The sequence below is a fragment of the Saccopteryx leptura genome, chromosome 2 (assembly GCF_036850995.1).
Source record: "Saccopteryx leptura isolate mSacLep1 chromosome 2, mSacLep1_pri_phased_curated, whole genome shotgun sequence".
NCBI lineage: Eukaryota > Metazoa > Chordata > Mammalia > Chiroptera > Emballonuridae > Saccopteryx > Saccopteryx leptura.
In genome coordinates this window covers 133,210,325-133,279,988 of record NC_089504.1, presented here as the reverse complement: position 1 = coordinate 133,279,988, position 69,664 = coordinate 133,210,325, and the positions used below count along the sequence as shown (strand labels likewise).

General features: G+C 40.9%; 3 protein-coding genes across 3 annotated transcripts; 2 read left to right on the top strand and 1 right to left on the bottom strand.

Moving 5' to 3' along the window:
• The first annotated feature begins 29,096 nt into the window (after positions 1 to 29,096).
• Positions 29,097 to 32,410, top strand: LOC136394947 (olfactory receptor family 5 subfamily BS member 1 pseudogene). Its single transcript, XM_066368833.1, has 2 exons — positions 29,097 to 29,869; positions 32,248 to 32,410. Exons 1-2 carry the CDS (start codon positions 29,097 to 29,099, stop codon positions 32,408 to 32,410), a joined length of 936 nt encoding a protein of 311 aa, XP_066224930.1.
• Positions 32,411 to 36,741: 4,331 nt separating this feature from the next.
• Positions 36,742 to 38,454, bottom strand: LALBA (lactalbumin alpha). The gene is made up of 4 exons (XM_066366515.1): positions 38,325 to 38,454; positions 37,831 to 37,989; positions 37,314 to 37,389; positions 36,742 to 36,799 (listed from the first exon to the last, which is right to left on the bottom strand). Exons 1-4 carry the CDS (start codon positions 38,452 to 38,454, stop codon positions 36,742 to 36,744), a joined length of 423 nt encoding a protein of 140 aa, XP_066222612.1.
• A 19,678-nt stretch (positions 38,455 to 58,132) lies between these two features.
• On the top strand, positions 58,133 to 61,252 carry LOC136393893 (lysozyme C, milk isozyme-like). The gene is made up of 4 exons (XM_066366514.1): positions 58,133 to 58,370; positions 59,744 to 59,905; positions 60,701 to 60,779; positions 61,130 to 61,252. The coding sequence occupies exons 1-4, from the start codon at positions 58,133 to 58,135 to the stop codon at positions 61,194 to 61,196; spliced, it is 546 nt and encodes a 181-aa protein (XP_066222611.1). The 3' UTR covers positions 61,197 to 61,252.
• Positions 61,253 to 69,664: the final 8,412 nt, after the last annotated feature.

The window sequence follows — 69,664 nt, the reverse complement described above, 5'->3', positions numbered from 1 at the left end:
TTGTTGTTCTAATGGAATTTTGATAGGAATTGCATTGAATCTGCAGACTGCTCTGGGTAGTGTGGACATTTTAACAATCTTAATTTCTCCAGTCCATGAGCATGGAATATCTTTCCATTTATTTGTATTTTCTTTAGTTTCTTTTATCAATGTCTTAGTTTTCAATGTGCAGATCCTTCACCTCCTTGGTTAAATTTATTCTTAAGTATTTTATTCTTTTTGATTCTATAGTAAATAAAATTATTTTTTAAATATTTTTTATTTTTTCAATTACAGTTGGCACCCAATATTATATTAGTTTCGGGTATACAGCATAGTGGCTAGACGTCAATATAACCCATGAAGTGATCCTTCAATAAATCTTGCACCCACCTAACACTGTATATAGTTATTGCAATATTATTGACTTTATTCCTTAAATTGTACTTTATATTCCTGTGACTATATTGTAATGGCCAATTTAAGCCCTTTTCCTTCTTAATCCCTTCACCTTTTTTATTCAGCTCCCCAGCTTCTCTCATTTTAAAAAATATTTTTGAGTCCTTTGACATATTAGTTGTTCAAGACTGTGCCATTTATATTCCTGTATTTTCTAATTTTTTAAATTTCTCTTTTATTGATTTCTAGTTTAATACCTTTATAGTAAGAAAAGATATTCTATTGATCTCCTTAAATTTGTTAAGACTTGTTTTGTGGCTCAACATATGATCTCTCTTGAATAATATTCTATGTGTGTTTGAGAAGAACGTGTATCTTGCTGCTGTAATTTGAAATGTTTTGTATGTCTGTTAGATCCATCTTGGCTGTGGTATTAGTCAAATCTACTATTTCCTTATTGATAGCCTGCCTTCACGATCTACCCATTGTTGAAGGTGGGGTAGTGTAGTCCACTACTACTATTGCTGTCCATTTCTCCCTTCAATTCAGCTTATATTATACGCTATGTATATTTAAGTGCTCCAATTTCGAGTGCATATATATTTAGAATTTAAACCATCAGTTTGTTCCTTGGTTCTGTTTTGTTTGTTCATTTATTTTGTTTTTAAATTTCATATATGTGAAATCATATGATATTTGTCTTTGTCTGACTTATTTCACTTAGCATAATACCCTTTAGTTTCATTCATGTTGTCAAAAATGGTAAGATTTCATTCTTTTTAATGGTTGAATAATATCCATTGTACCTATGTATCACATCTCTTTCTCCATTTATCTTTTTAAATTTTTTTTTGTATTTTTTCCAAAGTTAGAAGTGGGGAGGCAGTCAGACAAACTCCTGCATGCGCTTGACCGGGATCCACCTGGCATGGCCACCAGGGGGCGATGCTCTGCCCATCTGGGGCGTTGCTCCGCTGTGCCAGAACCATTCTAGTGCTCCTCCGTGGTGAAGGCCATGGAGTCATCTTCAGCACCTGAGCCAACTTTGCTCCAATGAAGCCTTGGCTGCAGGAGGGGAAGAGAGAGACAGAGAGGAAGGAGAGGGGAAAGTGTGGAGAAGCAGATGGGCGCTTCTCCTGTGTACCCTGGCCGGGAATCAAACCCAGGACTTCCACACGCCAGGCCAACACTCTACTGCTGAGCCAACTGGCCAGGGCTTTAAATTTTTTATTTATTGATTTTTAGAGAGAGAGGAAGGGAGAGAGACAGAGACAGAGAAAAACATTTGTTGTTCCACTTACTCGTGCTGTCATTGGTTGATTTTTGTATGTGCCCTGACTGGGCATCAAACTCGCAACCTTGGCTTGTCTGTGCTGTATCAGAAGAGCAAGAAACAGATGTTTTGCCACACAATCAATTAGTCAAATTAGGGAGTCTTTAATTAACCAGCTGTGCAACCACATGGAGACCTAAGTCATTCAAATCAATGCGGTCCTGACTACAGTCTGAGACTACCTTTTAAAGGCAAAATTACATACTGATTGAGGAATGAGGAGAAGAGGAAGCACAGCAGTAGGACAAAGCAGGGAAACAAGCTTTCTTACAATGTTTACCTATAGGGTTAATTCAGGGAGAAACATTCTGAGAACACCTGTAGCCTTACAAAGCTAGCCCAAGGCCACAGTCTGGGAGACCAGCCTCAAGGCCAGGAATAGGGAGTCTTTTTAGAAAAGTAAGTCCTGCCAAGAGTCTCTTTGTTTCAGAGAAAGTAAGTTCTGCTAAGAGTTATTCATGCTAACGGCCTTTCTTTTCTATATTTCAGTCAGTATGATGCTCTAACTAACTGAGCTACCCAGCCAGGGCCTATTTATTTGTCTTTTGACTGGAGCATTTAATTCATTTACATTTAAATTAATTATTAAGTATGTAGTTATAGCCTGACTTGTGGTGGCGCAGTAGATAAAGCGTCAGCGTGGAACACTGAGGTTGACAGTTCAAAACCCTGGGCTTGCCCATTCAAGGCACATACAAGAAGCAGCCACTATGACTTGATGATTCCCACTTCCTCCCTCTTTCTCTCTCTGTCATTCTTTAAAAAAAGGTATGTAGTTATTGCCACTTTATTGTTTTCTAATTATTTTTTGTAATTTTTCTATGTCCCTTTCTTATTCTTTTGCTCTTTTCTTGTAGTGTTGTGTATAGACCCCTTTCTCTTTGTTTCTTGTATGTTCTGTGGAGTTCACAGGTGGGCTCTTGGTGGAGTCTGCAAACCAGCTAATAGGATCTGCAGCTGGAGTTTGAGATCCATGTGGAGGTTGCTTTGAGTGCCTACCCCTTTTCTTTGCTCCCAGCTCCCTCCCACCACTATTCAGCTGTACTGATCACCTCAGTGATCTGGGTAAGCTGAGGCAAAAGTGGGCTTCTTGGGCAATGTCTCAATTGGTTGGAGAAACAGGGTGCCTCATTCCACTTTGACTTTCCCTCATGGAAAAATCACAGGCTGAGAGGCTCTCTCTTGGCACTGAGCTACACTGCCTCTGAAGAGGGGTAACATGGGTAAAGTAAGACTAGTTTTTTTTTTTTACTCTCTTCAGTGCATCTATTCATGGACTTTTTTTCTGCTTAAATGAGGTGCTTTGATCTCTTCACCAGATTCCAGATTTTCTACAGAGGTATTCCCATCCATGAATAGCTGTGAGAATCGATGTTTCCATGTGGAATATGAGGGCTAAAATCTCCTGTTCTGCTATCTTGCTAATGTCACCCACCCAGTGCCTCATCAGAATTATATCATTTTTCTTTCCAGAAAATCCCCTGAAGAAACAATGAAATCAGAGGTCGGTAAGACATCCAACTTGTTGCTTTGGGGCACCTGGTTCCTAGGGAAAGTGAAGGGGAAGAGGCTATGGGTTGAAGGCAGAACAGCTGCCTAATAAGAACTATATCTTGAAAGACTTGAGCATTGTGTTTTGAGGTGCTTTGAACCAGCTGGTGAGTCATTAGCTACCAGGACTAGTAATAATGCCTTCAGTGTTCCTACTACACTAGATGACTCTAGGGGAAGGCAGACTATATGGTTATTGATAAGGTGGGTAAATATATGAGTCTTTATATTTTATTCATTCATTTTTTAAAAAGAAAAGGGAAAGAGAGAGAAGGAGAGTGAGAGAAGTGTGGAGGAGCAGGAAACATCAACTCCCATATGTGCCTTGACCAAGCAAGCCCAAAGATTCAAACCAGTGACCTCAGAGTTCCAGGTTGATGCGTTATCTACTGCACCACCACAGGTCAGGCAATATATGAGCCTTTTTATACCTGTTATCCACCAGATAGATCAAGAGATTATAGGAGATACGGGCTGAAAATGACCCAATAGGTCTTGAAGATTTGGGTCTAACTGACAAATGTGATGACTTCAAGGGTCCACTTCAATTCCAAAAATACCTTGTCTTCTTCTTTTTTTTTCCTTTTTTTTTTTTTTTTTTTTGACAGAGTCAGAGAGAGAGAGAGAGAGATAGGGACAGACAGACAGGAAGGGAGAGAGATGAGAAGCATCAGTTCTTCATTGCTGCACCTTAGATGCACATTGATTGCTTTCTCATTTATGCCTTGACCGTGGGGCTACAGCAGAACAAGCGACCGCTTGCTCAAGCCAGTGACCTTGGGCTTCAGGCCAGAGACTTTGGACCCAAACCAGTAACCATTGGGTCATGTCTATGATCCCACACTCAAGCCAGTGACACTGCGCTCAAGCTGGTGAGCCTACACTCAAGCCAGATGAGCCTGCGCTCAAGCCAGCGACCTCGGGGTTTCAAACCTGGGTCCTATGCATCTCAGTCTGATGCTCTATCCACTGCGCCACCACCTGGTCAGGCAAAATACCTTGTCTTCTATCTGTTTTACATGTCAATTCTGATTCTGGAGAGTTAGGGTAATGTTCCCAAGATTTGTCTCTTATTTTAATAGGAAATACAGGTAATGCTCACTGAAACCCTCCGAGACCAGGTAAGTACTGTTGTCACCAGCTTGACAGCATGGAGAGAGGTGGGAGGAGGGAGAGAGGGCTTAAGAAAAATTTCCTGCTCTGAAATTCACTGATTGATGGTGAAGAATCACCATACTTTCTCCCATCTTGTTCTATTACTCATCCAGCTCCAAATCCTCAGAGACTCTTGGTGTGTGTGAATCTCAGCACCCCTTCTTAATATCACCAGTCCATTAGATAAACCTTCTCAAATATGTTTTCTCTGCCAACCTTTTATTAAGAACTGTATAATGAACATTTTAAATTCAACCCACAAGCAAATACCTTAGGGCAAGGACTGAGAAAGGCATCTACTTGAACTCTCAGATGAGAAGGAAGCAAAGTTACCATTTTGTTATGAAAAGTAAAGATCCTAATTCCATTTCTCATCAGAAAGAAAGTTACTTTACTTCTAGAGCCATTCAAATTGTCTGACAAATATTTGACTGTGGCTTTTGATTTCTGCATCATATAATATAATTTTCTGAAAGATTTAGCCCCTCCACAATGAGTTAGCTTCAAAATAAACCTCTTGAAAAATAAATGAATTAACCTGAAGGGTAGAGGTATTTAGTTTTATCCATTGGATGTCAAATTAAGTTCATAAAAGTGATTTAAGTTTTGTACAATTGCTAGTGAGCTGTTTTTTCTGAGAGTAACATGCCAAGTGGTCCCATTGCTTTTTGAAGTTCTTGCCTGGAACATGATTAGGATCTTGTCATTAACACAGAGAATTGTTTTCTTTCATTGGCTATGGCTGGAAGGTTTATATCAAGACATTAAAAGACTAAAAGTTGAGTTATCGTTCAGATATAAGTAATTTCAGTATAGTTTCAATAACAGGGCACCATTCTGCTTTGCATTCTTTATCATGGGAAATTATTTTGTTATCAAGACATTGCTACCTGTTCTGAATTTCTTCACAGCATTTTAATGAATATTCTGGATGAGCAGAAATACCAACAAAAAAAAATTTTTTTTTAATATTTTATTTATTGATTTTTTAGAGAGAGAGGAGTGAGAGAGAGAGACAGAGAGAGAGAGAAGGGGGAGGAGCAGGAAGCATCAACTCCCATATGTGCCTTGACCAGGCAAGCCCAAGGTTTCGAACCGGTGACCTCAGTGTTCCAGGTCGACGCTTTATCCCACTGCACCACCATAGGTCAGGCCGAACAAAAAATTTTAAATGCTTCAAAATATCCTACATATTCCCAAATTTACTGACCATGGTTTAAATGAGAATGATGATTACCATAAAAAATATGTCTGGAGCTTTCTTGTTCTTTAATTTATTAAATTGAGAGACTCAGACCTGCTATTTGTTAGAGTCTTAAGTGTTAAGTAAAAAATAAAAGAATAATAACAGTCTGTACTTTGGATGTGAAGAATTGTCCTTCCTGTGGTTAAGAAAAAAATAGGCCCTGGCCAGTTGGCTCAGTGGTGGAGCATCGGCCTGGTGTGCAGGAGTCCCGGGTTTGATTCCCAGCCAGGGCACACAGGAGAAGCACCCATCTGCTTCACCCCCTCTCCTTCCTCTCTGTCTCTCTCTTCCCCTCCCACAGCCGGGCTCCATTGGAGCAAAGTTGGCCCGGGCGCTGAGGATGGCTCTGTGGCCTCTGCCTCAGACGCTAGAATGGCTCTGGTTGCAGCAGAGCTGTGCCTCAGATGGGCAGGGCATTGCCCCCTGGTGGGCATGCTGGGTGGATCCCGGTTGGGCGCATGTGGGAGTCTGTCTGACTGCCTCCCCGTTTCCGGCTTGGGAGGGATGCAGAAAAGAGGGGGGGAAAAATATATATATATATATATATATAAAATATTTTATGTTTAGTTAAAAGAAATTAGATTGAATCATTTAAATAGGTCTAAAAATCCAATCAAAAATTGTCTTCCAAGAGGGGCAAATATAAGGTGACAGAAAATGATTTGACTTTGGGTGATGGGTATACACATAATCAACAGTTCAAATGCTATAGAGATGTTTACCTGAAACCTATGTACTCTTAATGATCAATGTCACTGTGATAAAGTTAATTTTCTAAATACAATTTTTAAAAAAATCTTTAAATGTCTTCCTTTGTAGAAATAGTCAAATCAGATGTTTGACAATTAATAAAATTATTGAAAAAAAATAAAATAAAATTATTGAATCCTATCAAGAGTATCTAGAATATAAAAAACTGTGAATTGAAAATAAAAAATACTCATTATATCAATAATGGGATTTTGTTGCCTTCAATCTTCTGACCAAAGCAATGCCCTGGGCAATAAATCTCAAAATCTGCATGCTTTTTGAAACTGTTTTAAAATATACTTAAATTTAATGAATTTGAGAGTAGCTACTTTTAATTTTATACAAAACTGATATCTTTTTCATTTTGACAAAATGTCCTTGGTTTTCTAGCTATATGAAAATGAGAAAGTAGCCAATTTTTAAACATGAAAATGCCATATTTCACTTTATATTTGGATGGTATATTGGTGCAGAAGCTAGTTATGCCCATAAGATAGCCAGAGGAGACTGTTGTGAACTTTCATAACACAGACATTTACTTTGAGTTTCTGAGGCCTTCCCTAAAATATTAGGTACTTCAACTTCCCGATCTTGACAATCTAGTTGCATGTACATTTAAACTCTTGGATAGAAACAAGAATTAAAGTACAACTGATCACTTCTGAGCCTATGATATCAATTTCCCATATAGAGCCAAGCAAGAAAAGACTTTATTAAATAAATTACTATATTTCTTTTATTAAGAACGAAATTCTCCATAGCTTCTCCTGCAAGCCCGCGTTCAACAATATTATATGAAATGAGTAATCAACTTTTTTTTATTTTCTGTGATTTTCAACAAATCTTCCTCTAAGTTTTACAGAAGAAAATAATATTAATTAAAATGCTGTATTAGAATAACTATTTAATGTTTTTACAATTATTATATTAGCTAAAGAATGGGTTGCTGATGTAAGGATCAGAAAACCATTCTTTTGAGAACCAGCACCTAATTGGATACATATGACATAATAAAAGGTGAATATGATAGAACAAAGAGTGAGCAAAGGGCTGCTGAGAGGCAATAAATAAATAAATAAAGTCTACCCCATTGATTATTCTTCCCTATGCACCCTTATACCCTTGTTAAAACTCCTGAATATCAACAAAAAACTATTTCCACTAAACAAGATACAGCTATCTGTCTTAAAGTCCTCATCTTTTCCCCAATGAGACAATTGAGGAAATGATAGTCATATTCTTCTAAGGCGGAGCAAGAGCAGAGGTACATATTTAATTTCACAAGAAACTGCCAGAGCTTTTCCCAGAGTGATTACACAATTCTACATTCTTTCCAACAGTGTATGAGAGTTTCAGCTGCTCTATACCTTTACCAACATTTGATGTCCTCCTGTATATTATAATTTAAATACAAATATATGTTTAATAGCTATGCTTAGCTTTGGAACTAGGACCAATTAAGCAGAAATGAAATATAATAGTGGATTTCATTTACATTCTTTTCACAACTCAACCCTCTTTAAGTAACTTCCTGGATTTCACCCATTTCCCATATAGAGAAATGGTGGCCCAGAAATACATGTATTGTAGAATAAAAATCAATGGAATTTGTTGCTAGAGGTAGGAAGCCATAGTCTCTTGGCATTCACACTCTATAGCCTAATGGTTGAGAGAGTCTATATATAAAATCCTTTTGTAATAAACTCTATAATATTAATTTTTTGTCTTTTTGTCTTCTGTCAGGTGCTAACAGCTTTTAGGGATATGCAAAAGAAGGTAAGATTTTTCAATTCTTCAAATTCTGTGGCCACATCACTTATCTTTGCTCCGGTTTTTTTCATACCCTATTGTCCTGTTAACTCTAATCAAAGTTTTAGTTAATTTTTTATTTAATTTTTAATTTTCTTTATTTTTAGTGAGAGAAGGGGAGGCAAAGAGACAGATGCTTGCATATGCCCTGACTGGGATCCATCCGGCAAGCCCAGTAAGGGGCGATGCTCCGCCCATCTGGGCACTTGCTCTGTTGCAACAGGACCCATTTTTTAGCACCTGAGGTGGAGGCCATGGAATCATCCTCAGTGCCTGGGGCCAACTCGCTCTAATCAAACCATGGCTGCAGGAGGGGAAGAGAGAGAGAGAGAAGTGAGGGGGAGGATAAAGCAGATGGGCACCTCTCCTGTGTGCCCTGACAAGGAATTGAACCCAGGACTTCCACATGCTGGGCCAATGTTCAGCCAACTGGCCAGGTCCAGGTTTTAGTTTTTTATCTAGTTATTTCTCTCTTTAAGGACTAGCACTAACTTCTCAGTCCAGGAAACTGAGTCAAGAAGATGCCTAACAATTTTCTTGTGGAAATATGATCGCATAGAGAGAAAATTGTATCTACAAGAAATTCTCTCAGCAACAATACTCCGTGCAATTATATGAAATGCTGATAAGTGACTGAGTTGGGAGAAGTCCCCAAGTGGCATGATGAATTGCCTTATTAGAAGAGTATGTCTACTAACTGTAAGAAAGTGCCAATTAGAGGCCAGGGCTAAACTTCACTGCCAAACAGAAACAATCGTCCTTCTCTGCTTTTCCTCCATGCAGATTTCAGTCTTTCTTCTATACCAGTGGTAGTCAACCTGGTCCCTACTGCCCACTAGTGGGTGTTCCAGCTTTCATGGTGGGCAGTAGTGGAGCAACCAAAGTATAAATAAAAAGATAGATTTAACTATAGTAAGTTGTTTTATAAAGATTTATTCTGCCAAACTTAGTGAAAATTCAACATAAAGTACTTGGTAAGTAATTATTATTATATGCTTAAACTTGCTGTAACTCTGCTTTATAAATTTTATAAAGTAAAGTTACTTCCCCACTTTATAAATCACCATTACTGTGGAATCGGTGCACGGTTAGAAAATTTTACTACTTAGCAGAGATACAAAAGTGGGTGGTAGGTATAAAAAGGTTGACTACCCCTGTTCTATACAAATCCTGATCAAATATTTTAAAATATACTCAAATATGCATTAGATTATTGGTCTGCTCCAGAAACTGGGTTATTATATTAGCTTGCACATGATGTTGCTATGTCTTGGTCCCATCAAGCCTGCTGCCCCACCTTGGTTGGGTTGGTTGGTTGATTTGGTTTGGTTCTTTTGCTGTCTGTTACAATGGTGAGCACAGGCACTATCTATACAGTGCACCTGTATTTTACACAAGCAATCATACACATAACTTAGGACAGGTTTTAACATTATAAAACCAGAGCAAATGGGAAACATCTGCAAAGGTTTCTTTTGTTTCTCTTAATAAAGATATACTTTCACTTAAATTAAAATGTAGATCTAATATGAACCTCCTCTGGTCTTAAAAACAGCTCTCTTTTCTTAGTTGGGGAGAAGTGATGGGTAAAGAGATTGAGAAGCCGTTGAAAATTAACGTCTTTTATTTCACTATCTGGATCACTCATGGCCTTACAACTGCACCTCTACCTACAGTTCAAGAAGCCATGGTATTGTATCCAGCTGCTGTGTCTGGGACTTCCTCTAAGGAAAGCTATGGCAGTCTCTTCCTCCATATGGCTTCAGGTAGAGAGCAGAAGCTTCATATTTTCACCCAAGTTTTGCTTTGGGGTCAGGGTGCCTCCACCTAACCCAGAACTTGAGTCCCCTGAGGCGTGAGTCTCCTCTAGGAGGACTTGAACTAGTGAGAGGAGGAGGCTTGTGCCTAACAGAACTTGTGTGTGTTGATTTCTATCCTCTCAGCCTGGGTAGGAATGAAAAGTCCCAACCTCTCTTCTGATGCTTCATCATGGAGTCTACCAGACACAATCCCTGCCTTCATAGGTCCCCCAGGCTGGTACAGACAAAAAAGATACCCTAACCCAGACTTATAAGGGTAATTTTTGTACTTAAATACTAAGAGAAGAGGCCTGACCTGTGGTGGCGCAGTGGATAAAGCGTCGACCTGGAAATGCTGAGGTCGCCGGTTCGAAACCCTGGGCTTGCCTGGTCAAGGCACATATGGGAGTTGATGCTTCCAGCTCCTCCCCCCTTCTCTCTCTCTGTCTCTCTCTCTCCCCCTCTCTCTCCTCTCTAAAAATGAATAAATAAAATTTAAAAAAATACTAAGAGAAGAAAGTAAAGCAAACAATAGCAGGGAGAGGTAAAATTAAAATATACTTTCTTCCTGATTATGCAAACTTTAAGACCCAGCCCTAGAGCACTGTGGTAGAGAAAGACCATCTAGCTGGACTCCTGTGCACTCAGGGGGCCCAAAGTGTATCCACAGCAGCTATTTACTTTGGGATGGGTAAGAAGAATTTTTAAGGTTCTTCACAGATACTTAAAGGTTCATCTCAGAGAACTCTGGAGACTCAATGGTGAGGGTAAAAGGACCAGAAAAGGGATAGCAAAAAGGTGAGGAAAAATAAAAGGACCAGTCATTGTATGAGTAATGACGATTGTAATTAATAAATTGTGTGTCTCCCACCCCTAAAGAGGCCTAAGGCTTGTCCCATTTATTTATCCATCGTTCAACGAACATTTATTAAGCATACAGTGTATGTCGAGTGGTTTGGTGTGAGAGACACAAAACAACACAAATTCTGCTTTCTGGAAACTTAGAGTTTAATTCCATTCCCAGGAAGCCTGTATCTCCCCCACAGACATTCCTTTGTTTGACCAAGTCCATAGCCAGTATACTGAAGGTCGAGAGGAAATTGGCCCCCGAGTCTCTGACTCCCTCGGAATTCTCATCTTTTTTCAGCTGCAGTACTATGCTCGGATTCAAGGTAAAAGAGCAGTATTCCAAGGTTTGGATAAACCAAGAGTGGTGGGAGGGAACAAGGAGGAGTTCATTCCAAAGTCTAACATTGTCTAACATTGGATAATCCATCTGGCTGAGACCTAGAGTCCAGGTCCACTGTTCCTTTCCCCCTTCAGCCAACTTTCCCTGAACTTCCATAAGCACTGCCGGTCTCTCTTCTGCCCAGCCCAGTATCTGGACAGGGACAGCAAGATCCCTTTCTCCCCTGGGATGGCTGGTGAGGGCCCGAGGACACTCTCAGCCCTTAGTCAGATATGGCCTTTTCAGTAGAGGAAAGAGAGCAGACATGGAGGAGAGCAGCTCCCCAGCTCTGATGTAAGGGCCTAGCAGGCCGGCACAGGGACTGAATAGCAGGGAGGCCAGAACAGCATGATTATTCAAGATGGTCAAGTTATAGTTCTCAAATGCCCAAATTCAAGCTCCAGCGTTTCAGGAATATACTCAAAATACCCAGGAGCCTAGAATTATAGCACCTTCCATATTTGTAGCACCTTCCTTCACCCATCCAAGAAGGAACTTATAAATCAGGGCTTTTCAAATGTTAGCACGTATACAAATCACCTGAGTGCCTTGTTGAAAATCAGATACTGATTCAGTAGGTCTAGATCCTAGACTCCTGAGACTCTGACATTCTATATTTCTAACAGGCTCCTAATGTGATGCCAGAGGTACTGGATCGGACTTTAAGTATCAAGGATATAAATGATTGAGCCCAGTGAAATATCCTCTAAATGTCAGAGTAGAATAAGGTGATAAGTGAACAAGGACATGCTCCAGTGGCAATGCCCTGAGACTGAGGCGTTTGACAAACTCCTAATGCCCAGCATTGGTTAAACACAGGTGTGATGGCCATGATTCACTAAGCTTTGCAAGTGACCAGATGTCTGGGGTCATAAGTTCTGGCCTGTCCCACTCTGACTGGCTATACTCCAAACCAGGGGTGTGAGCAGGGCTCAGGGCCCTAGGGAGATATTTCCAAACACCTGTAACAGAATGACTCCTTCCTCTGCCCACCTCAGGGATGAGTAGCTGCTTAATTACCCCCATCTCATCTTCATCCAGGACTAGGTAAGTGCCCTTCTTTTGAGAGTCCCAAGGGAGATGGCATTCACCTGGATATGGGTATAGTGGCCAGGAATGTGTCTGGGCCTGAGCCATGAGACTTCAGAAGCCTGTAATTCCAATATGTGTCTCTTCTAAAGGAGAAGGTGTTGGCCTACCATCACTCTTATCTAATGGTGAGCTACAGAGCCAAGGGCTTCCTCCTCCATCCTCATCCCGATCAGAAATCTCTGGAATCTCAAGATCAGTCTTGGACCTCACCATAGTAGATCCTGGGGGAGTCTCTTCATTCAATTGAGAGAATAAGGGAACACAGAATGACGGGCAAGAAAGGAAAGCCATGAAAATGGAGTTAAAAATCAAAGACTTAAAAGTAAAAGTACTCAGAAGAAGAAAATTAATAAAAGTTTGAGAGTCCAATGCTTCAACATTGGGAGATGTCCATTTCTTTATCATAAGAAAAAGACTAAAAGAAAAAGGATCAGACTACAACACCCAAGACTGAATTTAGACATTAGAAATGACTTTCCAGTTAGTGACCACTGAGAAACAGAGGTCTGGGTAGTCATGAAAGACAATAGCACCATGATCTGCAGAGAACTTCTGAAACAGTTTTTTAAAAATCAATTTAATGTGTTTCAGATATGGCCCTGCCTGAACCAGGAAATGGAGAAGGCAAACTCCCTGGATCCCTGGAACCAAATTTGATCGTATCTTAGAGAGTTGGCCCTAGTGAAAGAAAATCCATTCCTCTTAAAGAAATAGATCTTTATATAATACTTTACTTTTGGGTTCTTTTTTGGGAGGGGGGTGGTTTGATTGATTTTTATACTTTAAATTGGTCAATGATAAACCATGAAAAGAATTACTGACAGGTGATGTCATATTTACATAAATTTTATATGTAATTATTGTAAATCTTAACATATGAGGAGCACCTTTGATTGGTCAAAAGTAAAATCATATTGGATTTATGCTTTTTTTTTTTTTTTTTTACAGAGACAGAGAGAGAGTCAGAGAGAGAGATAGACAGGGACAGACAGACAAGAACGGAGAGATGAGAAGCAATCAATCATCAGTTTCTCATTGCGCATTGCGACACCTTAGTTCAGGGGTCCCCAAACTATGGCCCACGGCCGCATGCGGCCCCCGCTGCACTTCCGGAAGGGGCACCTCTTTCATTGGTGGTCAGTGAGAGAAGCATAGTTCTCATTGAAATACTGGTCAGTTTGTTGATTTAGATTTACTTGTTCTTTACTTTAAATATTGTATTTGTTCCCGTTTTGTTTTTTTACTTTAAAATAAGATATGTGCAGTGTGCACAGGGATTTGTTCATAGTTTTTCTTATAGTCCGGCCCTCCAATGGTCTGAAGGACAGTGAACTGGCCCCCTGTGTAAAAAGTTTGGGGACCCCTGCCTTAGTTGTTCATTGATTGCTTTCTCATATGTGCCTTGACCACAAGCCTTCAGCAGACCAAGTAACCCCTTGCTGGAGCCAGCAACCTTGGGCCCAAGCTGGTGAGCTTTTTGCTCAAACCAGATGAGCCCACGCTCAAGCTGGCAACCTCGAGGTCTCGAACCTGGGTCCTCGGCATCCCAGTCCAACACTCTATCCACTGCGCCACCACCTGGTCAGTCTGGATTTATGCTTTTATTTAACTTTAATATTCTTCCAAGGCAAGCATGAGGAATTTTTCTGACTTTCCTAATGAAAACGTAGGCTCTGATAAGTTATGACACTATGTCTCCCAGTACCCAGCAAGGGCTCTTTCCTTTGGGCCACACAATCATCAGGGAACTGCAGATCCCAGAGCCAGTGATGCCCTTTCCTGGTAGAGAATAATGACAAGATCCCTAAAGACAGTTGTGGCAAAGGAGATGAGCCTCAGGGATGGGATCTCTCTCCTTCATACATACACAACCTCCTCTTATTTGGTACAGAAGCAACAGGCCTTCAAACTCCTGGATGACCCAGAATTTGGGAAGTTCACTGTCAAGCACTGGAGAGAAGCCATCAGGGGTTCAGGCCCACAACCTGAGAAGCCAGAACTCTGATTAATCACCTTGTTGCCCTGGCCCCTAACCATACAATCAAGAAAGAAGGCCTCCTTGGTTTCCAGGTGTTTTACCCAGATGACCTGTCCCCTGAACTCCACCCTGCCCATCCTGCTGCAGTCAGGAACCCAGGCTCCATAGGTCTTCACTCCATCATGGCAAAGCAACACCCCACCAAGCAGGTAAGGTCCAATACAAGGAGTGAGAAGGTGGAAGGCTGAGGGCAGGGCCAAGCCAGGATCTTTAGGTCTTTATGATCAAGACAAAGGCCAAACAAGAGTGTGTCAGGTGTGGATAGGTCTGTATAGGGAGGAGCATTCAGGAATCAAAGAAAGACAATTATGAAATAGAAAGGTGATAAAGTAGACATTTTTAAAACACACTAAGAAATGTGAAGTCCATTGTTCCCTTATGGAAAGTGCTCTAAAAACTTACATCGCCTTTGGAGCTAATTCAGAATCAAGAGTCAAATACAGTAGGTTCATAAGAAACTTCATTGTCAGAATTTTCATTAATAGAATATTTGAATGTGCTGCCCTCAGAGGCACTGCTTAAGTGATAGGACATTTCTTCACTCTTTTCAACTCCCCTACTCCCTCATTTCATCTGACACCCAATCCCACATGGAGAAGACTGTCCCATATGCTCACCTGTGGCAAAAACCACACTTGTCTGGACCTAACTAGAGCTTCTTTTTAAGACAGAGTCTGAGTTATGGGTGATGGAGAGAATTGTGCTCCTGTGTCTACATATAGTGAGTGTATAATTTCTTAAATAGTCCTTTTTTCAAATATTTTATCTTATTTTCCCCATATATCAGCAAAATACACAAAATGTTTCAATATTTTTGCAACAAGTTTACATCTTTCAGAAAGAAAAGTTTATACTCACAAAACCTCATCATCATTCAAAACTGTTTTGGTTCAGAAATTAAAGGCATAAACTTTCCTCTCTCTTAGGTACAACATAAATAGCAAGTATAAGATACCAAAGAGTAAACACTATATAGAAAAAAATAGAAGAGGGTTTACAATGAGTAGATCTCCTTTTGTTGGGATTGGATGTCTTGGGGAAGGGTCATGAAGGTAGAAGCATCACCCTAAAGATTGCTTATATTTTCAGTGTCACCTGCCTAGTAAACTAAATTTCTTTTATTCCCATCCATGTGACTGTAACATCTATGGAGCAGCTTTGGTGCCTGAAAAAAAGTCATTATCACAGGGACATCATCACTGACCCAGAAGAGAGAGTGATACTCATGGGCAGAAATGCCAGGGTCCATGGCCACAACTGGGAATTTGGAAATCAAGTGAGTCTTAAGCACATCATGAATGCCAAGCAAAGAAACCAGCAAACAGCCAACTGACAAAATAAATGTGATGTGAAAGATATTTACCCTATTGGCTCTTACTGGGTAGTGGAATGAATGTAGGGATAGAATGTCCAAGTATAGTATTGCATTTGGTTCAGTGAACAGCACTGTAAATGATAAGATCTGGATTATGCAGGGATCCAGAATGAGTCACCCCAAGATGCTCCTCTGTGGTATGAAGACTGTTCTGAGCTAAAGCAAACTTTAGCCGCAGGCTCAATTTCTACCCAATTCCCCTTAACTACCTAAAAGAATGTGAATTACAGACCTTGCCTATAAGAGATTATCAGAGATAACTTTTTCTGGCCTATTTATAGGGTAGGCAAACTTCGATTTACTAAAGTTCTGCTCTTCCTATCATCCTGCAATGACCTTTTGAAGCCTCCAAGCCACTTTTACCTCATTTCTAGCTCAGGATGTCTTACATACCCATATTCTCTATCTATGAACCTCTTCTACATGGCGGGGGGGGGGGGGCAGGGGAGTCCCTACCTCTCTCATGTATGTGGTTTTCCCATTTATATGTACATGTTGAATTTGGTTATTTGCTCTTGCTAAGCTGTTTCATGTCTATTGGTTATTAGACCAGCCAGAAGAACCTTGAGAATAGAAGGAAGTTTGTTCCTCTCCCACAATTTGAAGGTCACAAACCCATATTGACTTCACCTACATTATTCTGCTTTGTGGGCCTCAGTTTCTTCCCCTGTAAAAAAAGAAGCATAACTGGAAAATGCTGAAGGCATTTTCTGGAAGGTTCCTTTTATTTCTAACATCTTGTGATCTAGATGGTCTTGCAGTTTGTGATTCTAATGTAGCTATGCCCCAGACTGTGAAAAACCCAGCAAGTCCAAAAATATTTCCTACAGGAGAGGACTATTTAAGATTATTTGTCAAAGATAGTGACTTGTGCACATATAAATGTACATATTACATGACAGAATAGGTTGTTTTTAACTCCGTCCTAAATAAAGAAACATAACATTAAAAATTATGCAACACAGAATAGAGAAAAAAATGTGTCTCAACACCAGTAAAATAATAAACAGAATGCATAATAGCAACAAATTTTTTTAAAATTCATCACCTCATTAGATGTTGACTTGGCATTTATTAAAAACACAAATTTTTGCTTTTCAAATTAAGACTTTTCAAGAGATGAAACCTCAGAGTAAAAGAACTAGGATGTGCCTGTCCTGTGGTGGTGCAGTGGATAAAGTGTTGACCTGGAATGCTGAGGTTGCTGGTTCAAATCCCTGGGCTTGCCTGGTCAAGGCATACACAGGAAGCACTTACTATAAGTAGATGCTTCCTGCTTCTTCCCCCTATTTCTCACTCTCCCTCTCTTTCTCTCTCTCTCTCCCCCTGCTCTCTCCAAACATCATTAAATAAAAATTGTTTTAAAAGTACTAGAATGTGATTGTAAGTTAGTAAATAGTAACAACCCATATAACTGCAATTTATCTGGAGGAGGATTCTAAGAACAAAATCACAGTGGAGAGCTTGGAACACAGAACGTGGAAGAACCAAGAACTTGTTTATCCAGCACTACCCTGAGAGAAGGAACACTGACTCCTAGAAAAGCAAACCAGCCTGGAGAGATAGAAGAGTATAAAGAATGCCTGCTTTGGATTGCCTGGATCTGAATTTAACCTCTGAAATTTGTCAGCCCTGTAGCCTTTGGAGAGTTGCTTAAACTCCGGTTCCTCTGTATTTTCTCATCTACTTAGTGGAGAAGTACCTCTCCTAGGAGGTTGCCTCATGGGGTTTCTGAGAGCACTTATGAATCAATGTAAGTAAATCATTTAAAGAAAAGAAAAACAAAAGACTTTATAAAAATAATAAAGACTTTTTCCCCCACATGATAGAGACCCCATAATTTTGGGGTTTATTGAAAACAGAAACTACATATAATGCCTTCTGTTTTAATGCTAATTCAATAATATTAAAAGCGCTTTTAGTGGTTTTTCCAATTCCAAACACAGTTAAATAGAATATAAAATTCCAATAAGACAATTTATAGAAGTTGACAAATGTATAGCAAAATTCATCCAGAAAAACAAGCAAAATTTTACTCCCTTCCACCCAAAAAAGTGTTCTTGGACTTACCTTCAAATTTTTACTTCTCAGTCAAGAGAATGAGAAGATGAGTCACAAACTGGGAGAAAATATTTGCAAATGACACCCAAGATAAATAAAAAATATACAAAGAACTCTTAAAACTCAACCATCAAAAAATGAACAACCTACTTTAAAAATGGGCAAAATAACAGATTCCTCGCTAAAGAAGATATACAGATGGCAAATAAGCATATGAAGACACAGATCTGTGTCATTAAGGAACTGTAAACTATATTAACAATGCAATACCACTACATACTATTAAAATGGCCTACCCAAAACAATGACACCACCAATGCTGATGAGACTGTGGAGCTCTCCTTCATTGATGCTCCCATTCATTACTAGTGAGAATGCAAATTGGTATGGCCACTTTGGAAGACAATCTGGTGGTTTCTTACAAAACTGAACACACTCTTATCATATAATCCAGCAACCATGGTTCTTGGTATTTCCCCAACACACTTAAAAATGTACCCACACAAAAATGTGCACCTGGGGCCTTGGCCAGTTGGTTCAGTGGATAGAGTGTCAGCCCAGCATATTGATGTTCCGGGTTTGATTCCCTGTCAGGGCACACCTGAGAAGTGACCAACTGGTTCTCTTTCCCCTCTCTCCCCTTTCTCTTCTTCTTCCCCTCCTGCAGCCAGTGGCTCAGTTGGTCTGAATGCTCAGTCTCAGGAACTAAAAATAGCTTAGTTGATTTGAGTATTGGCCCAAGATGGGGGGGGGGAGATTGACAGGTGGATCCTGATCAGGGCCCATGTAAGAGTCTGTCTTACTATCTCCCCTCTTCTAACTTAAAAAAGAAATGTGAACATGGATGCTTATAGCAGTTTTATTCATAATTCCCCAAACTTGAAAGCAAACAAGATGTCCTTTCATAAGTTAATGTAAAAAGAAACTGTGCTACATCCAGACAATGAAATATTATTCAGCAGTAATGTGCTATTGTAAGGTCAGTGGATAATGGGGGATGGTCACGTGGGGAACCCAGACCCGTGAACTTTGGCTAGGACCGCCCACAACCAAGCGGCCCAAAAGAAACTTCCCAGAAACCCTTTAGAAAAAAGCGACCATCTGCCAGCCAGTGAGATTTCACCACGTCATATTAGCTCAACTTCCCTAGAGGGACCCTTTAAATATCTTCCACTCGGTTTAATCCTTGCGACTTCCCTGGCCTCCATCTTTCCTTGGGGCCAGGGAACCTTGCCGGGTGGGATGCACTGTACTCAATAAAGCCTTTTGTTATTCCACACTTGGTGGCTCTGGCCCCTTTCTTCCTTCTTGGCGGGGAAAAATACCTTACAGCTATCAATTCATGGAAATGCATATTACTAAGTAAAAAAAGTGAGTTTGAAAAGCTGTCTACTATTTGATTCCAAGAATATGACATTCTGGAAAAGGCAAAACTATTAAGACAGTGAGAAGATCATTGTGAGGTCTCTCCACTGTGGTGTGAGATGTTGACGGTAAAGGAAGCTATGCTTGTGTGGGGGCGGGGGCATATGTTCAACTTTCTTATATATAATTATTTCATATGCTTTCTTTTTATTTTTTATTTTTTTAAAGACTTTATTTATTTCAGAGAGGAGAGAAGGAGTAGAGAGAGAGAGAGAGAGAGAAGAGGGGAGGAGCAGGAAGCATCAACTCCCATATGTGCCTTCACTGGGTAATCCCAGGGTTTTGAACTGGCGACCTCAGCATTCCAGGTCAACGTTTTATCCACTGCACCACCACAGGTCAGGCATATGCTCAATTTTGTTTTGAACCTAAAACTGGCCTAAAAATATTTTTAAAAAGGAAAAAGCACAATGGACCACATTGTTGTGAAGCCAAAAAACAAAAAACAAAACAAATGTACGCTCATGTTACCCAGGATGAGAAAAATGCTAAGCATTATTGGCTAGTGCTGGCTCACTCACATGTTTCAAAAGGCAATATAACATCAAAACTGTTAAATTTTCAGGTGATACACGTTTTTAAGATCAGGAGGCTATGGGGGAATTTTTAAAATACCTATTAAGTGTTACACAGGAAAAAAGTTATGTGGAAAAGCAGGTTTTTAACACTGATGACACTGACTTGTTTCACAAGGACATTGGCAAATGAACCTATATAATGCAAATTGTTGTTAATGTTCAGGGTTTCATGAAGAGGAGCCACAAAGGAATGAGGCAGCAACAACAATACTGCAAGTGGAGGACCCCAATCTCCCCAGGGTTGAGGTGCCTTGGAGAGGTCAGCTATCCAACTTATTAAGCAGAAATATGACATCTTGCATAAGAAACTAACAAGCAGAATACAGTGTAAAATTTTATTATTTAGTTTTGAAAAACTGATTAGATTTTTCTTGCCCTTTCTGGGACATAACACCACATCATCTGCTGTCTGATTCCTAACCTGCAGAAAGCTCCAGTTGGACCAAGCACCCACATCCTTGGGAATTCCCTGGACGTGACTGCTTTCAGTCACAAGTGCTTGACCTCGATCTTCACTCCCTCAGGATGGAAACAAAAAGTCACTCGGTGCTTTGACTTTCCTCCAACACAAATGGCCTCCAAAGTCCCTGGTTTTAAATTATTCAAAGACTATAATTATTTTATATATATATATACAGGAGTGGACAAAGGTAGATATTATGTTTGTGTGTGTATACATATGTATATGAGAGAGAGAGGGGGGTCTTTAAAAAGAAACACATGGAAAACAAGGTTATATATTGATCAATTGATAAAAATGTTGTGACCAGAAGTTCACAGGAACCTGATCCTATATTTCCACTAGGAGCAAATTCACTAATTCATTACATTATAGAGCATAAGTACCATGGATAATTAGAACTGACTGTATTTATAATTGTCCCAAACTGGAAGCAACCATGATATTCTTCAGTAGCTGGATGGATAAACAAACTGTGGTACATTCATACAATGGGATGTTATTCAGTGATTTTAAAACAATGTGCTAGCAAGCCATGAAAAAACATCTGAAATGCATACTGATAAATAAAAGAAGCCAACATAAAAAGGCTACAACCTATACTAGTCCACTTAGATGATAGTAAAGTATTAGTAGTTGCCAGTTAAGGGGGAAAAGAGGAAGGGATGGATGAATAGATGAAACACGGGATTTTTAGAGCTGTGAAATTATTTTGTATGATATTATATTTGTGGATACATGACAGTATGCCTCCATCAAGGCTCATTGAAATGTACAGCAAAAAAGAGTGAACTTTAATATGTGCAAATTAAAATATATAATTTTGGAGATTGGGGAAATCCCAGGTTGGAATGCAGAATGTGATAAAGCAACCTAACTGTATGAAACAACCTCACTGCAGTAGTTAAGGGGAAAAGTGATTATCTAGATAATGTTGGAAATTAGTGGAATTTGTAAGACTAAAGACAAAAGCAATTGTATATACACACTGTACTGTAGTTGATAAATTTGTTTCTTACAGGGGAATGGATTAACAATTCAGATACTGCTATTCATGAATACTTAACTCAATAAATGGCAAATGATAGGAGCCATGATTCTCATTATTGAAATGGGAGTTTACCGATAATTAAGGGGAGAAGGCTAAAATGATCCATATAATAACATGTTAGAGTTGGAAACATCAATATATATAAACTCATGTTTAACTTAAAATAGCTACAGATGGTTACATATAGATATATTTATAGATATGTGTGTATATACACAGTTAGTATGCACACAAATATTTTCTTGTTATCAATTGAGAAGGCCTGAAGCAACAACATCAGTAGCAATAGTCATATCAAGCACCCAGAGTTTGGTTTCTATTACCATTTTCTAGTAATAGGAACTAGGGATCCTTGAAGAAATGGCTGAGTCTAGGACTAGGGCAGAGAATATAAAAGATGAGCTTGAAGCACATTATATTAACAGAAAGTAAGAAAGTGCTAACACACACACACACACACACACACACACAATGATGGGTAAGTGTCAAAGGGGCACAGGAGCCAATTAAGAAGTCTCAATGACCAAAGCTGGAATAATTTGAGCAACAAATAAAATAGTATTGGATTATAATGCAAAATGAAAAATATTCATGAAACCAAAGTGATATAAAGAATTGAACAGACCTATATAACGAAAACTACAAAGCATTGTTAAGAGAAATCAAAAAAGACACAATGAGATGGAAAAATATTCTTTGTTCTTGGATAGGAAGATTAAATATAATCAAAATGGCCATATTACCCAAAGCAATTTATAAATTTAATGCAATTCCCATCAAAATTCCTATGACATTTTTTAAAGAAATGGAACAAAAAATCATCAGATTTATATGGAACTATAAAGAACCCCGAATAGCCAAAGCAATCCTAAGAAAAAAGAATGAAGCTGGGGGCATTATAATACCTGACTTCAAACTATATTATAGGGCCACTACAATCAAAACAGCATGGTATTGGCAGAAAAATACACACTCAGACCAATGGAACAGAATAGAAAGCCCAGTAATAAAACCACATATATATGGTCAAATAATTTTTGATAAAGGGGCCAACAACGCACAATGGAGAAAAGAAAGCCTCTTCAACAAATGGTGTTGGGAAAACTGGAAAGCCACATGCAAAAGAATGAAACTCGACTACAGCTTGTCCCCGTGTACTAAAATTAATTCAAAATGGATCAAAGACCTAATTATAAGACCTGAAACAATAAAGTACATAGAAGAAGACATAGGTACTAAAATCATGGACCTGGATTTTAAAGAATATTTTATGAATCTGACTTCAAAGGCAAGAGAAGTGAAGGCAAAGATAAATGAATGGGACTACATCAGACTAAGAAGTTTTTGCTCAGCAAGAGAAACTGACAACAAAATAAACAGACAGCCAACTAAATGGGAAATGTTATTTTCAAACAACAGCTCAGATAAGGGCCTAATATCCAAAATTTACAAAGAACTCATAAAACTCAACAACAAACAAACAAACAATCCAATAAAAAAATGGGAAGAGGACATGAACAGACACTTCTCCCAGGAAGAAATAGAAATGGCCAACAGATATATGAAAAGATGCTCATCTTCATTAGTTATTAGAGAAATGCAAATCAAAACTACAATGAGATACCACCTCACACCTGTTAGATTAGCTATTATCAACAAGACAGATAATAGCAAGTTTTGGAGAGGCTGTGGAGAAAAAGGAACCCTCATTCACTGTTGATGGAAATGTAAAGTAGTACAACCATTATGGAAGAAAGTATGGTGGTTCCTCGAAAAACTGAAAATAGAACTACCTTATGACCCAGCAATCCCTCTACTGGGTATATACCCCAAAAACTCAGAAACATTGATACGTAAAGACACATGTAGCCCCATGTTCATTGCAGCATTGTTCACAGTGGCCAAGACATGGAAACAACCAAAAAGCCCTTCAATAGAAGACTAGATAAAGAAGATGTGGCACATATACACTATGGAATACTACTCAGCCATAAGAAATGATGACATCAGATCATTTACAACAAAATGGTGGGATCTTGATAATATTATATGGAGTGAAATAAGTAAATCAGAAAAAAAAAGAACTACATGATTCCATACATTGATGGGACGTAAAAACGAGACTAAGAGACATTGACAAGAGTGTGGTGGTTACCAGGGGTGGGGGAGGGAGTACGCGGGAGGGAAGGAGGGAGAGGGGAAGGAGGGGGAGGGGCACAAAGAAAACTAGATAGAGAGTGATGGAGGACAATCTGACTCTGGGCAATGGGTATGCAACATAATTGAATGACAAGATAACCTGGACATGTTTTCTTTGAATATATGTACCCTGATTTATTAATGTCACCCCATTAACATTAATAAAAATTTAAAACAAAAAAGAATTGAACAGATAGATAAATGGGAGAGAAGAAACTAATCTCCCATGCAGAAGAATTTCAAATAGTTTATGTAGCTTATCCACCCTCAAAGTGGTAGAGAATAACTAACTCCTCAATCCATAATTGTGAGCTGCACTTAATAACTTCTTTCCAAAGAATACAGTATTAAAATAAAAGCCAAGGTGGAGGAAAAAGAGTAACTTTACAGTGGATAAATCTAACAAACACTACCTGAGATATGTGACTAAGGTAACCTTCAACAGTGATCATTTATGTTGACAGTATTTACTGTTGATATACGATGAAAATGGATACTTTACCTCTGTCATAAAAACATATAACCCTAGTCTAATCATGAGGAAAACTTCAAACAAGCTCAAACTTAAGAACATTCTTCCAAATATCTGACCAATAAATACTACTCATAACTGTCAAGGTCATTACAAACAGGGAAAGTCTGAGAAACTATCTCAGCCAAGTGGGTTTTTTGACAACATGACAAACTCAATACAATGTGGTATTATTCTACATAGACTCCTGGAACAATAACAGAAAAACATTAGGCAAGAGCTAAAAAGAATCTGAATTTAAAATTATGAGTATTAGTTAATAATATATTAGTATTGGAGCCAACTGGGAAAAGAAGCATCTGCAAAACTATAGCCCACAATTCAGATATAACAGAAGTGAGGTCCATGTTCTGGGAAGTTCTTCCAAAATAAGGACAGGTATCTGCGGGAGATATAACCACAATGGTGCTGTCTAAACCCAAACTTTTACCCTTAAAATCTATGACTCTGGAAAAGCTCAAAAAAATGCAGCAAGCAGCACAGGAAATAGTTCACCAACAAGAAATGGCAGAAAATGAAAAACTGTAAATAACTCACCAAATAACTAAGCACTTCTACAGGACACCCTACCTTACTATTTATAACAGCTAGAAAATAATCCACCTGTCTGCTGAAAGTGGTATGTGTTAATGAAACTGATACTCATACTAGTAATATAAAAACATCCAAGATTAATAAAACTTGTGAATTTAAACACTCTGGTTTGTACTGAACACAGCCATTAAAAAATGAATCCAAAAAATATTAATATTGGTTCATTAATTCTAACAAATATATTAATGTAAGATATTTCTAGGTAAAACTAGATGCATACTATCTTTTCAGTTTTTCTATAATTAGTAGTTATTTCTAAAATAAGTATTTGAAAATAAAGTTTATTAAATCCTAAAAGAATAATAATGATAAACATTGATAGCCTGACCAGGTAATGGTGCAGTGGATAAAGTCAGACTGGGATGCAGAAGACCCAGGTTTGAAACCCCGAGGTCGCCAACTTGAGCGCTGGCTCACCAGCTTGAGCATGGTATCACAGGCTTGAGCAAGGAATCATAGATATGACTCCGTGGTCGCTGGCTTAAAGCCCAAGGTTGCTGGCTTGAGCAAGGGGTCATTTGCTCTGCTGTAGCCTTCCAGTCAAGGTACATAAGAGAACACAATCAATAAACAACTAAGGAGCTGCAATGAAGAAGTGATGTTTTTTATCTCTCTCTCTCTTCCTGTCTGTCTGTTCCTATCTGTCCTTCTCTCTGTCTCTGTCAAAAAAACAAAAAACAATGCTTTTTCCTCTTGGGAAAAATGACAATCTTAGACACAAACTGTAAGTCAGGGGTTCCCATGACCCCTTCCTTGGATTCTACTAATTTGCAAGAACAACTCACAGAACTCAGGAAACTCATTTACTCACTAGGTTACTAATTCATTACAAAGAAAATGAAAGGATTGAATCAACAGCCAGATGAAAAGATGCATGGGGAAAGGTATGTGGGAGCGGCTCAGAGCTTCCCCGACCTCTCCTCTCCAGGTCATCACGCTCTTCTCCTCCGATCGCCATGTGTTCCCCAACCCAAAAGCTCTCTGAACCCCATCCTTTTGGGTTTCATGGTGGCTTCACTACACAGGCAAGGTTGATTAAATCATTGGTCATTGGTGCTTGATTTAACCTCCCACCCCTTTCCCTTCTCTGGAGTTTCAAGAATGGTGTTGAAAGTCCCAACCCTCTAATATGTGGTTGGTTCTGGCTACCAGCCTCCATACCTAGATGCTTTCCAAAAGTCACTCATTAAAATAACAAGTAACACTTTATTTGTTTTGGAATTTCCCGTGCTATCATCATAGGAAATTCCAAAAGCATTAGGAGCTCCTTCAATGAAGAGCAAATATATATTTCTTAAAAATCATAATATCGCACATCTATTGATAATTTCTGCCTGAATTCATCAATACTACTATTACTTAAAAACGATATGAACAAGTTTCTTTTCATGGTCCTTGATTTCTGCTGAACTGTGGAGCCAGCTTTAGTCAGTAGAGCTGTGTGGTGCCTTGTATCTGTCTGCCTCCTGAAGTCCTGTTTGCCATCTCCAGAAGGCTCAGCATCTGGAGAAGCTGAAGGTATGTTCAGAAGAGTATGTTCCCAGGAAAAGTGAGAAAGATTTGGAGCCCTGGCTGATGAATCAAACACACTGATTTGTCTCTTGATCCATCCTGTTCTGGTCCAGAGAAATAAGACTGTTGTTAATGAGATTGGTGCCATCCTGTGTACTTTCTGTACCTTGAACTCTCTTGTGTCAGAGATCTTGAGCTTGGTCTCATTTCTGTTCTAAAGGGTCCAGGTTCTTTCTATCTCTGGACATGGGATCTAGATCTTTGATTTTGAAACCAAACTTGAAATTTTGACTCTGGAATTCCAATTTCCTTAGCAAGTTGCTCTCTGGAATCAATCCCAAGATAAGGGTTGTTCACAAATGCAGTGATGAGGGTATGTAATTGGGAGGAAGTGTAGCTGATATGACAGTGTCTACTCTATTTTGAATCTTCTCTACAGGGTAATCTTTGTCTTGGCTTGCTTCTAAGTCTTCCTCAGGTTTTGATCTTTTCTGGACCGAGTGCCTAGTTCTTCCACTCAAAAACCAAATCTGAATTATCATCTGTAAATTTTGTGCAGCTTCGTCTATGAGTCATTGTGTTTGTAGAGTTGTCTTGAGCCATGTTGGAAAAGTCTCAGCCTTCAACCAGGAGCCATAATAAAAAGTATTTACCACAGCTAAAATTTTGTTTTGAAGTTCTTTTAGCTATTTGGATTTTATTTGAATTGCAACAAATAAAATAATTAATTTTGGATAACATGATACATTTTTATTCTTTTATCATTAATATAGCTCTAATCACTTTTTATTTTTTAAAATATCTTCAGTATGTTTTTTCATTTTTGCCTTTTATCATTATTGTCTTTTTATAATCACAAATATAAGTTTAAAACATAAGAAAATGGGAAGGAAGAGAAGGGCAGAGGGATTCAGGGAGAGAGGAAGAGAGAAAGGCAGGCAAGCAGGGAGGGAGGGAATTCCAACCTTTCAAACTAGAAAACCTTAGAACTCTGTATTTTTATCTTTAGAAATTATTGGCCACCCTGGGCCCTTCTTACATGATGCAGCTCACTGAAACAAGAGTGATACAGAGTAGAAATAGTTGGCCCTAGAGAACTCATTCAGATTCCAAGCAGGCCTCCTGCTTAAGGGCTTCTCCAGGGACCTCCCTCACTCTCCCAGGTCCACCTGGGATCAAGTCCCTGTGGCCGTTGTTATTTGGACAGCAGAGTCAAAAAGGCTTTCCTTTGAACAGAAAGACTGCAGGGGTATTTCCCTGCTCAGAAGTTCTACCTATGCATCTTCTAAAAGAAGAACAACGTCAGTGAAGTCACAGAGCTCTAACCATATCTGGGGCTTTTGCTCCAGTGTTGAAACAGATTCCGTTCAGGCATGCTCCACTGAGAACATCTCTTGTTGGCCTAGAGAGCCCAGGTGAAGACAAATCTCCTTCTCATTCAAACCCATCTTCTCCTAAAAACATCCTCTCTGGGAACCTGTGAGTATACAAGCCATGATTAGAAATCGAATCCTCATTTATCATCTTCCTGGGTTACCTATCAAGAGGAAACAAGTAACCAGTTTGCCTTCCTCTGGTCTAGACCAAACCCTATAACTGTCTATTTTACCAGATGTTTGTGTTTGGGGTGTCTTTGCTCTCTCTCTCTCTCTCTCTCTCTCTCTCTCTCTCTTTCTTTTACCATCACTGTGATATGGAGAAGATGGTTCAAGATTGACTTGGTTTTATTTAAATATCTTGGTACCAATTCAGAGAATAACTCAATCTTCATAGACTCTTATGTTAAATCCTGAGATTATAGTGCAAACAGTGGACATTACTGATTCACAGAAACTCTGGAATGGGAAGGCCTCGGGGTAACTCATATGTACAGCCCTTACTTCCATTTTGAGGACTTCCTCCTGCCTGGCTTCCATGAAACCAAAAAGCACCCTGTGTGCCACTTCTGCTTGGGTTGACACAGGAGGGGAGGAGTTTCCACTTAGTATCAGAAATACCCACGGAATATCATTCCTCAATCTTTAGGACTTCTCAAATGAAATTATCTTCAGAAACTGTATAGTTTTCTCAGACTATTTCTTTTTTAATGAAATTATTTTGTTTTCGTTTTTGTTTTTGTTTTTTCAGAGAGAGAGAGAGAGATAGACGGGGACAGACAAGAATGGAGAGAGATGAGAAGCATCAATCATTAGTTTTTTATTGTGCATTGCGACATCTAAGTTGTTCATTGATTGCTTTCTCATATGTGCCTTGACTATGAGTCTTCAGCAGACCAAGTAACCCCTTGCTCAAGCCAGCGACCTTGGGTCCAAGCTGGTGAGCTTTGCTCAAACCAGATGAGCCCGCGCTCAAGCTGGAGACCTCGGGGTCTCAAACCTGGGTCCTCAACATCCCAGTCCGATGCTCTATCCACTGCGCCACCACCTGGTCAGGCTTATTGTTGTTTTTTAACTCACAAATTTACAGTGGCAGAGAAAGGTCTTATACTATCATCAAATGTCACAATACCCTTATCATTCATTCATTCATCATGGTCTGTCAGCCAGATGGTCAACCAAAGCATTTATTACTCATTCTGCCAGTCAGCCCACCTGTGGTTTGAACTCAGTTCCTTTTGGAACTGGAGAACAGCACTTCTCAGTGCTCTGGCATCTGTTCCCAACTCCCTTCCTTTCCTTTTCCAATCTGGATAATCTCTGTTCTCTTCTCTTTCCCTCCTAGGTCTGATTCTCTACACTCTTCCTTCCCACCTCTCCACCTTGGCCAATAGGTTACTGACATGTCAGGGCTGCCTTTGCTGCATGACCTGTTGTGGGTCAGCCGTGAAGCTTTACACACAATGCCTCATCCCTGGGCATGTTCTGAGACTGATAAACCATTTGAGCATTCTTTTTCATTCCTGTGCCTCTAAAGGAAAACCTGACTGCTCCATGGAAATTGGCAACGTAACCACAGTCACTGAGTTTGTTCTCCTAGGACTATCCAACAACCCTCAGATCAGGGTAGCACTCTTTGTACTGTTCCTAATTATTTACCTCCTGATCCTCACGGAGAACCTGCTGATGATGCTGGTGATCAGAGCTGATTCCCATCTCCACACCCCCATGTACTTCTTCCTGAGTCACCTCTCCTTCCTGGATGCTTTCTATTCCTCAATCATTGTGCCTAAACTGCTAGAGAACCTTCTTTCCAAGTGGAAGACTATATCCTTTCCTGAATGTTTCACCCAGATTTCCTTGGTCTTATTTTCTGGAGCCACTGAAGCTTGCCTCCTTTCAGTCATGGCCTATGACCGGTTCCAGGCTGTGTGTCACCCTCTGTTGTACATGGTGGCTATGAACAGGAAGGTATGTACTGGCCTGGTAGAAGCATCTTGGGCCATAGGAATTGGGACTGGCCTAGTTAATACCCTTTTCCTGGCTCAACAGCACTTCTGTGGACCCAATCTTATCCGCAGTTTTGTCTGTGAGCTTCCTCCAGTGCTCCTGCTGGCCTGTTCTGATACCCACGTTAGCGTTGCCTCCATCTTGACAACCGTGGTGGTCCTGGGCTTCAGCACCCTTGTCTTGTTGCTGGGTTCCTACACCCGTATCATCATGACAGCCCTGGGGATCAACTCTGCTATGGGTCGGAGCAAGATCTTCTCCACCTGCTCTTCTCATGTCCTTGTGGTCACCATCTTTTATGGCTCAGGAATGTTCAGGTATGTCATATTATACCTCCTGAATGTAAATGTAGGATATTCCTCACCCTGAAGTGGCCTTGGTCTGCAGGACAGAATGTTGCAAAGCAGGAGGACTGTAATTGTGATGGGATTTGGAAAGCCAGGTTCTGCTTCTGGCTCTGCTGGGGACTCACTGTGAATTACAAAATAGCCATTTTATTTTTGAGGCCTCAAAGGTCTACTCTGAAAAAATGGGCTTATACAAGAACTAAAAATGTTCCTACTTTCATTAACTTGTGACTTAGTAGTTCTCAAAAGGAAATCAGGGAGCCTTTTAGTAGATTTTTATTCAGTGCAAGACAAAAAATAAAACATATCATCCTTGAAACAGATCCCATCTTTCTTGCTTGCTGGAATGTCATGCCCCCAAAGCTTACTTATGTTATAGTTATTCATTAGGCACCTACAAGACCCCAGACTTTACATAATTGATTTTGGTATGTATCATCCTACAAGAGAAATATTATTCCCCTTTTCAGGTAAGGAACTTGAGGTTCAGGAGTAACCAGGTAATTTCTCAAGAATCCCAGTCAAGCTAGTAATAGAGTCATAATTTAAAACAAGTCTTACTGACTTAAAACTTCATATTATTTCTTCCCATGCCTCTCTCAGACATAAACAGCTCCAACTGAAGAGTCCTTGCTCCCAGAAGACACAATCATTATGGCTTGTGCTCTCTATTAGTAAAATGCAGATGGATTTGCACAAATTGCTCCTCACTTTCTCACCTGCATGTGACTTGGAGAGAAGCCAGGGGTGGGAATGGATGATAAAGAATGGTCTAGGAGAGCCTGACCAGGACCAGGTGGTAGCACAGTGGATAGAGCATTGGACTGGGACACTAAGGACCCAGGTTCAAAACTCTGAGGCTACCAGCTTGAGCGCAGTCTCATCCAGCTCAAGCACGGGCTCACTAGCTTGAGCGCAGGGTTGCTGGCTTGAGCATGGGATCAAAGACATGACCCCATGGTCGCTGGCTTGAGCCCAAAGGTCACTGGCTTGAAGTCCAAGGTCACTAGCTTGAGCCCAAGGTCACTGGCTTGAGCAAGGGGTCACTTGCTCTGCTGTAGCACCCCAGTCAAGGCACATCTGAGAAAGCAATCAATGAACTAAGATGCCACAATGAAGAATTGACGCTTCTCATCTCTCTCCCTTCCTGTCTGTCTGTCTCTATCTGTCTTTCTCTCTCAGTCTCTCTGTCTCTGTCACAAAAAACAAACAAACAAACAAACAAAAAGAATGGGAGGCCTCACCTGAAACTGTGGACAAATCTCTTCATCATTCTCTCTCTCCATTTCTTCATATACCATAAGGAAACAACAAGCTTTCTCCTACCTACCTGACCAAAATATTAGGAGAGATAAATTAGATGAATGAAAAACTACAGCTAAACAAATATCCTTTATAACCAAGCACACCAGAACTCACAAAGAACACTTCAATGATGATGGTACCATTGCTTAAAAAAAAAAAAAAGTAATGCTTCTTTGGGAAATACTCCCAGTGGCATTTAATGAGATGCATCCAGAATCTGAATCTTATTATTTTGGGTTCATATATTGTGCTTAGCACATTTTTATCCTCTATTTTATTTACCAAGCATTGCTTCTTTTTTAAGCCAGAGAAAAATGAATTTAAAAAGACAAAATGCTTGTTCCACTGAGCATTGTAAAAATAGCTAAGCATACAGTTTTGTAAGAAACAATGATCACAGGATGAGAACATGTGGTTAAATATATAGAAAAAAGAAAATCAGCCTGGCCTGTGGTGGCGCAGTGGATAAACCTTTGGCTTGGAATGCCAAGGTTGCCGGTTTGAAACCCTGGGCTGCCCTGGCCAAGGCACATACAACAAGCGAGCAATGAACAACTAACATGAAGCACCTATGAGTTGATACTTCCCAATCCACGCTCCCCTTTCTCTCCTGTCTCTGTAAAATCAATAAATAAAGTATTTAAAAAAAAAAAAAAAGAAAGAAAATCAAAATTCCTTATATTATCATCACAGCTGTTAAAGAAAGACAGTTTAAAGAGTGAGAAGAGCTACAGAAATGTATGGATTATTAGTTCTCCTCTAACCTGCAGTACTGGATCTGCTGCTGCTAAACGTCCTGTTCCCCAAGGCAGCTCTTATAATGTTCTGCATAAGATCACTTGCGTTTGGAGGCATGTGAGGGCAGAAATGCCTGACTTCTCACTGACCATACACTCATTTCTAGGTGCTGCTGCCAGTGTTGGTCGGCTCAGCTCAGAGGACGCTCTTTGCAGAGTCTCTGAAATGGGATAGACCGTCATTGCCAATAGTACTGTGGCCATTGTCCTGAGCTCAGTTTGTCCCTTTGTGCAACTGCCTTCCAGGTACATGACTACAGCATCTGGCTCAGTCCTGGAGCAAGTACTCTCCATGCAGTACAGTGTGGTGACCCCTCTGTTAAACCCCCTCATCTACAGTCTGAAGAATAAGGAGGTGAAGGCAGCTCTGAGGAGGATGCTGGCCAGGAAGCCCAGGCTTACCTTCTAACCCAGGCTCCACTGCCTCATCAGGAGAAAAAGTCATGGGAAAGATGAGGAGGCAAGAAGAGTTATCACCACTCAGCTATTTCAACATTCGGTCTTTCCCAAAGCAGAAGCCTTAGTCCTTTCGATCCCGGTGCTCCTCCCCAGTCAAGTTCGGGGAACTTCGCAGACCAGATGACACCCACCCACAGGGGGCCCAGCCGCCACACTGGAAATCCTCACAGTTTCACCAGCCGTTTCTACAACTATGGCTTTTCCCTCTCATTTCTTGTCCTTTTTACCCCTCCCCTTTCTGCCTCTCCTTTGTTCTTTTACTTTTGTCTATGCCCAAAGTATAAATCAGCCTATTTGACCACTAGCAAATATCCCACTGCATTTGAGAGAGTCCCATTTTGGTACTGTGAGACCCAACTTCTCCTTTGTTCTCACCCTAAACAATTCCCGTCAAGATCTATAACTCCATAATAACTTAGGAAGAAATAAAACAAAATAAGTGTCTCCTCCTGTCCTTGTTCTCAACAAGTAACATCTAAAACAAAGCCTAGTAAATAACACATCTTCAGTAACTATTTGTTGACAAATTAAGGAATGAATGATGGGTCCTTCTAAAGAGTTCTTCCTCTGAGATGATCCTAGAAAATGGGAAGAGATGAATATTCTCCTTTAATGTGTAAGTCTTGAGAGCAAAGCTCCTGTCTAGTAGCTTCTGTTTCCTCAGTGTTTAGAATAGTCCTGTCACCTAATAGGTTTTCAAATAGTGTTAGATAATTGAGGGGGGGGGGGACAAATAAATGAAAAAGAAAGGAAAGTGAAAAAGGGAACATATTCAAAGGAACATTTCATTTTACCCAGTAAAATTCCTGCCTTCACAACAATATAGATAGCAGAGAAAAGTAGCAGGGAGGAAAAATTGGGAGAGAAAAAGAATCCACATTTTGGGGCACTGCCCTGAGCCCCCCTCACACAGAGCTCTGAGTGGTGCACACCATGACAGCCCCCTTCACCTGGACCACTTCAGCTTCCTGCCTGCTTCAAGGCATCCCAGGAACGAGAAGAGGTTGACGAGAGTGGAACAAATGTTCAGCTGCCATCGCACCTCTCATTCAGCTCCCATAAAAAGTTCTCAGGAAGAGAACAATAGCAGTTTCTTTCCTGCTTCTACCTAAAGGCATCGGTCAGTACTACCTCCATGCCAACTCCTTGGCTGATCTCTGTCTGTAATCCTCTGACACTCAAACTAAGACTCCCCTGCAAATAAACTTACTGTCAGTTTCTTTCAGCAAAGGTCTCTGAAGATTGTGGCCTGAATTATGGTACTGTATACCCACAGATAAAATTTCCTGACCTTCTCTCTGTAGGATGGGGCTATGGGGCTGAGCCAAACAGCCTCAATTTCAATTGCATTTCTTCAGTGGCCATTTGATGAAGCTAGTCCCTTATATTTTCCAAAGCATATGGCTCCCTGATGGTGTAACTGAGGCAGGGTAATATGTAAGTAGATATGTGAGCTCAATGCAAGGAATGTACGTTCAATCCTGCTCTCACCACACACCCATCCATAGGAGTTACTCCTAAAACCCTGCAGACCTGGGGAAAAGATTTTTGTCCTATAATTAAGAGGTGAATAACATGCTGGAAGATGTATCACATTGTGTTTAAATTCTTACTAAAATTATACAATAAATATAAAATTATTTCCTGAGAGTTTGTTTTCATTAAATATAGAGGAAGGATGATTTCTCCACCCCTTTCCTGGACCTATAGGTTCCTAAGCAAGACATGAGGACCTCATTTGGAAGCTGCTAGTCTCTGAGACAAGAGAAGTTAAGATCAAATTGCTTAAAATCCTAGTAGGTATAGGGGTGGGAACAGTATGATTAGCTATATTAGACATCTTAGGCAAGCAGGAAGAAAAAGACAGGAAATAGAAAATAGCTAATTCAGAAATGTGATCAATTAAATTGGAGTGTTGGAATGCTGGATTGTCAATGCAAGAAGAATCTCTGAAAAATCACCTAGATCAAAACCTTCATTTTTCCTGACTGGTAGTGGCACAGTGAATAGAGCATCACCTGGGACAGTGAGGTTTCAGGTTCAAAACCCTGAGGTCAACAGCTTGAGCGTTGTTGGGGACTGAAATATAAACAGGGTATTTTTACAATCTGGATATCTTGGGGACAAAGATGCTGGGCCCAACCCCCCACCTCACCTGCCTAGTTAACAAAGAGCTATACCTGATTCTTGCTTGTCCCACCCATGTTCTCCGGAAGAGGCTGGAAGCTAGTTTCTTATTGGTGTAAAGTTAGATTTGAATGGTATGGTGGGGGTTGTCTTTGAGTTGTCTTGGAAACAACTGAATTGCTAATGGACCACGTTTTTTCCCTGAATAAAAACTGATACTCTTTGGGGAGCGGCCATTGCATTGGCTTAGGAGCAGTAGAGACTGTTCGCCGTGCCATCCTCCTGAACCCACCATCTGTATGTATATGTCTTTAAGTCTCTGACTATCATTTATTTAATTCCATACCTTTTCCCATTCAAAGACCCCATAATAGACTCGTCATGGCTGGACCGCGACAGAGCGTGGGTTCACCAGCTTGAACTAGGGGTTGCGGCTTGAGTGTGAGGTCACTGACATGAATGTGGGGTCACTGGCTTGCACCCAAAGGTTGCTGGCTTGAGCCCAATGTCACTGGCTTGAGCAAGGGGTCACTGGCTCAACTGGAGCCTCTTATCATCAAGGCATGTATAAGAAGCAATCAATGAACAACCAAAGTGATGCAACTATAATTTGATGCTTCTCATCTCTCTCCCTTCCTCTCTTTCTATCTCTCTCTCTCTCTTGCTATAAAAAAATCACACCATTTTAAGAAGAGAAAATTGAGGTACAGAGGACAGAGATGACCTGTCCGGATTTGAAGTAGCAGAAACAGATGTTAGGACTCAAATCTCCTGATTTTCCTTCTTTCACATTCCTCATAATCATTAGAATAAATAAAGTTTTATAACAACCCTTCTTTTAAAAAGTGAAGCAGCCTGACCAGGTGGTGGTGCAGTGAACAGAGCATCGGACTGGGATGCAGAGGACCCAGGTTTGAAACCTGAGGTCACTGACTTGAGCGCAGGCTCACCAGCTTGAGCATGAAATCATAGACACAACCCCATAGTCGCTGACTTGAGCCCAAAGGTCGCTGGCTTGAAGCCCAGGTTGCTGGCTTGTGCAAGAGGTCACTCGCTCTGCTGTAGCCTGCCGGTCAAGGCACATATGAGAAAGCAGTCAGTGAACAACTAATGAAGCTGAAATGAAGAATTGATGTGTCTCATCTCTCTTCAATCCTGCCTGTCTGTCCTTATCTGTCCCTCTCTCTGAGTCTCTCTCTGTCTCTGTCCAAAAAAAAGAAAAAGAAAAGAAAACAAGTGAAGCAGGAAGGAGGTGTAATGGTGAGCAGGGTCCAAACCAAAGGGCCCCAAGTGTCCAGAATCTTCAAGAGAGTTCCTGTCAGCTCTTTGTGAAGAGGATTTCCTTATTTCAAAGGTAAAGAAATCCCTCAAGCCCTTCCAGTCACCCATTCAGAATCCTGGAGCCCCTGCCTTGCTGTCTTTTTCCCTCCCCACATCTCCACCTGTCAAAATCCCACCCACTCTTCAAAGCCAACTCAAATGCCACTCCTTTCACAAATCCTTCCTTTATCCTTTTTCCCCATGCACACACACCCAAATATAAATAATCTTTATCCTATGAATGCTCAGGGCACATTTTTAACTTCTCCTAAGATGTTTATGATACTATTCTTTGTATATAATTATTTATTAATGTTTATCTCACCTCTCTTACTAGTCTTTTTAGCCAATTTTGTATCTTTTCTATAGTTCCTTGAATATGCTAGGTGATTCATAGAAGTTTGTTGACTATAATAGACATAGAAAGTGAATCCATCTTTCTGTTATAAGCCCAGCCTATTCCTCTTCAGTAGAGATGGAAGGTGGCTATGATCTATGGTTTCAGTGTCTATTCACTCACCCTATTTTCTCCCTCTCCCTCCAGGAAGAAAATACAACCAGCCACTCAAAACCAGGCCCTTTATTTAAGACAGAGGTAGGATCCATTGTTGTTGTAAAAGTGCCAGCAGGGGCACTGAGCATGGGATAAAAGTACAGTGTACCAGTCACGCACCCCTGGAGAACAGTCCTCAAGTGTCCAGTGGTGTTACTACAGGGCCCAGGTCTCAAAGGTAAATTAGCTTCAAGGGAGTAGAAAGAATCAAACTGAGGTATCTTTGGGGAAGAGGAGTTCCAGGACCATAGAAAGGGCAGGAGCAGCAAGGACAGCGGCACTCACGCCTCGCAGAGCCACTGTTCCAGCTTCTCAGAGCAGAGTGGTTTGTGGGCCAACCTGACAGGGAAGAGAAGACAGGGCAAGTTGGCTGATTGAATCTTAGCTCAAACTTCCATCTAGCTTTATCCCCAGGAGGGCCAAGGTCAAACAGAGGGATGAAAATTACAGAAAGACTTTCACAGCCAGATGAGCCACCTAGTAGAGTAACTTTTTTTTAAACTAAAAAAACTAAAAAAAAAAAAAAAAGTCAGGCTAGAAAAGATGTACATTGGTACTAAAGATTCATTTTAGCATCTAGGACTATAGAAGTAGAATTAAATGTCCAAATCTAAGTGAAAGGAGGCTGGGTCTCAGCCTTCTTTTAGGGAACCCTTACTGAGGTAACTGCCAAGCAGCAGTAGAATGAGAGAGGTCTAAAATTTGGAGTACTGAATCTGTTCAATGAGTGTTACTTTTGGAGACTATATTCTAGATTAAATGACCAAAAGATGAAAAGCAGGAAAGTGGTGCTGGAGCTAAAGAGGTGAGAAGAAGGAAGGAAAGGGAAAAGTGGAATAGAATGGGGACCCACCAGTAATCAATTCCTTCATTCTCCAGGATCTTCTTGGCACACATCATGTCATCAGTAAGGTCATCATCCAAAAATTCTGGCAGTAGTTACAGGGAACAAAGTGAGAGAGATAAGTATTATCAAAAAAGGTAAAAAGTTTTCCTCTTTCTTGTATCTAGGAGGTCTGGTTCTTCTATGAACTGGAGGCTTATGCCTGTTGCCTTTCTATATAAGAAAGCCAACAGAGTAATGCCTCACACTCAGTAAGAGGTATCTCTGGAGGAATTATCAACTTCATCAACTGACTTACTCCAAAAATGCAGGGTATCAGACTTCAAGACTCCCAGTCAGCTCAGATCATCTACCTATGAACTTCAGGAGACTGTTTGGGGATTTGGGGATCATGAAAAACTCTAGCAGCCTCTTACTCAGCACTGTCAACTCAAGTCCCACAGTTCATGTGGCATCCAAGACAGTGGGGATTATCCCAGGGTGGGCTCCAGAAAAACAGAGAAACAGGGTAAAAGAAGCTACTCACTATCACAGGAGATGTCACAGATGTTCCTTGACTGAAGTATCTCATTGTCCTTGCACCAAAGTTTATTATTGATCTGGAAGAGTCCATATTCTGTTCTGCCATTGTTATTGACTATGGTTTGTGTGTCATAACCACTGCTGTGAAATATAGTACAGATCCCTGGGGAAGAAGAGAAATTATCACAGAGATGTCCAGACACAGCATCAATGAGCAGCTGTATTCCTAGAGAGAAAAAGAATCTCTAGCAAATCTTCAAATATGGCAAAGCACAGAGTATCATGATAAGAGAAAAAGAAGAGTTTCAAAAAAGTTCAGACAATGTGAGAAAGAAAAAATAGAAGGATAAATGTATTAAAAGGGTAAACGGAATAACAGAGATGATAAGAGGATTATTACCTAATTGAATGAAAGAGGAGATGAAAGGGGGAGGGAAAGGAAGGTGGAGTAGAGAAGCAAATGAAAAAACAGATAAAGCAAGGCAGCAGAAAACTCACATTCAGGTAAAGTGATGCCTCCATAACCATCCATGCCTTTCAGCACCTGGGACAGCTCACATTTTGTAAATTGCTTAGCCTGGAGGGCAGGGAACAGAATGCCCATCAGGAGCAGAGAGATGAAGGCCATCGTGTTGGCTTTCCCCAAGAATCTGAAATGGAGGCATCATTCAGCTTCTTCTCCTTTTATTTGTGGAGAAAGACTCAGCAGCCTTGGCATCAAACCCTGCTTCTAGGAAAAGGATAAAGAGAAACTGGTTGTGCCACACAGAAATCCTGCACCTGCCAACTTCCTTCCATAATTTCACCCGACTTTTCCTTCCCCTCCTTTAACTCTAGCCCATGCCAGGTATTGTTTGTTCTCTGTCCAGAGAGTTCCAAGCATGATCCTGTTTCCCATTTGGCTTTATTTATACCTTTGTTTCTTATAGGTTGGTTCTAGGAAGGAGGACATCTTCAGACTACTTCAGGAACAATGGAGATCTCAGGGTTATTATGAGTGAAGCAATCAGAATATACAATAAAGGTCCATGGCCACCTCCCTTTTCCCCTTACAGACAAATATAATTTGTACAAGTGTATTTCATTGTATGCCATGGTCTCAGGTTTAGAACTGGCACTTTTTCAGTCAACCCAGGGATAGTACAAAGCCCATAAAGAGTCCCTGGATATGGAGGTTTATGGCTGAGGGATCAGGAATGGTTCTAGAATATGGTAATACAGACTTAGAGAAACAGATATAACTTGGATCCAGAGACTTCTTACTTCAGGAAAACGGAGAACTTGAAAAGTGTGTCTAACAGTACTTAACTATTCTATGAGCTATTATCAGGCCCCCACTTCAAACCTTCACCTGATTCTACACTGGCATTAATTAAGATGTTATGTAAATATAAGACTAAAAACTTGTAACACATTTGTTCATGGGTGTAGAAATTTGTAGACAGCCTCAGAGTTGTCCTCTGATAGATTAAAAGTACGGTGACCCAAGCCAATAGAAAGACTGGATTTTAAGCATTTTAAGATTAAACTGGGATATATATGGAGCCTATAAAACACTCTAGATCTAAGCTTTAAGATCAGTGCCCCTGAGGAAGTGGAGTTGACAGTACTAGGTCTGAATAATTCCTTCAAATTTGTTGGCATCAAGCTTCATGTCATGGTACCAATAGTTGTTAGTCTCCTTCATGCCAGTGCTCATCCTCTAAACATGATTTCTTATGTTGCAGGGGGTGCTTATCCTAACCAAACTATTTAAGACTTCTAAACTGAAGCCATTGCAAACTGTTATATCCTAGAACTCTTCACAAGCAGAGCATACTCTCTCGGTTTTCTCCTGCATTCTATACAATGGAGAACCAGTATATGAAGTAGTATGGGTGAAACAAGCATGGAGGATCTTGGAGTGCAGAGAGAGATGAGCAGAGAATCCTGATAGCAAAGAGATATATTTTCAGAAACACAGAAAAAGTACTGCCACTGCATTTCTCCATTCCACCTGGAGGCATTAGAGGGGTTCACAGAGCACAGGAATAGGAATTCTACCACAGTAAGCAAGTATGGTTGAGAATATGACTGGGAATGAGAGGATGATCTTGAACCATGTGTGAAGGAGACAAATAAAAAAAGCTAGTCCTGAGGACTAGTCTTTGCAATACTGAAGTCTGGTGTAAAAATGCCTTCTGTCCTGGGCTATGAAGTGAATACCTATGATAGAATAAAACAGTGGGGCCTGGCCAGGCACTGGTGCAGTGGATGGAACATCAGACTGGGACATGGAGAACCCAGATTCGAAACCCCGAGGTCACCGGCTTGAGCGAGGGCTCATCCAGCTTGAGTGGGGGCTCACTAGCTTGAGTACAGAGTCGCTGGCTTGAGCATGGGATCATAGACATGACCCAAGTCGCTGGCTTAAGCCCAAGGTTGTTGGCTAGAGCTAGGGGTCATTCACTCTGCTATAGCTCCCCAGTCAAGGCACATATGAGGAAGCAGTCAGTGAACAACTAAGATGCTGCAACAAAGAATTGATGCTTTTCATCTCTCTCCCTTCCTGCCTATCTGTTTCTATCTGTCCCTCTCTCTGACTCTGTCACACACAAAAAAACAAACAAACAAACAAAAAAGCAAAATAAAACAGTGGGCCAGGATATTGGGAATCACAAGGACTGTCTACACTACCAGCCAAGTCAAGACTTATGGAAATGGCCTGCTTGCCTATAATTTGGTTGTACTTCTGCCCTTCCTGGTAAGCAATAAAAAGCAGTATTTAGGTCAGAAATCACAGATAAGTACAGAAAAGAAAATAAATGTGCCTTGGACAAGAGGAACCGTTATTTTCTTAGAAATGTTTGTAAAATACTATATCTGGTGGTCATCTGAAAAAGAAGATAGATGTCCAATGGGAACAGTTACAAACATTCAGAGAAAGATGCAGATTCTTGGATATAGACCAAAGAAGAACAGCAAACAATGATAACAGCACTAGAAAGGGAGTGTATGGAAAAGCATGCATACCGCTAATGGAGAAATGCTTCTGCTAAAATCTCCCTTTCCAGAGAGGCTTAGTTAGGGTGCTCTGCAGCTGAGATCTGAAGCAAGGCAGTGAAGAGGCATTTACAACACACCAGATTTTTCAGAAATACACTAGGAAGCTATGTTAATTCTCTCAGATGCAATGGTAAAAATCAGGATTTATCAAACCAGTTCTTTTCTGGAGAACTTCTAGAGACTAAGGAATCAGAAGCATCTGCTTCAGAACACATTTAGCAGTAGCCATCCAAAATTGTAGTTTGTAGGAAAGCAGTGGTTTATAGATAGAGTACAGGGTAACCTTGTGGAAGAAAACCCTAAGGGCCACAGTAATATTGATCCTTACCTCTTATAGTTAATATCCATCCCTTGTTCTACTTTCTCCCACAATTCAGGCAAAATATTACTAGATAACTAAAGCTAGATCTTGAACTTGAAATCCAAATTTTAGAAAAATTCTTAATTAAATCAGAGAGCTATTTAAAGCAAATAACATTTGCAGAGGGGGTACTCACTACTGGCACTTTCTGTTGTGGTTGCTTATAAAACATCCTTGCAAAGTCACTTAGCACTATTTTTTAATATCATAAATATTTTTTACTTATTGCTTAATTTTAACAATCTTTGCTGCCACATATGCTTTAAATTTTAAAACAAAATTTACAAATGCATTTGAAACCCTTGTGGATCCCTGGTTCCATGATAATCTGCCTCCCTACCTACATTTTTCCAATGTCAGAGGAAATCACAACTCGACATCAACACTTACATTCCCTTTCTTAATTTTATAAATGTACTGCAAAGAATGAATCTATAAAAATGTATTACTTGTATTTTTAAAACATTATGTAAATAGCATACTATAAATAATTTGAAACTAATTTTTCAATTTTAAAATTATCATTCTGAATTATAATTTACTTGAAATAAAATACACTCATTGCATGTATAGAATTTAAAGCATTTTGACAAATGAAGACATCCAACGTTTTCATCACCAAGAGTTCCCTTTTGTCTATTGCAGTCAATCTCCACACATACTCCACTCCAGGTAATCACTGATTTGATTTCTACCACTATAGATTAACCTGTTCCAGCGCTTCATTTAAATGTATTTTTATAACAAGTACTTCATTCTATCTGTTGTATTTTATTCAGTATAATGTTTTTGAGGATTTTCCCTGTACTATGTGTATCAATAGTTTATTTCCACATTGTAATTATTTTTTAATTGAATTTATTTGGAGTGGCACTGGTTTACAAAACCATACAAGTTACAAGTGTACAACACAACAAAAAATCATCTGTACACTGCACCCTGTGCAATCCCCAAGCAAGGTCTCCCTGCCTCCCCATTCCCCCCCTCTGCCCACCTGGACCTAGCCCCTACCACTGCTTAGCACTGGTGATTCACATTCTATATCTACACCAATAGCCTGCTCTCAACTTATATACAATTATTTTAAATTGTTGTATTGCATTACTACTTCTATAACTGCTTTTATGCTTACATGAACCATTGATTTATTTTTTGAATTGAGAATATTATCAACAAAAAATGCAAATATACTAATGTAAATCAAAACAAATTATTTTCAAATGTGCTAACTAAAATTAACTTGTTATATCAAAACAGCGAGAAATAGATATTTTGCCACACAATTAAGTAGCCAAATTAAGGAATCTTTATTTTAAAACCGGCAACCACCCAGAGACCTAAGTCATTCAAATCATGCAGCTCTGAACACAGTATGGAGCTAGCTTTTAAAGACAAAATTGCATCCTGGTTGGGGTACGGGAAGGAGGGGAAGCCCAGCAAAGCATGGTACAAAAGCAATAAAACATATTCATTAATTTCGCTAACAAGCTCATTAAATCTTACTGTCTCTTACAATGTTTATCTATAGGATCAATTTAAAGAAAAAAATATTTCTACACACTAAGACCATAAGCTTTGAAGATGATAACACAATAGTGATAAATGTTTCACATGCTTAACAAAAACATTTCTAAACATTCTAGGATTTACGACCCACCCGACACATCTGCAATTTGGAGAAACTAACTTCCAGGCCGGGGGTAGGGAGTTGTAGATCTAAGTAAATTCTGGGGTTGTTTAGAGTTCAAGATAGAAGAAAAGCTAAATGAAGTTATTTATGCTAAGAGCCTTTTTTTAAAAAATTTTTTTTAATTAATTTTTTTTTTTTTTTGTATTTTTCTGAAGCTGGAAATGGGGAGAGACAGTCAGACAGACTCCCACACATGCCCGACAGGGATCCACCCGGCACGCCCACCAGGGGCGACGCTCTGCCCACCAGGGGGCGATGCTCTGCCCCTCCGGGGCGTTGCTCTGCCGCGACCAGAGCCACTCTAGCGCCTGGGGCAGAGGCCAAGGAGCCATCCCCAGCGCCCGGGCCATCTTTGCTCCAATGGAGCCTTGGCTGCGGGAGGGGAAGAGAGAGACAGAGAGGAAGGAGGGGGGGTGGAGAAGCAAATGGGCGCTTCTCCTATGTGCCCTGGCCGGGAATCGAACCCCGGTCCCCCGCACGCCAGGCCGACGCTCTACCGCTGAGTCAACCGGCCAGGGCCTTAAATTAATTTTAATGGGGTGACATTGATAAATCAGGGTACATATGTTCAGAGAAAACATCTCTACGTTAATTTGACATTTGATTATGCTGCATTTCCATCACCCAAAGTCCAATTGTCTTCTGTCACCTTCTAACTGGTTTTCTTTGTGCCCCTCCCCTCCCCAACCTCCTCCCTCTCCTCCCCCCCTCCCCATAACCCCCACACTCTTGTCCATGTCTCTGAGTCTCATTTTTATGTCCCACCTCTGTATGGAATCATACAGTTCTTAGTTTTTTCTGATTTACTTATTTCGCTCAGTATAATGTTATCAAGGTCCATCCATGTTGTTGTAAATGATCCAATGTCATCATTTCTTATGGCTGAGTAGTATTCCATAGTATATATGTACCAAAGCTTTTTTTTAATCCACTCGTCCACTGACGGACACTTGGGCTGTTTCCAGATCTTCATTACTGTGAACAATGCTGCCATAAACATGGGGGTGCATTTCTTCTTTTCAAACAGTGCTATGGTTTCTTGGGGTATATTCCTAACAGTGGGATAGCTGGGTCAAAAGGCAGTTCGATTTTTAATTTCTTGAGAAATCTCCATACTGTTTTCCACAGTGACTGCACCAGTCTGCATTCCCACCAGCAGTGCAGGAGGGTTCCCTTTTCTCCACATCTGCTAAGAGCCTTTTTAAAGTTACCTATTGCTAAAAGCCTTTTTTTCTATATTTCAAACTTGACCTTTTTAATTTGATATTAACTAAAACAAATTGATATGCATGTAATTACCAAAATGCAATAAAATTTTTATTCAAGTCTTAATAGATTTTTTATTCTTAATTTATAAAATGTCTACTTTTTTAAAGATTTTTATTTATTTATTTGAGAGAGGAGATAGAGAAGGGAGACAGAAGGGAGGAGGAGCAGAAAGTATTAACTCCCATATGTGCCTTGACCAGGTTAGCCCAGGGTTCAGCTCTCCAGGTTGACTCTTTATCCACTGCACCACCACAGGTCAGGCCTAAAATGTCTACTTTTTTTTTTATAAATAAATTTTTATTTTAATGGGGTGACATCAATAAATCAGGGTACATACATTCAAAGAAAACATTTCCAGGTTATCTTGTCATTTAGTTCTGTTGCATCACCCGAAGAGAGATCGTCCTCCGCCACCCTCCATCCAGTTCTCTCTGTACCCCTCCCCCTCCCCCTCTCCCTCCTTCCCTCCCCCCACCCCCCATAACCACCACACTCCTGTCCATGCCTCTTAGTCTCACTTTTATGTCCCACCAATGTATGGAATCCTGCAGGTCCTGTTTTTTTCTGATTCGCTGTAAGTGATCCAATGTCATCATTTCTCCTAGCTGAATAGTATACCACGGTGTATATGTGCCCCATCTTCTTCATCCAGTCCTCTATTTTTTTTTACAGTGATTAAATGCCTTTAAGCAAACTCTTGGCCAATACAGCAAGAATCCATAAAAGAGTAGTGTCCTTAACATGTTCATCAAGTCCAAGTTGGCCCCATCACCATGCCAAATCCCTGAAAAATGCAACCCAACCCCAGTTCAGTCTGTTAGGAGCTGTCACAAGGAGCAGGAGTCCAGGAAAGTTCCACACAGGAAAAGTCCGCATGGCACTGGAATTTTTTTAAGTAAAAAGCATGATATGGTAGACCCGTAGGAGTCATTGGCCTGGTGTGCAGGATTCCCGGGTTCGATTCCTGGCCAGAGCATACAGGAGAAGTGCCCATCTACTTCTCCAAAATGTCTACTTTTAAATAAACATATTTATATAACTTTACATTGACACCTTTGATAGAATCTTACATCCTGCATTTGTTGATGTATACAGAGAGAGAAACAGAGAGAGGGACAGATAGGGACAGACAGACAAGAAGGGAAAGAGATGAGAAGCATCAATTCTTCCTTGTGGCTCCTTAGTTGTTCTCTGATTGCTTTCTCATATGTGCCTTGACTGAAAGGCTACAGCAGAGCAGAGTGACTCCTTGCTCAAGCTAGTGACCTTGGGCTCAAGCCAGCAACCTTGGGCTTCAAGTCAGTATCCTTTGGGCTCAAGTCAACGACCATGGGGTCATGCTTATGATCCCGTGCTCATGACAGTGACCCCACACTCAAGCTGGTGAGCCCATGCTCAAGCCGGATTAGCCCACACTCAAGTCAGATGAACCCATGCTCAATTCAGCAACCTCAGGGTTTCAAACCTGGGTCCTCTGCATCCCAGTCTGACGCTCTATTCACTGCGAATGTGATACTTTTTATTCTTTCCTTTTAGGATTGGCTTTCCTCTCCCCTCATTTCTTCCTGGCCACACATGGTCCAATTAATGTATATTAACAGACTACCATATATTCATCCATATTTTTATCAGTTATTGTATTTATATACAGACATACTGTTTTGCTATTCATTTTTAAATTTTTAGTCCATCTGAAATTTTAGTTGGGTTCTCTCTTCTGTTCAACTTGTCATATTTGTCTATTCTGACACAAATACTCATTGTTTTCATGCAGTGGCTTTTCAGTACGTTCTTGTATCTGGTATGGTGACTTCCTTGTTAGTCTCTCATTTTTTAGAAAATTAATCAAACTCTTTGTTTTAAAAAAATATTAAACCTACATAAAGTGATAAAAATATTATAGGCCCTGGACGGTTGGCTCAGCTGTAGAGTGTTGGCCCAGCATGTGGAAGTCCTGGGTTTGATTCCCAGCCAGGGCACACAGGAGAAGCGCCCATCTGCTTCTCCACCCTTCCCCCTCTCCTTTCTCTCTGTCTCTCTCTTCCCCTCCTGCAGCTGAGGCTTCATTGGAGCAAAGTTGACCTGGGCGCTGAGGAAGGCTCCAAGGCCTCCACCTCAGGCGCTAGAATGGCTCCAACGCAATGGAGCAAACACCGATAGGCAGAGCATCGCCCTCTGGTGGGTATGTTGGGTAGATCCTGGTCAGGTGCATGCAGGAGTCTGTCTGACTGCCTCCCTGCTTCTAACTTTGGAAAAATACAAAAAAAAATTATAATAAATTCACATATACCCTTTGTGTAGATTCACCCACTGTCAACAATTTGCCACATTTCTGTTTCTCTCTCATATTCTTTTTTCCCAGCTTTATTGAGATATAATTGACATATAATGTTTAAGTTTAAGGTGCACAGCATGATGACTTGATGCACATATATATTGTAAAATAATTACCACATGAAGGTTAGCGAACACCTCTATCCCCTCACATGACTGCCCCTGCATGTGTATATATGTGTGATAAAAACATTCAAGATCTACTCTCATAACAGAATATAATACAGTGTTGTTCATTATAGTCACATTGCTGTACAATAGATTCCCAGAACTTATTTATCTTATAAGTGGAAGTTGTACCCTTGACAAACATCCTTCCATTTCCCTCATCCTCCAGCCCCTGGCAACCACCATTCTACCCTCTCTTTCTAAGAATTGAATGTGTTCAGTATCACATGAGTGAGATCATACAGTAATTGTCTTTCTCTGTCTGACTTATTTCACTTAACATAATGCCCTTAAGGTCCACCCATGTTGTTGCAAGTGACAGGGTTTTTTTCTTTTTTAAGATTAAATTTGATATATTCTTTCTTTATTCATTCATTGATGGACACATAGGTTGTTTCCGTATCTTGGTTATTGTGAATAATGCTACAATGGACAAAGAGACTCAGATTTTTCTTCAAGATTATAATTTCATTTCCTTCAGATATATATCTGGCAGTAGGATTGCTGAATCATATAGTATTTCTATTTTTTTAAGAATCTCCATACTGTTTTCCATACTGGCTGCACCAATTTACATGTCTACCAATAGTGCACAAGGGTTTCCTTTTCTCTAGATCCTCACCAACACTTGTTATCCTTGTCTTTTTTTTAAGATTTTATTTATTTGATGCGGTGGGTAGGGGGTATTGTATTGAGTGGGATACTTAAAACCATGTAACACAATAAATTAAAAATAAAAAGCTTTTGCCTGACCAGGCAGTGGTGCAGAGCATTGGACTGGGACATGGAGGACTCAGGTTCAAAACCCAAGGTCGCTGCCTTAAGCATGAGCTCATCTGGCTTGAGTCTGGGCTCACCAACTTGAGCACAGGGTCACTGGCTTGAGTGTGGGATCATAGACATGACCCCCATGATCGCTAGGTTGAGCCCAAAGGTCTCTGGTTTGAAGACCAAGGTCACTGGCTTGAGCAAGGGGTCACTCACTCCCCCCCACACCCGGGTCAAGGCACATATAAGAAAGCAATCAATGAACAACTAAGGTGCTGCAACAAAGAATTGATGCTTCGCATCTCTTTCCCTGTCTGTCTATTCCTATCTGTCCCTCTCTCTGACTCTGTCTCTGTCAAAAAATAAAATAAGCCCTGGCTGGTTGGCTCAGTGGTAGGATGTTGGCCCCGTGTGTGGAAGTCCCGAGTTCAATTCCCAACCAGGGTACACAGGAGAAGTGCTCATCTACTTCTCCATCCTTCCCCTTCTCCTTTCTCTCTATCTCTCTCTTCCCTACCACAGCCAAGGCTCCACTAGAGCAAAGTTAACCCAGATGCTGAGGATAGCTCCATGGCCCTGGCCTCAGGCACTAGAATTGCTCCAGCCACAAAGGAGCAACACCTCAGATGGGCAGAGCATTGCCCCCTGGTGGGCATGCCAGGTGGATCCAGGTCGGGTGCGTGCAGGAGTCTGTCTGACTGCCTCCCCACTTCTAACTTCAGAAAAATACAAAATAAATAAATAATAATTTAAAAATAAAATTTTTTTACTATTTTATTTCTTAATTTTTAGAGAGAGAAATAGATAGAAAAGTGGGAGGAGGAACAGGAAGCATCAACTCACAGTAGTTGTTTCTCATATGTGCCTTGACCAGGCAAGCCCAGGGTTTTGAACTGGCAAACTCAGCATTCCTTATCGAGGCTTTATCTACTGCACCACCACAGGTCAGGCTTGGCTTTTTTATAATAGCCACTCTAATAGCTGTGTGTAATATCTTATTGTGGTTTTGATTTATATTTCCCTGATGATTAGTGATGTTGAGTACCTTTTCATATATCTGTTGACCATTACTATGTCTTCTTTTGGAAAAAATCTCTTCAGGTTCCCTGACCATTTTTAATCCAATTATTTGGTTGGGGTTTTTTTTTTGGGGGGGGAGGATTGTTTTGTTTTGGTATTGAGTTGTAATGAGTCACTTTATATTTTTTATATTAACCCCTTATTAATATGTGACTTGCAAATGTTTTCTTTCAATTTACATGTTGCCTTTTCATTTTGTTGACTGTTTTCTTTTACTGTGCAGAAACATTATAGTTTGATATGAATCCACTTGTTTATTTTTGCTTTTGTTGCTTGTGCTTTTGCTGTAATATTTTTAAAAAGTCATTTCAAGACCAAGGTCACAAAACTTTTTCTCTGTTTTCTTCTGGGAGTTTTAACATTTCAGGTCTGACATTTACATCCTTAAACTTTTTTGAGTTACTATTTGTGACTGGTCTAAGATAGAAATCCAATTTACAATTTTTTGCATATGCATATCTTGTTTCTCCAACACCGTTTATTGGACAATCTTTTTGTCCACTGAGTAATCTGAAGGTTTTCCAAAGATTAGCTGACTGTATATGTATAGGTTTATATCTGGGTTCTCTGTTCTGTTCCATTTGTCTATGACTGTTTTATGCCAATAACGTACTGTTTTAATTAGTATACCTTTGTAATATAGTTTGAAATAAGGAAATGTGATGCCTCCAGATATGTTCTTTCTCAGGATTGCTTTGTCTATTTGGGGTCCTTTGTAGTTCCATACAAATTCTAGCATTATTTTTTCTCTATTTCTGTGAAAAAATGCCATTGGAATATTAAGAGAGATTGCATTAATCTGTACATGACTTTGTGTAGTATAGATATTTTAATAATATTATTTCAATACATAAACATGGAATATCTTTCCATTTATTTGTCTTCTTCAATGTCTTTCATCAACATCTTACAATTTTAAGTGTGAAGATCTTTCAACTTTTTGGTTAATTTAATTTTTGAGTATTTTATTGTTTTGAATGCTAGTGTAAATGGAATTGTTTTCTCATTCCTCTTCAGATAATTTGTTAAGTATTTTGTTTTGAATGCTAGTGTAAATGGAATTGTTTTCTCATTCCTCTTCAGATAATTTGTTATTAGTGTTTATAAGCACAGTTGATTTTGTATGTTGATTTTGTATCCTGTAACTTTACTAAATTCATGTATTAGTTCTAACCAAGTCTTGAGGATTTTTTTTATATATACAATCATGTCTTCTGTAAGCAGAGACAATTTTACTTCTTCCTTTTTTATTTGAATGCCTTTTTTTTTTTCGTACTTAATTCCTGGAGCTAGGACTTCCAGTACTATGTTGAATAAGTGTGGTAAGAGTAGGCACCCTTGTCTTGTCCCTGATCTTACATAAAAAGTTTTCAACTTTTTATCATTGAATATAATGTTAGCTGTGATTTGTTATATATGGGTTCTACTATTTGAAGTATATTCCTTCTATATTCTACATATTTTTATTATACTATTCTTTTTCAAAATATGATGACAAATTCTAATTTATTTTTCATGCAAAATTAATATATTTTATCTAATTTCCACCAAAACCTTGCTAACATTCTTTTTTTTTTTCTTTTTTTTTTTTTTTTTTTTTGAGACAGAGAGTGAGTCAGAGAGAGGGATAGACAGGGACAGACAGACAGGAACAGAGAGAGATGAGAAGCATCAATCATTAGTTTTTCATTGCACGTTGCAACACCTTAGTTGTTCATTGATTGCTCTCCCATATGTGCCTTGACCGTGGGCCTTCAGCAGACTGAGTAACCCCTTGCTGGAGGCAGTGATCTTGGGTTCAAGCTGGTGAGCTTTTGCTCAAACCAGATGAGCCCGCTCTCAAGCTGGTGACCTCGGGGTCTCGAACCTGGGTCTTCTGCATCCCAGTCTGACGCTCCATCCACTGCGCCACTGCCTGGTCAGGCCTTGCTAACATTCTGATTAGAATTACATACAATTACTCAATAATTTTCAGAAAAGTAACCTTTTATACATAATATAATCAACAGTTCAAATGCTATAAAAATGTTTACCAGAAATCTATGTATTCTTATTGATCAATGTCATCCTGTTAAATTTAATTTTCTAAATAAAATGTAAGTTTGACCTGTGGTGGCACAGTAGATAGTCAGCCTGGAATGCTGAGGTCGCTGGTTTGAAACCCCAGGCTTTCCTTATCAAGGCACAAGCAAGAAGGAACTATAATACAAGCTGATGCTTCCTGCTCTTCTCTCCTGCTTTTCTCTCTTTCTCCTCTCTCTAAAATAAAAAATAAAAAACTTAAAAAAATAAAAAACAGAATTTAAAAATAAATAAAAATTTTTTAAAAGTTTTTGAGTAACTTTTCAGCCCTGGCTGGTTGGCTCAGTGATAGAGTGTTGGCCTGGTGTGTGCCTGTCCCAGGTTCGATTCCCAGTCAGGGAACACAGGAGAAGCGCCCATCTACTTCTTCACCCCTCCCCTCTCATCTCTCTCTCTCAACCTTTCCCTCTGTTTTCTCTTCCCCTTCTGCAGCCATGGCTTAATTGGAGCAAGATGGCCCAGGCACTGAGGATGGCTCCATGGCCTCCACCTCAGGCACTAAGAGCTTGGTTGCTGAGAAACAGAACAACACATCAGATGGACAGAGCATCACCCCCTAGTGGGCTTAAAGGTTGGATCCCAGTCAGGAGGCATGCAGGAGTCTATCTCTGCCTCTCCTCCTCTCACTTAAAAAAAAAAGAAAAAGACTTTTTTTAAAATGTTTATTTATTGATTTTAGTGTGAGAGGAAGGGGAAGAGAGAGAGAGACAGGAACATTAATCTGTGCCAGGGTCCAGCCCCGGGAGGAATCCAGGGGTCCCACAGGAAGAGACGGCGTCGGCACGAATCGAGTGAGAGAGCTGAATTCTTTTCTTTCTCTTTATTCTCTCGCTAGCATTTACTGCCAGGCATCTCTGCCAAATGCTGGTCTAGCTTTCTTTTTATGCACACACGCTAAGTTACAATCACATGGTATTTTGTTTCACTACGGTTACATATTTCCAGATAACAGTTAATTCATATCTATAGGCTACAAATCAGGTGGTAAGTCATTCAAAGTACAGATATACAATAACTTGAATAGCAATAACAATATCAGTACAAACTTCTAAAAGATTAGTACTAATTAATAACTCTAGTTTACTGTTGTTGTGAGTCAAGGGCTCAGAGAGAGATTAGCAGACGAAATCGTCAAGGACTAGCAAAGGACCACCACTTGCTCAGGCAAATGGCCTTGAGTTCATGCAGTGTCCTAATTTTTCTCACAAGACTTCAAAAGGCTTGCTTATTAAGAAATTGGCATAACATCAAGAGTAACTTTTGTTTAAAGATATATAGAGTGCACCTGCAAGATAGCTTAGTAGCAACATAATATCAGAAGGCATTAATTGCTATTGCTTCTATGGATCCTCCCACATTCCTCTCATTATCTGAAGGGAAAACCTGGGAAAGTACATAAATCTCATGAGAATGTCTCACTGAGAAAAGCCCAGCAACTGCCTTCAGTCACAAAACAAGTCTCTTAACAAAACATTCTTTACTTGCCGGCTGTGCTCCCATCCAAGGCCACGCAACGGGCCACTCCGCTACACCTTACCTAAGATTCTATTGTCTAGTCAAATTTTATTTATTTACTATATTCATACACTAGTTAAGTTCTAACTATATTCTTCTCAGACTGTTCCACCACCTGCAGGTCAGGTATGCAAGAAGAAAGGAAAGTTTCTCTACTCTATCACATGAAAAGGCTAGGGAGGTAAAGTGATGAATTAAGTGAAGGCTGAAAGGTACTCTGTGTATAGTTACTGTTTCCTACCTATTCATAAGTCACAATCTATTCTTTCTAACATGATTAATAAGAAGAAATTCTCCTACAAACTTAACCCTTTATGAGGGATATCATAGCCAGCCTCTTATGTTTATGAGCCCAGTTCAAGGGGCTTACAGGCTTTTCTGTGGAACTCACACCCTCTGTCTCATTTCCAAAGAAATTACTACAAATCTACAGGGAAAGCATGGTACTATTATCCCTGTGCCATAAATAATAGCACACACCCAGAAAAGGGGGGATATAAGGCCAGATTAATTTAAAAAGGTCAAAGGGGGAAGTATCGTTGTGCCTTTCCTTTGCGGTGACTTTGTCAACCCGCAGCCATTGGTCTTCACTGCGGTGACTTTGTCACCCTGCAGCCATTGGTCTTCTCTGCTGTGACTTTGTCAATCAGCAGTTTTTGATCTTCTTCTGCTGTGACCTTGTCAACCAGCAGTTTTGGGTCTTCTCCTGCTGTGACCTTGTCAGCCAGCAGTTGTGGGTCTTCTCCTGCTGTGACCTTGTCAGCCAGCAGTTGTGGATCTTCTCTGCTGTGACCTTGTCAGCCAGCAGTTGTTGATCGGCTCCCGACAAATCTGTTCCTGTATGTGCCCTGACTGAGGATCAAACTGGCACTCTCTGCACTTCCGCACAATGCTCTAACCAACTGAGCTATCCAGGCAGGATGACGTTTCTTAATAAATATAAATGTAGAAATGTTCAACAAAATACTAGCAAAACAAATTAAACAGCATATTAAAAAGATCATATACCATGATCAAGTGGAAATTACCCCTGGGACAAAAAGATGGTTCAAGCAGCTAAAATCCATCTTTCTATAGATACAAACTATGTGATTTCTTTTTATATGTATATTTGCTAGTACTCAAACTTATTGGCTGCTTATCTGTACCCTTCCAGAGTCATTTCTGATCTTCCTAAATTGTTTTCTATATTAGATGGATTTATTTCACTTTCTCTCCAAAAGCTCAAAATTATCAGGAATCATAGAGGTTTTTATGTATTTTTTATTTAGCTTCAGACCTTATAGTATTTAAGACTGTTGATAGTCTAGACTGAAAATAATCAAGAGGCGTTGGCTGGTTGGCTCAGTGGTACAGCACTGGCCCCAGTGTATGGATAATTTTATGGATACCTTACAATTTAATTTTATCAATAAATAATATCATTATTAAGTATGATATCATTTTATTCAACGTACCTATAGTTTAACTAAGACTTAAAACTTTAAGTAAAGTTTATTAAGTTAATTTTGGGAGCATTGTGGAGTGAAAGAAGATGTAGTGTCGAGGATTGAGAAAGGCATGTTGAGATGGTTTGGACATAGAGAGAGGATGAATAAAGGGAGATAGATGAAACAAGTATACAAGACCAGTGTGGATGGGAGAGTTGGAAGGGGTCGACCTCAGCGAACGTACCTCAATCTGTTGTAAAGTGCCAAAAGCTACAGAATTAATATTAATATTTTTGGAAGTTTAAAGAACATTTTATTAATTTGGGCTAGGCGTGCAGAAAGATTTTGTAACTGTGATTTCTGTGCTTGTGTGATTAGCATCAAAACTAAGATGGCTGATGGCATTGTGTTGTAAATGCAGAAGAGGAAGGAGATTTGGATTCTCTGACCTTTCCCCTACCTGTGGGAGGAAGGGTAAATAGTCAGATACAGGAAGAAAATATTAAATTAAAATCTTTTCTTATACTGATGAGCCATTTGCAAGCATTTGTCTCTATAGAAACTACTCCTCCCCTCCTGAAAGCTGTAGTTAATGTATGTATCTCTAAACAAAAGGTATAAACTTATGCTGTGATGTCAGAGTTTTTCCCCTCCCATGTATAATTAAGAGTAGATAGCCTGACCAGGCGGTGGCACAGTGGATAGAGCGTCGGACTGGAATGCGGAGGACCCAGGTTTGAGACCCTGAGGTCGCCAGTTTGAGCACGGGCTCATCTGGTTTGAGCGGGGCTCACCAGCTTGGACCCAAGGTCGCTGGCTTGAGCAGGGGGTTACTCGGTCTGCTGAAGGCCTACAGTCAAGGCACATGTGAAAGGGCAGTCAGTGAACAACTAAGGTGTTGCAACGAAAAACTGATGATTGATGCTTCTCACCTCTCTCCGTTCCTGTCTGTCTGTCTCTATCTGTCCCTCTCTCTGACTCTCTCTGTCTCTGTAAAAAAAATAAAAATAAATAAAAATAAATTTGAAAAACGAGTATATAAACAGCCCCTGAACTGTTTTGGGGGTCTGCATAATTTGGGTCTGTTGCCCTGTGTCAGCCATATGCGGCCAGCATATTTAATAAATTTCCTCCTTTAATAAAACTTTTCAAAAACTTATTTGGGCTAGGCCCTGGCTGGTTGGCTCAGTGGTAGAGCGTCGGCCTGGCGTTCAGGAGTCCCGGGTTTGATTCCCAGCCAGGGCACACAGGAGAAGCGCCCATCTGCTTCTCCACCCCTCCCCCTCTCCTTCCTCTCTGTCTCTCTCTTCCCCTCCTGCAGCCAAGGCTCCATTGGAGCAAAGTTGGCCCAGGTGCTGAGATGGCTCTATGGCCTCTGTCTCAGGCGCTAGAATGGCTCTGGTTGCAGCAGAGCAATGCCCCAGATGGGCAGAACATTGCCTCCTGGTGGGCATGCCGGGTGGATCCCCGTTGAGCGCATGCGGGAGTCTGTCTGACTGCCTCCCCGTTTCCAACTTCAAAAAAATCCAAAAAAAAACAAAAAACAACAACAACAAAAAAAAAACTTTTTTGGACTACGTGCCTCTACTAACACCAGCGGAATTGTGGATTTAGTTACTTTACAACAAATCAGATTGAGGATGTTTCTAGCAAAGGCCAGTTTAGGAGTACCTTAATTAAGTTAATAACATTGTACCTATCTATATAGTTTTTTTTTAATTTTTGTTTTTTTATTTTATTTATTAATTTTAGAAAGGAGAGAGAGGGAGAGAGAGAGAGAGAGAGAGAGGAGAGAGAGACAGAGAGAAGAGGGGAGGAGCAGGAAGCATCAACTCCATATGTGCCTTGACCAGGCAAGCCCAGGGTTTCAAACCGGCAACCTCAGCATTTCCAGGTCGACGTTTTATCCACTGCGCCATCACAGGTCAGGCTATAGTTTAAGTTTAAAAAATTTGGCTCTCAAAAGAAATTTCAATCATTGTACTGTTGATATTTGGCTCTGTTGACTAATGAGTTTGCCGGCCACTGTACTAGAATTCCCACCATTGGCTTTTCTGGATGTAAGGTCAGTGGCCATGGCCATGCAGGTTCTTATGAGATTTGGGCAGATGGAAAAGACACTGTGGAGCCAGAAAATGGTGGACCATTCTGTTTATTAAAGTCTCATAACAGCGGACGGGCAAACAGGCAGGGAAGACCACTTCCCTTTTTCTCTCCGACTCTCCCAGACTCACAGTGGAAAACAGGCCCCCCACCAGCTACAGCACTGTCTCACCAAAAACAGGTTGGGGGAGAAAACTTCTCCAGTAAACAATAGCCCCTCCCAAGCAGGAAGAGGAAGGCAATGCTCAATTTGCAATCTGCCGCCCTGAGGGCAAGCATCACAGCCTTTTATAGACTATACACACAAGGCACTGCCCCAATACAAGGGAGCAAACCTAAAAACATTTGTTTACCCAACCCTGGATCTGGACTTCACAGGCTTCATAATCTCATGAAAAAATTACTGATAATAGATAAATACACACACAACTATCTATATATTTGTAATAATGTACAGTATATACATATACCAGTGATCACAGATATTAGAAAGTATTCAAACATAATTTGAGGTTTAGATCTATTGACTTCTTTTAGATGCAGAGATATTATGAACTTAGGCCAGGGGCCCCAAACTACGGCCCCGCAGGCCGCATGCAGCCCCCTGAGGCCATTTTTCTGGCCCCGCCGCACTTCCGGAAGGGGCACCTCTTTCACTGGTGGTCAGTGAGAGGAGCATAGTTCCCATTGAAATACTGGTCAGTTTGTTGATTTAAATTTACTTGTTCTTTATTTTAAATATTGTATTTGTTCCCATTTTGTTTTTTTACTTTAAAATAAGATATGTGCAGTGTGCATAGGGATTTGTTCATAGTTTTTTTAATAGTCTGGCCCTCCAATGGTCTGAGGGACAGTGAACTGGCCCCCTGTGTAAAAAGTTTGGAGACCCCTGACTTAGGCCCTAGTAGTCTTCTGTTCAACCGATGATTTACTGATTGCAGATCCCAAATGAGCCTCAAACCCTACAGATACAATGACTCCTGTCATGGGTCTCCCTAGATTGAGGGGGAAAACACCTTTAGCCAAGCACAGATAATGAGCCAAAATTCAGCAAAGTGTATGAGGACAACCCTGTTGGGGTCCAGCCCCGGGGGGAATCCAGGGGTCCCACAGGAAGAGACGGTCGTCGGCGCGAATCGAGTGAGAGAGCCGAATTCTTTTTTCTCTTTAGCATTTACTGCCAGACATCTCTGCCAAATGCTGGTCTAGCTTTATTTTTATACACACACACTAAGTTACAATCACATGATATTCAGAATACATTGATAAATTATTGTTTTTGTTTCACTATGGTTACATATTTCTAGGTAACAGTTAATTCATTTCTATAAGCTACAAATCAGGTGGCAAGTCATTCAAAGTACATTTATACAATAACTTGAACAGCAATAACAATATTGGTACAAACTTCTAAAAGGTCAGTACTGATTAATAACTCTACCTTACCTAAGGTCCTATTGTCTAGTCAAATTTTATTTATCTACTAATTATACACTAGTTAAGTTCTAACTTATTTTTCTCAGAGTGTTCCAACACCTGCTGGTCAGGTATGCAAGAAGAAAGGAAAGTTTCTCTACCACATGAAAAGGCTAGGGAGGGAAAGTAATGAATTAAGTGAAGGCTGAAAGGTGCTTCTGTATATAGTTACTGTTTCCTACCTATTCATAAGTCACAATCTATTTTTTCTAACATGATTAATAAGAAGGAATTCTCCTACAAACTTAACCCTTTTCGAGGGATGTCATAGCCAGCCTCTTATGTCTATGAGCCCAGGCAAAGGGGCTTACAGGCTTTTTTGTGGAACTCACACCCTCTGTCTCATTTCCAAAGAAATTACTACGAATCTACAGGGAAAGCACGGTGCTATTATCCCTGTGCCATCAGTGATAGCACACATACCCAGAAAAGGGGGGATAAAAGGCCAAATTAATTCAAGAAGTCAAAGGGGGAAGTATCGTTGTGCCTTTTCTCTGCTGTGACTTTGTCAACCAGCAGCCATTGATCTTCACTGCTGTGACCTTGTCAGCCAGCAGCTGTTGATCTTCTTTGCTGTGACCTTGTCAGCCAGCAGCCATTGGTCTTCTCTGCTGTGACCTTGTCAGTCAGCAGCCGTTGGTCTTCTCTGCTGTGACTTTGTCAATCAGCAGTTGTGGATCTTCTCCTGCTGTGACCTTGTCAGCCAGCAGTCGTTGATTGGCTTCCAACACAACCCCTTTGGGGACAATCCAACAAAAGCACAAGTCTTGAAAATTATACTTCTTTCCCCTACCAACTCCCTTCTTGCCCCATTCCCCCCTTCCATGCTTTTGCCCAAATCTAGGACTGCCCCCACCCCCTACTGAGACTTTATTTCTGGCACTATTCTTGGTTACATCCCCTTCCCTGAAATTCACACTGGCAGGACTAGTTTGGGAAATTAGTCAGCAGCAGCCAAGTCCTTCTTCCTGGTACAGATGCCAGAATGACTGCCCATTCAGAGATGCTTTTGTGCCCAAAGGATATAAAAGACAACAGCATCCTGGGCATACCAGCCAGTCCTTGGGTTCCACTAGCTGCAAAAATGAGGTCAATTCTGATCATCTCCATCCTCAGCTGCTTCTTTGCAGCTTACAATGCCAAAGTCTTCACCAAGTGTGAGCTGGCCCAGAAGATGAAGGCCAAGGGAATGGATGGCTTCCATGGCTACAGCCTGGCAAACTGTGAGTACAAACTACTCATCAGTCCTTTCTGTCTCTGCCGAAAGAGGCCCTCTTCCTCGACCCAGCAAACTTTCCCTGACCCAGCTTTCTCCCACTCACCTTCCTGTTCTTCTTGTCTCTCTTCCCTCTCCCTTTTCTTCTTCTTTTCCAAGTGAGAGGAGGGTAGATACAGAGACAGAGTCCCGCATGTGCCCCAACTGGGACCCACCCAGAAACCCCCATCTGGGGCCAATGCTCTGCCCATCTGGGGCCATGCTCATAACTGAACTATTTTTAGTGCCTGAGGCAGAGGCTCCTTGGAGCCATCCTCAGCACCCAGGGCTGTTGTACTTGAATCAATTAAGCCACAGCTGTGGGAGAGAAAGAGAGGGAGAGAGAGGAAGGGGAAGGGTAGAGAAGCAGTTGGTTGTTTCTCCTGTGTGCCCTGACCAGGAATTGAACCCAGGATATCCACAAGCTAGGCCAACACTCTACCACTGAATCAACCAGCCAGGGCTTACAATTCCTAACTGGTTCTCCTTTTCTCTCTTTCCACCAGGAATTATCTTACTTACAATAGAGTTTCTTCTGCTTCTCCTCCAAATCACCTTCCCACCCAATGACCTGAAATATTTCCTTGGATATAACCCAGAGACTAACCTACCTATCTCTAGTTTCACTGCCATCGCCTTTGCTTTTGCCTGCATTCTTCTTTAGTCCAGGTCTCTGGAGCACAATAGGTGCTGCCTCCTGACCTCTCTCCTCTTCTCTTTTGTTCACCAAAAAATAACCTACACCTGCTGAGTTCATCTAACGTGCTTCTCCTAGTGTCACAAGGGAATTAGATAGTGATCATGAGAACGGGTCAATGACAAGGGTGCAAGGATTAAGAGTCATACATCACGTTGGTAGGCACACGTGAAACTATTTTAACTTCTCTTGAATGTCTCATGATTCTCCATGCCAAACCTTCTCTTTCTTGTTACCCCCAAGGCTAGTATTTCCGAAATCCCTTCCTAGGATTCTCCTCTACTACCTCTCCACCTCTCCTCTTGAATATACTTTGGAGTACAAAGCAAAAGTGCACACATGGCAAGGATTGGATATTTAACTGGAAGGTGAGGCTAGAGAGGTTAGACTGAGGAACATACTGTGACTGATTCATTGCAGATGAACTTATTTAACAAATTGTTATTACATACTTACCATGTGCTCATTATTGATTAGTCCTGGGAATACACCTGGATTGTCAATGACCTCTAACATTTTGGGTCTTTGCTTTTCAGTCTTAACAGACTTCCATTTCTGGTAGCTGTAATACAGCACAAGCCAAATCCCACTATGGAGCACCTCCTCCTCCTTTTTATCCACACCTTTTGCTCTCTCTGACCCAGGGGTCTGCATGGCTCAGTATGAGAGTGACTTCGACACTCAGGCCTTTAATGAAAAAAATGACAATGGCAGCAGTGACTATGGGCTCTTCCAGCTGAACAACAGGTGGTGGTGCAGTGACAGCAAGCATCCCTCAGTCAACGCCTGCAAAACAACGTGCAGCAGTAAGGACTCTCCCCGCTGAGGGCTGGGTGGAGTGTGGGCAGGTAACATAGGTGACAATTGGAATGCACTACTCCCTGCCCCTGCCCTTTGGCCTGTGTGGCAGAAGCTGAGTATACTGAATAAAAGAGTGTTTTATGACGGGATTGCTATTTGAATTAGTAGACTGTGTAAAGCAGATTGCCCTGGGGTATTGTCCTTACCTACTGGGCACTCTACTTGAGCAGTCCTCATACTAAAACGGGATTCCACAGAGATCCTCCAGCCAAAAAGGGGGAAGAGAGATACACCAACCCTTGACTGAGCCTCATCTTCATGGGTGCCATCCCTCAAGACGTACTGTCCTGTTCCTGACACAGACAGCGCTGCGTCACCAGTCCACAGACCCGCACACAGTGCTCAGGACGTACCAAGCAGCTGCATCACCAGTCCACAGACCCGCACACAGTGCTCAGGACGTACCAAGCAGCTGCATCACCAGTCCACAGACCCGCACACAGTGCTCAGGACGTACCAAGCAGCTGCATCACCAGTCCACAGACCCGCACACAGTGCTCAGGACGTACCAAGCAGCTGCCTGAAACAAAGGCTCTCTCTAGTCCGCCAGGTCCTGGATGCCCTGTGGAGGGAACAGGGCTCAAAGACAGATTCTTAGCGACGGCATGAAAACCCAGCAAACCCATGGAGGGGCTCCAGAGATAAAGGGTTTCCTCTGGGCATTCCCCTCCAAAAAATGATTGATTATTAAAACAGGGAAAGGGCTTTTTCCCTCCCCACTCATACACTTTTCTTTTCAGAGTTTCTGGATGATAACATTGATGATGACATCATCTGTATCAAGAGGGCTGTGAAAGATCCTCAAGGGATGTCTGCTTGGTAAGGGGACCATGAAGGGCAGAGATCAGCCACTCTGCCAGGGGCGGGCCCAAACTCTGTCTGGGATGCTGATGCAAGCAGTATCTCTGCATAGGATTTCCCCTGGACTTTGGAAGGAGTCTAGATTCCTGATGTGAAATGAGGCAGAATAAGATTGTGCCATTCCCCCCAACCCCCAGGCATCACTGTAGCATCTGCCCCCATGTGTCCTAGGTGGGCAAGCCTTCCCTGTCTGGTACTCTCCCACAGCACAATGAGCTCCATCTCACGGGCCCTACCTTCCCTCTCAGCCGAGCCCTTACAGACTTCTGACCCTGCCTCTGACCTATGTTTTACTTCTCTATCCTTAGGAGAGCCTGGGAAAAACACTGCAAAAACACGGATTTGTCCCAATACCTGGCCAGCTGCAACCTGTGAGACTGTCCTTGAACATGAATCCTGGAGAAGGTGGCCCAGACGGCAGGGCAATTCTTCAAGGTCCTTGGAAGCTCCAAATGTTCTCTGATCTCTGCCTCCAAAATAAAATTTCCTCAAATTCAGCTGTCTCAAGTAGCATGTTTAAGGGCTGGGTCATAATGGAGGCTTGTTCCATGATATAGACAGCTGGAAATCTGATTCTCTCCAAGCCCACCACCGACCTCCCCATAGCTCCCAAAGCATCTGGAGAGATACTTTAAGGAAAATCCTTTTCTGAGAACTTTTTATGAGTTACTCAGTCTAAGCTAAAATTGCCAGCTCTTATGATGCCAGCTTTTATGAAATTCATTTGGTAGAGATGGCCAATATTATTCTCCATTAAAATGAAGGAAAGTTCAAGATGAAACAGAAGGAAATTGTGGGAGAGATTTGGTTGAGACATGCAGAAGAGGGCAGAACATCAGGATAACTGTGTAGGCTAGAGTAGATGACGAAGCTGCTGTAAGTGTCCCAAAAATATGGTGCGCTCACAAAAACAGCCCAAGATGCGTAGAAAGTCTCCTTTGTCCCACACAGACATTCAGAGACCCAGATCTTTCCATCCTGCACCCCTATCATTCTCTACAGCTGTGCTACTCAGAGTTTGGTTAATGGACCAGCAGCGTCAGCATCACTTAGGAACCAGAAATGCAAATTCTTGGGTCCAGTGCAGACCTACTGGATATTTGTCTTTTTTTTTTTTTTTTTTAATTATTAATTTATTTATTCATTTTAGAAAGGAGAGAGAGGGGGAGAGAGAGAGAGGAGAGAGACAGAGAAGGGGGGGGAGGAGCAGGAAGCATCAACTCCCATATATGCCTTGACCAGGCAAGCCCAGGGTTTTGAACCGGCGACCTCAGCATTTCCAGGTCGACGCTTTACCCACTGCGCCACCACAGGTCAGGCTGGATATTTGTCTTAATCTCTGTTTTATTGGGCTCTCCATGTGATCTTGATGCATAGAAACATTTGAGAAACACTGCCCTGGGGTACTGTCCTAACCTACTTGGACAAAGCTGGATTGAAGGAACCCCTTACTCCAATTTGCAGGAAGAAGAATAAGTGTGGAGAAACGCATATGCAATGTTTTAAGGCCCAGAAAAGGTGCATGTCACTTCCATTTACATTCGCAATATAAAATTTAACCACATGCCATTCTTAGCTGCAAGGCGTCTGGGAAATGTAGTGCCTACGTAGGTATTACATTTGTCCTAAGACAGTACTATTACTATGGCAAAGGGGAGAATGGATTTTGGTATACAACTAGCAACTTCTGCCATGGTAATTAATAAATCACTTAATAAAGTAAATCATCATTACATTCCAGTAGTGTAAATAAATGCTTCACTGGATAAGTATCACTCATGGGCTATACCCATATAAGAAGAGTATTTTTGTGTCCCATCATACATTTACTCTGTGGTGTGGATTCTTCTCCTGCCTACAGGTAAAAACTCAGGCAAATACCATGACATTTCTAGCCATGCTCAGAAGGTGAAAGTATACCAGTTCTGTGCAAGTTCTGTGCAGACAGACTCCCGCATGCGCCCGACCAGGATCCACCCGGCATGCCCACCAGACAGCCAACTAAATGGGAAATGATATTTTCAAACAACAGCTCAGATAAGGGCCTAATTTCCAAAATTTACAAAGAACTCATAAAACTCAACAACAAACAAACAAACAATCCAATAAAAAAATGGGAAGAAGACATGAATAGACACTTCTCCCAGGAAGAGATACAAATGGCCAACAGATATATGAAAAGATGCTCAGCTTCATTAGTTATTAGGGAAATGCAAATCAAAACTACAATGAGATACCACCTCACCCCTGTTAGATTAGCTATTATCAACAAGACGGGTAATAGCAAATGTTGGAGAGGCTGTGGAGAAAAAGGAACCCTCATTCACTGTTGGTGGGACTGTAAAGTAGTACAACCATTATGGAGGAAAGTATGGTGGTTCCTCAAAAAACTGCAAATAGAACTACCTTATGACCCAGCAATCCCTCTACTGGGTATATACCCCAAAACCTCAGAAACATTGATACGTGAAGACACATGTAGCCCCATGTTCATTGCAGCACTGTTCACAGTGGCCAAGACATGGAAACAACCAAAAAGCCCTTCAATAGAAGACTGGATAAAGAAGATGTGGCACATATACACTATGGAATACTACTCAGCCATAAGAAATGATGACATCAGATCATTTACAGCAAAATGGTGGGATCTTGATAACATTATAAGGAGTGAAATAAGTAAATCAGAAAAAAACAAGAAATACATGATTCCATACATTGGTGGAACATAAAAATGAGACTAAGAGACATGGACAAGTGTGTGGTGGTTACCAGGGGTGGGGGGAGGGAGGACAGGGGGAGAGTTAGGGGGAGGGGGAGGGGCACAGAGAACTAGATAGAGGGTGGCGAAGGACAATCTGACTTTGGGCGAGGGGTATGCAACATAATTTAATGACAAGGTAACCTAGACATGTTTTCTTTGAATATATGTACCCTGATTTATTAATGTCATCCCATTACCATTAATAAAAATTTATTTAAAAAAAAAAAACAAATATCCACTCATGACTTAGAGCAAAAAGTCCTGCGAGTGACTGCTCGTCTCTCAAATTGCTCGTGATTTAAAGTGCTCATGTGTCAAGGCACCACTGTACTAGCAAGACTCTTCATCGTAGGGACACAGATTCTGCACCTCCTGTGATAGATCTGCATTATATTTAACTAAAATACATTTCCTAATCCCTTACTTGATGGCTAGTTGCCCAGGAAAGGGACTAGGATGGGTGTCCTGCCCTTTGTCACATTATAGTCCCAAGGAGGAAATCTAAAGTCCCCACCCAGAATAATCCAACTACTAACTACCATATATTTTGCTCCATAAGACGCACTTTTCCCCCCCAAAAAATGGAGGGGAAAATGCCCATGCATCTTATGGAGCAAAAAATATGGTATTTTATTAAATATTTTAACACAACATTTAGTTCAGAATATTTTTTTTCTTATTTTCCTCAAAACCCTAGGTTTGGCCCTGGCCGGTTGGCTCAGCGGTAGAGCGTCGGCCTGGCGTGCAGGGGACCCGGGTTCGATTCCCGGCCAAGGCACATAGGAGAAGCGCCCATTTGCTTCTCCACACCCCCCCTTCCTCTCTGTCTCTCTCTTCCCCTCCCGCAGCCAAGGCTCCATTGGAGCAAAGATGGCCCGGGCGCTGGGGATGGCTCCTTGGCCTCTGCCCCAGGCGCTAGAGTGGCTCTGGTCGCGGCAGAACAACGCCCGGATGGGCAGAGCATCGCCCCTGGTGGGCAGAGCGTCACCCCCTAGTGGGCGTGCCGGGTGGATCCCGGTCGGGCGCATGCGGGAGTCTGTCTGACTGTCTCTTCCCGTTTCCAGCTTCAGAAAAATACAAAGAAAAAAAAACAAACAAACTCTAGGTTTTTCTTATGGTCAGGTGTGGCTTATGAAGTGAAAAATACAGTAATATAAATGGAACTTTAATCTAATACAGCTGCTTTCTGCTCCCTACATAAAACCAGTAATGAGAGTTTATAAATGTTTTTGTAAATGCTATCCTGCACTTATAAAAGTTTATTTTTTTCCTTGGGCTCTTATTTTGACAATACTTTGGATGCAGGATATTTTTATTTACCCTAAAAATGCAACATGGTTCTTTTTAATCCTTTTAAAATCAGCTGAAGAATAGGCTAGGCAATGTAAAGAAAGACAAAACCAGAAGACTCATCCTACCAGATGTGAAGACCTGTTCTAGGTGCAGTGTGAGAGAGGGGCTGTAGGCTGGCGGGGTCGTTGTAGCCTAAGGCTTGGTTTGGGACTGAGCCTTTCTCACTCTCTTAATACTAAGATCTTTGCAACACTAAGCTTTTCTCCACACCTTTGACTGTTGCCTGATGTAGGGCGGTGCACTCTTATGAAGAATTCACTTTATGCCTTAGATGAGGGGCATTGTAGCAGAGACTTCCCTATTTGTATATTGGATTAAAGGCTTTAAATGTCTATGCCAGTGGTAGTCAACCTGGTCCCTTCCACACACTAGTGGGCGTTCCAGCTTTCATGGTGGGCTGTAGCGGAGCAACCAAAGTATAAATAAAAAGATAGATTTTACTGTAGTAAGTTGTTTTATAAAGATTTATTCTGCCAAACTTAGTGAAAATCTGACATAAAATACTTGGTAAGTAATTATTATTATATGCTTTAACTTGCTGTAACTCTGCTCTATAAATTGTATAATGTAAAGTTACTTCCCTATTTTATAAATCACCATTACTGTGGAACTGGTGGGCAGTTAGAAAATTTTACTACTAACAGAGATACAAAAGTGGGTGGTAGGGCCTGACCGGGCAGTGGCACAGTGGATAGAGCATCAGACTGGAGGACCCAGGTTTGAGACCCCAAGGTCGCCAGCTTGAGTGTGAACTCATCTGGTTTGAGCAAGGCTCACCAGCTTGGACCCAAGGTCACTGCCTTGAGCAAGGAGTTACTCGGTCTACTGTAGCCCCACGGTCAAGGCACATATGAGAAAGCAATCAATGAACAACTAAGGTGTCGCAATGAAAAACTGAGGATTGATGCTTCTCATCTTTCTCCGTTCCTGTCTGTCTGTCCCTATCTATCCCTCTCTCTGACTCTCTGTCTCTGTAAAAAAAAAAAGAAAAGAAAAAGTGGGCAGTAGGTATAAAAAGGTTGACTATCCCTGGTCTATGCTATATAATAAAGCAAAGATGGGGGCTCACTCTCTCTGATATTGCCATCACCATTGAAGAAGCCTCCCAATCCCATCCTTTTCTCAGTGAGTCTATTTTCTTAATTCCAAACCATTCTCCCTCAGGACCTGGAATTACTAGCCCTGCTGGTCTGTGGCAAGTGGTGCCCAATGTTGGGCTTGGGTATGAGAAACTAAACTAAAGGCAGGTGACAGAATTCCCCAAGTGTGCACAGTGAGTTTTTGGGGAGAGTATAGTCGGGAGTAATAAATTATGAGAGACCTAGGATCAAAAATAAGGGACCTTAAAAAAAATTTAGAAATAAGGGACCTTTTTGTAGAAATGTTTCCATATGAGGATGAATTGTTGTCTGAAGAGTATCAGGGTGAGCCAGAAACAAAGGGATGTGAATATGAGAACAACTTAGAGTCTGAGGATGACTCAGGGGATAAAAATTTTGTGGCTATGGCTGCTTTAACCACGGGGCCTCCGCCACCCTTGGCCCCTTCCTACATTCAACCCTCTGCTCCTCTGTACCCTTATTGGGCTGATTCCAGAATCTATAGCTCAAAATCTGGGAAATCCTCACTCCAACAACCTATAGACCAGACTTGAAATATAGAGGAAACAATAAATGGCCTTACCTGTTTTCCTGTTGTAGAAAGACAGGATGACAAGGGGAAACTAGTGCAAGGAGATGAATCTGTACCTTTTAAAACTCTGAAAGAACTTAAACTTGCCTGTGCTCAGTATGGGCCTACTGCCCCTTTTACACTCAGTTTATTAGATACTATTAGTGCAAAGGCCCTTCTGCCAAATGACTGGAAGGTGATTGCTCATGCTTGTCTCTCTGGGGGTGATTATTTGCTGTGGAAGTCAGACTTTCATGAAAAGGCCATGGAGCAGGATGAGAAAATCAGCAAGAGCAGGTTGCTGTTATTATAGATATGTTAACTGGAGAAGGACAATATACCCATATGGCAACTCAATTAGAGTATCAACTAACTACTTATACTATAATTAATCAGATAGCCACAAAGGTATGGAAATGCCTGCCTACACCAGGAGCCAAAATGGAAGAATTTGGTAAAATTAGACAAGGCACAGACGAGCGATTTCAAGAATTTGTTTCACGGCTAATTCAAGTTGAAAGAATAGTAGAGGATAAAAATGTAGGAAAGATTGTAATAAAGCAGTTAGCATATGAAAATGCTAATTCGACTTGTCAGTCTGCACTTCAGCCTCACACCACAAGAAGGGAGATATAGAGGACTATATCAGAATATGCACCGATGTTGGGACTTCATACATGCAAGATCTTGCTTTTACCACAGACATTAAGGCAAGACTTCCAGGGTGATACTTTGATAAAAGGCAGAACAAAAGAAAGAAAAAAGGTCAAGAAAGTACTTCTGCCCGTGGATATTGTTTTCAATGTGGGGGTTAGGGGCATTTTGCTAGAAACTGCCCTGCTCCCCCCGGATATCAGTCTCGGCCTCTCCCTCAAGGACAGCCAGCCCTTAAGGCTCTGGACCTCTGCCCACGTTGTAGGAGAGGGAAACATTGTGCGAATGAGTGTAAGTCTAAATATACTACCAAAGGGCAGGTAATTCAGGGATAGGGGCCCTCCTCATCCCCATCAAACAATAGGGGCAATGTCGGTGTTTCCTCAGCAAATTATGATTCCAGCAGGTCAGACATTGCACAACTATTTCAGGCAACAACAGGGACTGGACCTCAGTCCCACCTCCCAATTTGTATTAACTCCAGAGATGAGACCTCGAGCTATACCCACTGGAATTTTTGGGCCACTTCCCAGTAACACAGTAGGACTCTTATTAGGCAGAAGTAGTTTAACTATGAGAATTTTTTGTTCTCCCTGGAGTAATAGATTCGCATTATACAGGGGACATTAAAGTAATGGCTTACACTCTGAGGAATATAGTCACTATCTCCCCTGCCATGAAAACTGCTCAACTAATCCTTTTACCTCTTTTAAGACAAGGCCAAACCCTGCAAAAGGGATCCTGAGAGAATCGAGGATTTGGCTCCACTGATGCTGCCTATTGGATTCAAAAAATAGATCAGGGCCCTGGCCAGTTGGCTCAGTGGTAGAGCGTCGGCCTGATGTGCAGGAGTCCTGGGTTTGATTCCCGGCCAGGACACACAGGAGAGGCACCCATCTGCTTCTCCACTCCTCCCCCTCTCCTTCTTCTCTGTTTCTCTCTTCCCCACCCAAAGCCAGGGCTCCATTGGAGCAAAGTTGGCCCAGGCACTGAGGATGGCTTTGTGACCTCTGCCTCAGGTGCTAGAACGGCTCTGGTTGCAACAGAGCAACGCCCCAGATGGTCAGAGCATCGCCCTCTGGTGGGCATGCTGGGTGGATCGTGGTCGGGCGCATGCGGGAGTCTGTCTGACTGCCTCCCCATTTCCAGCTTTGGAAAAATACAAAAAACAAACAAACCAAAAAAAATAGATCAGGAATGCCCTGAAATGGAACTAACAACACAAGGGCATAAATTTAAAGGACTTTTAGATACTGGAGCTGATGTATCTGTTATTGCTAAGCTATATTGGCCTCCTTCCTGGCTCACTCATGCAGCAGCCACAGAATTACAAGGTATGGGGCAGAGTAAATCCTCTCAACAAAGCTCTAGTTTTTACAATGGGAAGATAAAGAAGGTCATTCTGGACTTTTTCAGCCTTATGTGCTCCTTGGATTGCCAGTTAATTTGTGGGGTAGAAATGTTTTGAAAAATATGAGAGCATTGCTTATCAGTCATAATAGTTTAGTCAGTATTGAAATGCTTAATCAGGGATTTTTTCTGATTTTTAATCCACTAAGGGATTAGCAAAAGAACAGCAGGGAATTCTCACCCACATAGAAGTGGAGCCCAATACCAGAAGGCATGGATTAGGATATCAAAATTTAGCATAGGGGCCTTGGTAGCTCCTGCAACCCCAATAATGCATTGTGCAGATCCAATTACTTGGAAATCAGATAATTCTGTATGGGTAGACCAATGGCCCCTTTCTCAGGAGAAACTTAAGGCAGCTGCTCAATTGGTACAAGAGCAGTTACAGCTTGAGCACATTGAACCTTCTAATAGCCCAAAGAATACACCTATATTTGTTATTAAAAAGAAATCAGGAAACTGGAGGCTATTACAAGATTTAAGAGCAATAAATAAGACTATGGAAATTATGGGTCCTCTCCAGCTAGGACTCTCTTCCCCTACTGCGATTCCATGGAATTTTCACCTTGTAATTATTGACTTGAAGGATTTTTTTTTTTTTTTTTTTTTTACTATTCCTTTAAGCCCTCATGATTGAAAACGTTTTGCATTCAGTGTTCCTTCACTTAATTTCCAGGCTTCAATAGAGCGATACCAGTGGAGAGTTTTGCCTCAAGGTATGGCTAACAGTCCTACCTTGTGCCAAAAATATGTTGCTCAAGCTATCTCTCCAGTATAAAGGCAGCACCCTAAAGTGTACATAATTCATTATATGGATGATATTCTTATTGCTCATACAGATAAAGACACTGTGTTGACCATTTTGCAACAACTAGAATATTCTTTGAAAGAATCAGGACTTTATATAGCTCCTGAAAATGTACAGCAATCTTTACCTTTCTCTTATTTAGGACAAATTATTGAGAGACAAAAAATTCGTCCACAAAAATTAGAA

Coding starts and splice junctions, on each gene's coding strand:
- LOC136394947 (XM_066368833.1), top strand. CDS start 29,097: ATGGAAATTGGCAACGTAACCACAGTCACTGAGTTTGTTCTCCTAGGA. Junction 29,870..32,247: donor TATGGCTCAGGAATGTTCAG/GTATGTCATATT, acceptor ACTGCCTTCCAG/GTACATGACTACAGCATCTG.
- LALBA (XM_066366515.1), bottom strand. CDS start 38,454: ATGGCCTTCATCTCTCTGCTCCTGATGGGCATTCTGTTCCCTGCCCTC. Junction 37,990..38,324: donor AGGCATCACTTTACCTGAAT/GTGAGTTTTCTG, acceptor CTTCTTCCCCAG/GGATCTGTACTATATTTCAC. Junction 37,390..37,830: donor CTGTGACATCTCCTGTGATA/GTGAGTAGCTTC, acceptor AACTACTGCCAG/AATTTTTGGATGATGACCTT.
- LOC136393893 (XM_066366514.1), top strand. CDS start 58,133: ATGACTGCCCATTCAGAGATGCTTTTGTGCCCAAAGGATATAAAAGAC. Junction 58,371..59,743: donor TGGCTACAGCCTGGCAAACT/GTGAGTACAAAC, acceptor TCTCTGACCCAG/GGGTCTGCATGGCTCAGTAT. Junction 59,906..60,700: donor CTGCAAAACAACGTGCAGCA/GTAAGGACTCTC, acceptor TTTTCTTTTCAG/AGTTTCTGGATGATAACATT.